The following is a 70,444-nucleotide window of genomic DNA, read 5'->3' as shown; positions in this document are numbered from 1 at the left end:
AAAATTTATATATTTTAACAACAAAAAAAAGAGATCATCTAGAATTGATAGCATGTGTTGATTTTTCTTTTTACATGAGTTTTCATCACATTTATTTTACAGCAGCTATAAAATATATATTTCTTTTTTTTCCTTTTGTACTCTTCTCAGATGATTTAACATTTTACGATAAATTTAAAAGATATAACGCAAAAATGATATCAAACAAATATTATTGTATATTGCATGTATGTGAATGTTTATGAATTTAATTATGAATAACTTAGTTCATATTAATTAAGAAAAAATCATTAAGTTCATCTTAAAATAAAAGAAAAATTCAAAAATATTTTTGCACAAAATTAAAAATTTAGGTGATAAATAATTAAATACATGTAAAATAGTGATGAGGATATAAACAACAACGTGAATAGAAGTGATGAACTCCGTTTATTGAAATCATTAAAGTACCTTTTTTTGCCTATTTTTATAAACAATTATAATTACATAAAACCAAAGTTGTAAATAAAATAAAAATTACTCCTTCAATTTCACTTTATATATCGTTTACGCTTTCACATCATTTTTAAAAATTAATTATCGTCTACTTTTTTTTTCAATACACTAATTTAAATTCTTTCATTAGCATAAATCAAATATGCATACATAATATAGATCATCATTCATTACAAATTACAAACTAACTAGTTGGTGTAATAGGTTGTACAAGCATATGCAAGCTTTGTTGATGGTTAATTGATATTTTTTACACTAATCAACATTCATAAAAAGTTCATTTAATTTTAAACTAATAATAACTTTAAAAATTTAAAAGTTATTTTAGTTTTTTAGTTGTGAATAGAAATGATATAGGCTCCGATATATCCTTATTTATATTAGCACAAGAAGTATATATCATACAAATCATTCATGAGATGGATCAAGGCTCTTATATAAAATATATTTATAGTATATTTAACACTACAAAATATATCTAACACTCTTTCTTGAGTTTGAGCATGTAAATCATATGTATCAAACATGTTACATATATGTAATCAATCATTGAACATGCAATTGTGATCACTACTTGTAAAAATAATGTTGTCAACATACATTATTAGATGGATACACCCTCTAAATGAATAATGATGAAACACATCATGATCAAGTTCAATTTAAGTCATACCAAATCACTCTATTGAAACTACCAAATCATGACCTGTGATATTGTTTAAGATCATACAAAGATTTGTGAAAACTATATACCAAGTTGAAAAAACTCACAATAGGAACAAACCTAGGTAATTGTTTTATATATTTTGTCTGTCAAATCACCATGTTAAAAGGCTTCTAGCCTGTGGCCTCAACCTAATTTATAAAATAATACTTTCATTAAAAAAAAGTATTTTTTTTAAAAAGGCATGTATTTATCATAATTTATATTGATTTATATATAAAACCATTATATCTAAAATTGAAATTAAAATTTCATTACTATGACTTCAATATTTTGAAATACATCTATTTTTTTATTTAATTTGGATTTTTTTTATATAAAATGGGCTTAAATAGTCTTATGGCTAACATAGGATCGAATCAGACCAAAAAAATTGTAGCCTGTTTAGAAAATAGAGTGAATCACACCGATACAGTTTTTTCTAAGTGATCATTATCTTGGGTCAAGTCGAGCGAACACATTTAATAACTCTAGTTGTTACTTTGACACATGCCTTTAACATTTATGTTACTTGGTTTAGGCATCTAGTCGGGCAAATATCATACCTATATGAATATTTTTATTTATGGTATTACATTTGACACACACATACATATTTATATATTCGTTAATATCAAATTATAACTTATATGCATACAAAAACACAAATTATTATTGAAAATTGCAGGTAAGCAAAAGCATAAACCCATGATAGTGTATTGGTTTGGTGATACGCAAATGTACTTTGTATCTTGTTAATTATGTTGTATATTGTACAATGAAAACACAAATAGAAGCATAAGCAAATGTATTATAATGAGAATTTAAATTAAATGTAACATAATTTATACTCACTATGTAAAAAATAAAAATAAATAAATAAATAAAAATTATAACTTATGTGCAACAAAATGTTAGAGACGGATTCAAACCCAAGAGAATAAACTTTTATATATCAAATATCATATGGTTGCATTGTTGGATGTTGTTCTGATCATAGTACAAATCTTATGGAGGTGTCATGGGATGGATTGCTTTTGGTAGGGATAATGAAGTTTTATTGTATACACACATATGTTTGATTTATTAAAAATTACACGAATTAACTAAGAGTTGAACATTGTGTAATTATGGATGATGTAAGTCATTTAAAAGGTTAATTATATTTTAAATTATTATGTGATATTTTTAGATATGTGTACCGATTATGCCTATAAAAAAAATGAGATCTATGGATTCTCGGATCTTCATCTCATTCACTAACTGAATAATAAGAAAGTTAAAAACACAACCTATATCAGTAATTATTTTATGATATGTGACAAATATTTATTCTTCTTTATATATTCATGAATAAGTGCATGATAAACAAGTTATATTTAATTACTTAATTTTTTTAAATAATATTTTTTTAATTCATGCATTGAGAACTATTTATTATGTATTTACGGGATCACATCATTACTTACTTGCTTAGTTCATTGTAAAAAAAATATAATTAGTCCCCCACATACTTAAAATAAATAGTACATTGGTTGGATTTTTTTTTTTTTTTTACGTTTATTACATTAAGCTTATATGATTATATCTTATCCAATTACTTTTATTTTTATAAGTATCTACTCTGTTTATAACATTTTGAAGAGTATACCAAGTATGCAAAATTAAAAAAATTAACATGAAAACATCTCAATATATTTAATTTAATTAAATACACATTATTTTACTATTTCTATATCTCAATTAATTAAGTTAATTATGTTAATATTTAACTATAATATTATAAATAATTTGAGGCTATTGCATAATGGAAGGACGACTAATGAACACACTGGAATTGAAAAAAGTTAGGTAAGTAAATTTTCTCCCACATATGAAAAACAAGGTTACTCATACACAACACACAATCAAAACATATACCTTAAAAAGAGTCCCCTCAAATCCATTTAATTATACAAATAACTATATTTATTATTTCTCAACATACAAACAATGCATATATTCAAAAATATAAATATTCAACATATCAAAATTAATTCAATCAAAATTCCCATAGTTAAACAATTTTAAATAGTAAATGTTCAAAAATATTTTTAATTTATTTCGAAATTTTTTTAAACAAATATAAATTTGCTTTTAAATTTTTTTAAATATTACTTTTATGGATATTTATGCCATAAAAATATCGAGACAAATTAGATTTTTTTTTGCGAGATAATATTTTATTACTGAATTTTTAATAAATCAAAATAAGTAATAAATATTTTTATTCGATCTGTTGTAATTTAACAATAAAAATTTACCAGATACGTCGATTGAGCTTACACTCCAAAAATACTTTTTTATAACCAAGTATCTATGTAGGGTAGAGTTGTTTTGAACGTGTCTGCCACGAGTAATTATTTTAATATACGTGAACGTAATCACTATAATTATAACTTTATATTCATAACTTTACGTAATCACTATTATATTAAAAGAATAATTTTTCAGAAAAATCAATAATTTTGAAAAAATAATTATAAAAAATATATATATATATATAATAGTTATTTTTTAAAATAAAAATTACTTTAATGTTGAAAAATAAATTTATCTAACTAAAAATAAATAAATAAATAAAATTTAAAAAATATATTTTTTTATTTATTTAATTTTTCGCATTAGGAGGCTCACTTCACGTGGGTTATGTGAGCTTGGCATAATTTGTAATTAGTATGAACTGGGAGGGCATGGAGGAAGACCACATGTAACTAACTTAAGCAATTGATCAATTACTTAACGTAAGGATTATTGTAAAAAGAACGATAATCAAACCTCATGAAATGAAAAGACAAAGAGACAACCCAACCAAAATGCGCCACGTGTAAAGAGTATGTTTCATAGATCATCCTAAACTGTTTTGGTGTTTTAATGGGACCCACACTCATTATCTGGGACCCACAGAACACTGGACAGCTCCTTAAACACGGTTTCGCAAGCTGCCTCCAAACGAAACACATAATAGATTTTTTTATTTTATTTTTTTTTTAAATTGTTTTAATTTCAACTTTGCTTAATGCAGGACTTGAAAGTATCTTCTGGTGAGATTCTTGTATTACTTAGTATATAATGTCAGAGAATAAATTGAAATAAACAAAAGTAAATAATATTATTAGAAAAATGTAAAAATTAAAGTCATAAATGAGTGTGTATTATAAAAAAAAATGAAAGTTGCATAGTAGGGCATGGAAAAAATAATGGAAATGCACTTTTGCCCTACAAAGGGAGTGATTATCGGACTGAAGTGTGGCTTTTTGGGAGAGTTTGCCAAAACCACGGCGGAAGGTGCACCGCCTTGATAGACGGAACCCTAATTAGGTCATTTTGTAATTCTAATTTGGGGCCATAACGGTCCTCACCCTACCCTACAAAACGTAAAAGCTGAAAGGTCCCTTCCCACATCAATGTGGGGTGCCTTATGGAAAGAGACATAACACATGTTTCATTTTTGGTATGCAAGAGTTTGCATCACTATGGTACCAGAGAATATGCAGTTTGCAACAAATGTTCTTATATGTTCCCTTTGGATTTCTAATGTCTTTCAATGGATAATTTATTTTTTAAAAGATCCAATTTTTTTTTTAATTCTTACAAAAATATAAAAAATACTTTTTAATATTATAATTAAGATTTGCATGCACACAAGCACATAATCAATCGGCATCGCAATAACATCGTCTCACATCTCATATCTCATAGATTAATATTATCATTAAACATAAATTACACGATAATCTCATTCATGATTGGCAGTAGACTCGTTCAAAATTATACCAATAAATAAAGAATCACTCATAAAAAATAAAATAATAAAATTTTTATTATAAAACCTTTGAAACTTTTATTCTTAAAATTGACTTAAGCATAAAAGTTTCTTGCAAATATTCTTGCCTTAAAAATCGTGAAGACAATGAAATTGAAGATTGAAAACGAAAAGTTAAAGAGTAAAAACAATAGCAAATGAACATTCCGTCTCTAAAATAATTCTTTATAAGAAAAAATATTAAAGCAATTCTTAATTTAATACAAAATTATTTATTAGAGTTAAATTTAGATGATAAAAATGGTCACATAAAACTAAATAGCAAGACAAAATCGTAGGCATGTTTTTCATTTAAAAAAAAAATATTAATAACGCTTTATATATTTAAAAATCAAATTGATTAGTTATCCGTTTTATAATTTTAGTCCAAACAATGTAGGAAATAGGTATGATCAATAAGGTTTTAACTTTACTAACATTATCAAAATTTTATTCCAACAATAAGATGTTTTTCTTAGAATATGTCGGGTATAATATTCTAATGTCTTTAAATAAGTGTGCATTTAATGGTATCAGAGAAAAAGCTAAATTATCTGGTTTTAAAACACTATGATTTCTCAGTGCTATGCTACCTGTGAGAATACTTATGTCCAAATTTAGTTGTAAACTTAGTAATTTTTTTCATCTATACTTTATATATTTTAAACCATTTTTACTGTTATTTTTATTTTATCTTTTAGTAAAAACATATTTTTTTCAATTACTTTAGTTGTGCATAAATATGATTGTCTAATTTGACTACTGAAAATAATATATTAATTTGAAACATTTTTAATATTATATATTTTAAAATTATATTATTTTGATTAAAAAATAAGAAAACATAATTACGGGAACACATGTGTTTCCAATAGTACTATTGATGAAAGTGTAGGTAGAATAGTTAAATGTATTTAATAACTCATTAATGTTAGAAACACAAGTTCCAATAATTTGCTATTAATTGGCTAAGATGTAGGTATGTTTGAAAAGGATCACTGTGGGATATTTATTTTGAATATGTGGAGAAAAAACTTAGTAGTTTAGAATGTTATTTATTACTAAAAGGTTATAATTATGATTGTTATTTAATTTTAATGTGATAATGTGTGATCAAGACTTCTTTTTACTTTGTATATATTTTTAAAACATGTTGTTTCATGATAATATATTATAAATATGACGGGGTCAATTCCCAAAAGAAACAAATAAAATATAAAAATAAAACGAATGATGTTAATTTAAAAATAACTATTTTATTAACCCATCATGAAAAGTTAAATAAATAAATATAAAAATAAGAATTTGTTAAATATAATTTTATATTCCATGATGAGGATAGTGAGTGTTAAATTTATCCTTGAAATTAAAGTAGGTGAAAAGAAGGATAGTAATAAACTCATTCTCATTCCAACTAGTGATTTTGTTAAATCTTACACACAAATTGAAAATTAGTGCAACTAGTTCTTAAGTGAAGTGTGAACTTGAACAAAATACTATTATTTTTAACACCTAACATCATTTGACATGCTCTACCAAATGTGAATATAACAAATCAATCAAAAGGAATTGCTTTTGAAGTGTTCAATAAACACAAAGAAAAAATTTCACACCAATATTAGAGACACATTGGACTCAGTCTTTGGACTTTTACTTCATTTCAGTTCTACTTGCTCATAAAATACACTTAACTTCACTTTTATTGTCCATTTAGATTTGCATCACTTCGATTCTGAGTCAACATTGACGTGCAAGTAATATCAATTTCTTGTCACCAATTTGCAAATTTCATTTTTTTTTTCTTTCATGCATAATCTGCAGAAACAAGATGGGCTTAGGATTAGATTTAGGGTGTTTCTTCCTGCACCCCAACAAATTATTTTCTGCACCCCATAAATTTTTGAAAAAGACTGGATTATCTTTTTCGAAATGTTTCCACAACATAATTTATAGAATTCATATATATTTTTGGAAAATGTTTTTCAGAACAGAATTTCTGAATTAAGTTTTATAGTATGATACGTTCTAAAATGATTTTTCTAAAACATGTTTTTCGTAACACATAAAATGTGTTTTTAGAACAAAATTTTCAAAACGAATTTTTGAGTACATAAATAATAGCTTCTAAAATGAATTTTTTTTAGGAACTTATTTTTAGAATGAGCTCTCTCTGTTCTTCTTCTTTCTCTCATTGGAATGGAGAACGGAAATGAACAGTGACACAACAATAACATGATGCGTTGAAGGAAAATATTTTAATCTTTTTCTATTAGTTTAGGGTGCTGTTAGTAATAATGGACGTGAAGGAAGAAAAAATCCAGAATGAGATGGGTCAAATCACTATGACTCGGGACTATAGACAGCTTCTTCCTGCATCTCCATAATTTCTTCGGCACCTTCATAAACTTTAAAATACCAAAATTGTCATTGGGTAAAAAAGATAAAAATGAAAGTTTTGTTTTACATTTTGTCCACAAGTGAAAAAGAATGTGCTTGTTGTGGTGATCGGGTGCAGTGTCACGGTTGTGGTGCTTGAGGTGGTAGCTGTGTGTTGTAGTGATGGTGGTAACTATCGTACATAATATAAAATATTAAAAACATAAAAATCAAAACTAACACTACGAATTATTCAATCTAGAGCACAATAAATGCAACTTTTGGATTATGCAATGCAAAACTTAATTGGATAAACTTACCGGATTACGTAATTCAGAACCTTAACTAAAATAATGGTAATACCAAATTACGTAACCCAGAACTTATTAAACACTAAACTTTACCGAATTACGTAATTCATAACTGGTTGAAAACCTAATACCTACCGGATTAGGTAATCTGCAACCTAACTAAAAACTTACCAGATTACGTAATCTGGAACCTAACTAAAAACCAACCGGAATATGTAATCCAAAACCTAACTTAAAACCTACCAGATTACGTAATCCAATACCTATTTGTGCAAATGGTTATCAGACTACACTTATCTTCCGCCACATTTCACTTCAAAATTAAAACCAATGAAATTACTTATCTGTAAAAGCTGTAAATGAAGATGACAATGGAAAAAGGAAAGCTTTAGAAGGAATGAAAGCTTTGAGAGAAGGAGAAAGGTTGAAGGAGGTGGGAGATGAATGGGGGTGAGTTACGTTGAGAGTGAAGGAGAAAGGGAGAGAAAGTGAAAGTAGGTTAAATTAAATCAGATTAAAATATATATTTTTTTAATTTTTTTTTACTATAGGATATAATAGTAAATGTGTATTTAGTATGGGTTCTAGAAAAAACCATAATGGAGGTGCATGAAGAAGCTGTTTTATTAAATTCAGCTTTATCACTCGGATTTCATCTTACATTTCTCCATAATAAGGTAAATCACCCGTTTAGTTCTTGTTCTCGAACTAGTTTGGGGATCGGGAGAACTATTCACTCGGTCGGTCGTGTCTCACGTTCCTCCTTCTATCTTCCTCGCCAAACGGCTCCTCAGACTGGTGGGGTACCTGCAGATGACACTCCAACGCTCAAGTCAGTGGGGTATCGTATTCGACTGGTTAGAATACTGTAGATAATGACGTACCTTCTTCCTTGGAATGTGTGATATTTATATTACCTTGATGGGCCCTTGCTGTTGGGCCGGATTAGGGGGTTGTTTAGCGATTAGGGTTGGATTAGGTCGTTTCCTAACCATGGGTTAGCCTTTGCTAATCGGGTCAACCTTTGACTTGAGCACCTTATATCGGTCGGCCACATATGACACGCGGTCGACCTCGTACCTTAAAGTAGGGTCTTGATACGTGGGTTGACCGAGTCCATAGACCGGTCGGTCATCCCAGTACAATTCTTAAAATTTTAGTAATATAATAAAATAGTATTTGAAATCAGTAAAATAGGAAAGTATTTCTTAAATTAAAAATTCTGAATTAATTTACTCTTTCAAATTATGTTGGAGAATCAAACTGATCATTAAAATAAAGGAAATGAAAAAAAAGCCTTTAAAGTTGTAAATTATCAAATTAAATTACAACACAAAGACAAATTCTAATGGTAAAGGTTTATTTACTCTTTTTATCCCTAAATTTATATTTTTATTAAAGAACTAAAATGGATTAAGTGCAGTTAAATCTTTATAATTATAAACCAATTTCTCATATTGCAATTTTAAATTGATAGTTTATAATTTAATTATAATTTTACATTTTATTTACTTCACATATCGATTAGATTATCCACTAATAGAAAAATGACATTTTATGACGGTTAAAACATACTTTTTTATGACGATTTTAGACCTGTTATAGATGCAGGTAACATAGAAAGTCTTTATTTTTTATGTCATATTTAAAAGAGCCATCATATGTCTCATTAAATAATACCCACACTCATAGTTTCCTGATTGATATGAGCACTACAAGTTTAATACAAATAAAATAATATAATAATTTATACATTGCAATTTCATACTAGTAAGATGAATGACTTACATTTGGTGCAATGTATTGTAGCTTCTTTTTAGCAATATGTGGAAGTCCTTGCAACCTTAAATGAGCTTTCATAGCTCTACAAATAGTTACATACATTAAATTTTATATTATTTATAAAATCATATAACATAACAAAATAATTGAAAACTTATAATTGTCAGACTATTAATTTTCTTGTGCAATGAACACAAGAGAACAACAAGAGATTGTCGATGAATAATTACTAACAATTGCCAATGGCCCCTACAAGATGAAATAATATAAGTAACAATTGAATTTTACATAGATGTGCATTAATTTATAAATGTATACTTATTGATGCAAGTAAGGTGCTAAGTACACCTCTTTGTTCCCATTTTGAAATGTCTCTATGAAATACATCTGCACCTCACTAGCTTTATTCCCAACACTTTGAATGGCAACATGGTTGAATATGAAGATGAATATTGAGAGGTCATGCTCAAGGTGGTTGGTTGCCGTGATGGTTCTTTTCTTGGGAAGACACTCATATTAATTGCTCAAAGGATAACAAAAAGGGATAAGATCAAACTATAAAACTATAGCAAATGTGGTATTTAAAGTTATTTCTTGCTTGTCAATTTCCCAACCTACATATCACTATTTCAATGTTTGCTATTACAAAATAAGTGTCTCAATACTCCAAGCTTCCCATGTGTTCTTGTCTTAAACAACCTACACTATACACAAAATTTGTAACCTATATCAAATGCATATCATATTTTATTGTTCTAACTCCTTCGTTTTTGTTTCTTTTTATCACTTTCCTTCGTTTCTTTGATCTCTCATCCACCCTTTGTTTTTCTTAATGCCAAATAACAATGATAATTTTATGATCTCAAACCACTTTATAGGACAAATTCTAATTTCCTTTAAACTTGGTTTGTTCAAAAATTAAAACCAATACAAAATATACCCAAATTAAATATAATATAATATTTAGATATTAGACTTTCAAGTTATTCATATATATATAGTATAATATTTAAAGATTATATTGTAATTGATTAAATAAAAGGTAGTAATATTATTATTAAAAAAATCCTATGTGTGGTCAATGAAATAATTAAATAAAAAATATGCATTTCTTATTTATATAAACTCATTTTAAATTCTAGAAAATTTTCAAATTTTCAAAATCTCATCATTTAGGTTGTTTAAGTTATTACTATTGATACATTAAAAAAAAATTGTGAAAAAATTATTTTGTCTCAAAGTTGTTTGGAATAGACAAAAGAAAAAGTGAAAAAAATGAAAAATTGTAAAAAGTGAATAAGTAGAAAAGTAAATGCGTGAATCCATACATCTTTGAAAAAAAAAATCATCTCTACGAACCATGCCTATTGAACCTCCGCGCTCTCCTATTCTCATCTATGCGCACTCATGCTAATGCACATTGCTCTCATTCACTCCTTCTCCTAAATCTTCCATTCCATTATCCTTTTCCCCAACTTCAAATTTATTACATACTAAAAGTTTCTAATAGAATAATATTTTTCAACTAAAAATACATGTTGAGCACAATGGAAAACACAAAAAGAAGAAATGGAACGAGATTTGCAGTGAAGAAATGAAAAGATACTTGTTGAACGCAATGGAAACACAAGCAGAAAAATTTTGACGACACAAACTCGCAAATTTCAGAGAGATGTGTAGACCTTCAATGTCTCTAACACTTTAGAAATCTATTTGAGACATCCACAAACAAAGCACACATGAGAAATTATGAGAAATTAGGGTGAAATTGAAATTAGGAAAAGAGAGAGATTCTAGAACCTGAACTTACGTAGAGAGGCAAAAAGAGTAGGAAGATGTGAGCAAAAAAGCATAAGCATGAATATTTGCTGAATACGGAGACAATGTTAGTGGAGGAATGTAGAGATGAGCTAGTAAAAAGGTAAAACTCTAAAAAATTTACTATGACAGGTGTCATAGTAAAAGATATAAAATATATTTATTATGATGGTTCCTTATTAAAAGATATAAAATATATTTATTATAATATTTTTTGATAAATGATATAATAAATTCTTTTATAATTACCATTGTGCCACCGCTTCACTTATTATGACATGTAAAATATAACCGTCATAATAAGTCGTCATTAAATGTATCTTTTGTATTAGTGATCCATCAAAAATTTAAAAGGCTAAATTAATTGATAGTATATAATATCGTTATTTTTTAATTTTAAAAGCAAATTTACTATTTTTAAAAATAAATTTCAAAAACAATTTTCTTATTTAAACTTAAGAATAAATTTACTATTTATTAAATGAAAAATAAAAGGGCTTTTAAATAGTGTGGAATTGAAAAATAATTCACTCTATAATTTTCAAATATTATGTTAATAAGTAAGTCTATAAATCATGACTAAATTAAAAAAGTTGTGGTCATACAATATTTTATACAAACATGTAATTTAGTCAATCAAATATCTTGATATATTTCAATTTGTCTAATAATTGGTAAGAATATTTGTCACTTGATATTTGACAATTCTAGAATATTTTTATCAAACTTTTCCTTTATGAAAAAACTATTAACCCAAACTTGCTTCATACGATCATGTTGAACGGGTTGTAAACAATGTCATGTGTAACTTTATTATTACAATACAATTGAATATGATGTATATGTGCATACCCTAAATCCCAGAGAAAAAGTTTGAGTCACAAACATGCAAAAAGTCCAAGAACTATTCCTCTACATTCAACTTCTGCACTGAATCTAGTTACAAGTTTCTGCTTCTTGCTTTTTCATGTGACAAGATTATCTCCTACAAATATGAAGTATCCATAGGTTGATATCACCTGCCTAATCTGCATCAATATAAACCACCACATCCATATGTTTCTTAGGTGGATTATGCATGAACTAAATAATCACACTAAGAACATAAGCTAATTTGGTCTGATGTGTGAGAGAGATACATCAATCTTCATACAAGTCTATGATATTTCTCCTTGTTAGTTGGAGTTTGATGTTCTTAAATAAACAACTTCAATCCCCCTTCAATTGGATAATTTGTTGGTTTGCATGTTGTCATCCCAATTTTTTTTTCTCAATAAATTGAATGCATACTTTTGTTGAAAAAGATAAATACCTGATTTTGATATTGAAACCTCACTTCCAAGAAAGTACTTCAAAGGACCAGGTTCCTTCCTCTAAAATTCATTTGCCAAGTACTATTTTCAATTCCTTACATCTATCTAAATCATCTCTCGTAAGTATCATGTCATCAACATAGATAATAAGAATTATAATATTTTATTTATTTTTCTTTAAAAACAAAGTATGACCTTGGTTGCTGTGTTGATATCCAAAAGCAAGCATTGACTTGGTGAATCTACAAACCATGCTTTTGACAATCGCTTTAGTTTATACAATGATTTTTTTAACTTGCATACATTTTTGTTATGTGTATCCAAGATTCCACATTCTTTCGATAGCTCCATATAAACTTTTTAGACAATTCCACGTGTAAGAAGACATTTTTCATGTAAATTTTTTGTTAGGACCAATCAAGATTTACGACTAGAGATAACAATACTCAAACTATGCTAACTTTGGCTACATGATTAAATGTTCCACTATAATTTATTCCATATGCTTGCATGCATCCATTTTCCACTAATCTAGCTTTGAATCTTTCAATTGTACCATATACATTAAATTCCACAATATACACCCAACAAAATCCTATTGGTTTCTTCATAATTGAACAATCAACCAATTCCCACTTTTAATTCATTCCTTTTCAAAATCTTATCTCCCTATTCATGACATCATTTCACTTAGAGTCATCTAATCTTCCTACACACTGTTAAAAATAGATACAATAGACAATTGACTTATAATGATATATTTGAGTTTGACAAATTTTGGTGAAGTCATAATCATAGGTAGACTTAGGGATATCTCTGGTCACGATCATGTAAATTTTTTTTCTAAATTAGGTTCTTGAGGGGATGATTGTTTTTTGTATTATGTTCTTGAGGAGACAACTGATGTGATACATCATTAGCATTAATGGGCAAATCTTCGATCTTGACGTGATCAAATCTTCCTCATTATGTGGTTGTTGATAATTAGATTATTGCACACCCTCATTGTCTCCTAATATAAATTTATTGCTTTCTTTCTCAAATTTGAACTCAGTATCAACTTCGTGGAACAAGTATTTGAATAAGATCTACAATGAAATTTTTTTTTGGCTACTTTATCATGATGATCCAATTCACTACAAATATCAACCAACACTCCATAACATTCAGTTAAGTTTCTATTCTTTTGTTTTGTGGTGAATGTCCTTTGATTCACGCCGAAACCCATAGTTCATCACTTCCATCGTAAACATATTTTTGACAAAGCATTCCAAATATCAAGCACAGTTATTAAATAGGTATACCTTTTAATAATTTTTGACTTCATGTACATTAGCAACAATTTTTCACTTTTTGGTTTTCAACGTACTATTTTTTATATCCCTTGTCTTCTTTTATTAGAAGCTTCACCTTTCCACCTATGTAGGACATTTTTGTTCCTTTCTATGATATATGATATGTATCTCCATTAGTTGTGATCATACATTATACATTATAGTTAGATTATTTTAGGACAATGTATACCTTAAACACACCTTCACACTAAACTAACATTGAAATTGACAACTAAGTTCTCCAATAATTTAGAGAAAAAGAAAAAGAAAATTCAAACTCTGATACTAAATTAAAAATAATTCACTTTATAATTTTCATACACTATATTTGTATATAAATAGATTTCTGGTAGTATTTTACTCCTACGAATAAAAATTATAAATCAAGATAAGATATGTAACTTTTTAATTCTATTTCTTTAACTTATTTAATTTTAAGATTTTATTGCCAAAATTATTTTTTTAAAATGAGACCTGAACGTTTATTTTGATAACACCCATTATATTGTTAAAAAAATTATCAATAAAAAAGAAAATAGTGAAACAATAGTGAATCATTATTCCTAAAATTACTTAATTCAAGCATGAAATTTCAAGTAAAGTATGATTTTTTTTAAATCACATATTTGTGTACATTTATAATTCATTAAAAATATTTTAATTAACTAACACATACACATAATGTTAAAAGAGTGTGATATCAAAACCTTTGATTTTACTCGACGTTATCTAAGAAGAATAAATATAAAACAAGTGCAATGAGAAGAAAACAAAAATAATATATTCTTTAACTATGTATGTTAATTTCTACCATATTTAATCCACATACAAGATATTTTAAAGAGATTTCTACAATACTATGAATTAATTTTAAAATGAATCTGCATTTCATAATATATTATAAGGAGACCTAGTTATTATAGATCTTAAATTTTTTTTATGGCTAGTTATTTTTAGTTTTTTTATTGTCTCTTAGTGAATTAATATCTTCAAATCACATTTTCTTTTGATTTGTGAGACTATTACATATATTTGATCATGGTTATATATATTGGTGTAAATAGTTGACCATATGATTTATTGATTGTTATGACAAATGAAACAATCATAGAAAATTATCTTCAATTAAGTTTAAATTGTTATAGATATTAAGATGGAGACATAGACATTTTAAGAATATAGATAATGTTTCCAATTATGTTTTTAGACATGATTTTTTACTCATGTTTGTACCAACCTTCCATGGCACAATCTTCTTAATGATTTATATTCCTTAATAGTGTTATTAAATTATCAAAAAACAACTTTGCAAAATATTTTTTTAAAAACTATATTTATATGTTTCTATAAATAAAAAATTAGAATAAACCTTTCAAATATTATAAATATTGAATCATTATTAAATTAAAATTTAAAAACCAACGGTTTGAAGAATGATTTTAATTTCTTGAAAACGAAAAACTTATTTATTTTTAAACTATTGGAAAAACGTATTTATTATCTATTGTTTATGATAAAGGAGTAAAGAATATATGCCGAACCTTTGCAACACAGATAGAAAAAACATGAAAATAATATTTTAAAAAATAAAATCAACCTATTAAAATAATAAAGTAATAACTGCAAATATTTTTTGAATGTTAATTTATAAGAAAAAATTCATGATAATATATTTTTTAAATTCACAATAAATAAATATTTGTATACATGAATTATATTTATTTTTTATAACAAATAATTTACATATTATGATATAAGATTTTTTAAAATTGAAACATTTTATATTAAATGTAGAACTGTTTAGTATTCATATTAAAATTGTAATTTTAAATATATTCAATTTTAATTAAGTAATATATTAAAATATATATTATTTTTACGAATTAAAAGTTAGAATAAAATATCTTGATGTTCATATGATATTTAACCACTTGACAAAATAATATAAATAATACATGATCACTATGGATTTAGAAAATTTAAAAACCAAACACTTTTAAGAGTAATTTAAAAATATTATTTATTTTCTTGATCGCAAAAACATATTCATACATTTAAAAAGATAATGTTAGAGAGTTAATTATTATTGTACCTAGTATATTTGTTAATTTCTACAACACTATTAAAAATCATCACTTTGATGTGATGGACAAAATATTATAAATAGTAATTATTAAATTAAAAAAATTAAAAGCAAGCAATTTTTCTGGACAACAAAAACTTGTTTATTGTTATATAAATATTTAAAAAATATTAATAAAAGCTTATTTATAAATAATTAAAATATTTAAAAATATTGATGTGTCTTTCTTTTATATGTGTAAATGCAATGTAGATTAATGCACAAAGCATACCCTAGCTGCCCCTTGCTTCTTCCCTTCCAAACCCTCATCGCACTCTCCACTCCCCCGACGACCACCTCCTTGCCGCCGCGCTCCGCCTGAAACCTCCAGGCGCAGGTACGGTTTTCTTGTGTTAACCTGTTTGCAGTTTCCGCTCCAATCCTAACAAAATTATGGTTTTCAATTCCTAAATAAGTTTATGTTTGGGGTTTCGTTGTTCGTTCTCTCTCTTTTTAAACTTTAAGGGTGTGTTTGGATTGGGGAGGGGATTTGAGGGAGTGGATGTGCGGGGATTTGAGAGGATGTGTAAGTTGTTTTGATTGAGTGATGTTATAATGGATCTGAGACTATGGTTTATTGAAGTTTGTGAGTGAGGTGATAGTTTGAAAGGAATTTGCATTTATTTAGTTTCTGCTTATCTTTATCTTTTTACTTGGAATAATCTGCAACCTTCTGCAAATCTGTGGTTGACAACTATTTTCCAGAAGTCGTTGAACATTGATTTACATAAGTTTTGTGGTATACTGGATGTGATAAACATTAAATCATTTAATCTGGATTAAGAAGATTGTGGTTCTTCTCTGTCATGATTCGTGAATTGTTTTATTTATATGTATTATGCAGTGTTTTTTATACCACCATTGGGTACTCTAATATCCAATTTATGGTCCAGGCAGGTGCTTGATATGAAGGTGATGAAGAAGAAGAAATCAGACGCGGAAAGCCAGCATGACGACTACAATGAATTTAAGAGCGATGAAGATAAAGATGATACTCAATACAAAAAGGAGAAGAAGGAGAGGAGGAAGAAAAAAATGAGTGAAGAAGGCAAAAGTAAGGAGTATAATGAATTTGAAAGCAATGAAGGTGAAGATGATGCCCAAAGTAAGAAGAGGAAGAAGAAAAAACTGAGTACAGAAAGCAAAAGTAAGGAGTATAAAGTCCTTGAAAGGAATGAAGGTGAAGGTGATGTAGAAGGTAAGAAGGGGAAGTTGAAAAAACTGAGTGAAGAAGGCAAAAGTAAGAAGTATAATGAATTTGAAAGCAATGAAGGTGAAGATGATGCCCTAGGTAAGAAGAGGAAGAAGAAAAATCTGAGTACTGAAAGCAAAAGTAAGGAGTTTAAAGTCCTTGAAAGGAATGAAGGTGAAGGTGAAGGTGAAGGTGATGTAGAAGGTAAGAAGAGGAAGTTGGAAAAACTGAGTGAAGAAGGCAAAAGTAAGGAGTGTAACGAGTTTGAAAACAATGATGGTGAAGATGATGCCCAGGGTAGGAAGAGGAAGAAGAAAAAATTTAAAGAAAGCAAAAGTGAGGAGTATAATGTCTTTGAAAGAAACGAAGGGGAAGGTGATGTCAAAGGTAAGAAGACGAAGAAAAAAAAACTAAGTGAAGAAGGCAAAAGTAAGGAGTATAATGAATTTGAAAACAATGAAGTTGAAGATGATGCCCAAGGTAAGAAGAAAAAATTGAGTAAAGAAAGCACAAGTGAGGAGTATAATGTCTTTGAAAGGAATGGAGGTGAAGATTATATCGAAGGTAAGAAGAGGAAGAAGAAAAAACCGAGTGAAGAAGGCAAAAGTATGGAGTATAATGAGTTTCAAAACAACGAAGGTGAAGATGATGCCAAAGGTAAGAAAACGAAGAAAAAAAAACCAGGTGAAGAAGGCAAAAGCAAGGAGTATAATGAATTTGAAAAGAATGAAGTTGAAGATGATGCCCAAGGTAAGAAGAAAAAATTGAGTAAAGAAAGCACAAGTGAGAAGTATAATGTCTTTGAAAGGAATGAAGGTGAAGATGATGTTGAAGGTAAGAAGAGTAAGAAGAAAAAAAAGAGTGACGACAGCAAAAGCAAGGACAAAAAGATGATGGCAAGGAAGAAAGCCAAGGCAGGTAATGATGGCTCTCTTAATCCTTCACCCAGTGGATTATCCAAACGCAAACGGGTAACTTTTTCTGATGAAGTGGAGGTTTGTTGTGATGGTTTAGTCCGTGGGAAACGGTTTACACTCGAAGAAGATGAGATGATTAAACAGTCTGTTTTTAATTATATAGAGTCTCATGATCTGGGAGATGAAGGCCTAGATATGGTTCTCCATTGTGGCATTCATCCGGAAGTTAGAGGTTGTTGGAAGGAAATTGCAGCAGCCTTACCTCACAGGCCACTTGCTAGTGTGTATACTCGTGCTCATATTTTGTTTGAAAGGGCTGAGCAGCGAAAGTGGAAACCTGAAGAGTTTGAATTTTTATTGAAAGTCCAGGAACAACATGGGGCTAACTGGAGACAAGTAGCTGACGCATTGGGCAAAAACCGAATTCATGTAAAGGATGCATGGCGTAGAGTGAGACAAAGGAAATTAACTAAAGGACACTGGACCCAAGAAGAGTATCAAAGTTTATTCGATTTAGTGAACCTGGACCTACGTGTGAGGGCTTCACAGGGTTATAGAAAATCAAAACATGGTATGTTGCGAGAGAATATTGGTTGGGAGGCAATTTCTAGGAAGTTGACCTCTAGAACCGTCGTTAGCTGCTGCACAAAGTGGTATAAAAATTTAACATCACCTATGGTTGCTAGTGGTGGATGGAGTGATACTGATGACTATCGCCTGGTCGATGCTTTATTTAATTTGGATGCGTGCTGCATGGAGGAGGTGGATTGGGACAATCTTCTTGAGCATAGGTCTGGTGATCTATGTAGAAAACGGTGGAGCGAAATTGTGCGATATGTTGGAGAGCATGGAGGGAAGTCATTTGCTGAGCAGGTTGAACTTCTTACAAAAAGATTTTGCCCCGATTTATTGGAAGTAAGAGAGGCCTTTGATGCAAAACCTTTGATTTGTTGAGATTATTATTTTTAAACTCAATGTATTTCTTTATGATTATGATGCTCTTGTGGGATCATCCAACATATCACAAACTAGGTTTTCTCTATACACTTCGAGGATGGTTTTTAGTTGTGTTTTCTTATATGGAATGTTACCTTGCTAGTTGTTTGAGAATGTTTTTAATTAAATTATTGTAAGAGAAAGTTGATGCTACTTATTGCTGGTTGTTGGATTTTGATCTATTATTAGTCTTTCTAATTCCATTGTGAACTTCGTTTGGTGAGAAACAAAATCTTTAGGGGGCATATTCGGTGGTTCAAATAAAGGTTATCCTTATACATGATTGAGGATGAACATGTTCCTGGCTAATTAATTGTGCGCAATGTGTATATGACTGCATTCTTGGCTGAACAAGCGTGGAACATTTGCTTATTCAAATGGGCATTTTCATGCTCAATATTGATATCATATTAAAAAAATATACTATGTTGTGTATTTTGTTCTGAACCATTTCAAAAGAAGAATGAGCCTTTTTGCGTTGTAATGGGGAAATTTTATGCGAATAATCAAATGTTCCAATTCTTTGATTTTTATGCCCGTTATTTACTATATGCATTATTTAGTTTATTTCATCATAAATTGTATTTATTTTATAGAACACTCTTGTTTTTTTAATGCATTTTCCTGCAACTCCATACCTTTTTCTGCCCCCTTCATAAGTTTTTATATTCCAAAATATCATTTTTTTAATATTTTGGATTTCTGAAAGTTTTTTTCTATATTCGTAATTAGTTTTTGGATTATGTAATCCGGAAGTATTTTGTGATTAGCGCTTTGATCAGATAATCAAGAAGTCTTCTCTATACATAAGATTAACTTTTGAATTAAGAATTATGTAATTTGAAAGTCATTTTTTCAGATACGGGATTAGCTTCCGATTTAAAGTCTTTACTAATATAAGATCTTCCAAATTATGAAATTCATAAGTCTTTTTTAGATATGAGATTAATTTTCGAATTATGAAATTCAGAATATATTCGAATTATATAATTATAGACTTATTTCAAATTTAAAAAAACTTATGAATTTTATAAATCTAAAACGTTTTTTATATTTAGTATGTTGTGGTACAAGCAGTTATGTAGGTGCAGGAAGAAGCAGTCCTTGTTATTTTTGTTGTTTCATGTTTAGAACCAGAAATTATGGTTTGGAAGAAATATGAAGTACAAACATTAGAGTTATAAGAAACCAAAATAACACGGGAGAGAAGAGATTTTTGGTTGTGAATAATTGTACATAATAGAAAGACTGGAAGTTAATTTTATACATCCAATTGTTTAACTAATATTGAATTTTATGTTTTACATTATGCGTAACATTCTCTAGTTAGAGAATTGACGTAGTTTCCTGAATTATAAGTTTTATATCTTTTGTGTGTTAATTTATTATAATTATCCTGATGTTTTATCTCTCTTATACTTGTTTATTTATCTATAAACAATCTCATACTCCGAAATTAGAGACTGTTTACAATTAGAGATAGAACAAATTAAATTATCATAATTAAAAAATTGAATGCAATTAATTAGTTTTCATTTGAGATAATTATTTTTCTTAATAATTTTATCGAATTATATTACTTAATGAATCGAGGATTTAGGTTCAATATACTCCTAAAAAATTACGAATAAATAACTCTACAACTCTTAATTAGCTCAAAATGCTTACAATGTTTCCATCAATCGAAAAGAATAAAAACATATAAGAAATAATACAAAATCAATTACTCGTTGTTATTATAATTTTTGGATATCTCAAATTTAATGTTTATGGCAAACTAATATTTAACCATTTCAATTCCTGCAAACAATATTTTTACTAGTATATTTGTCAACGGTACAACAAGTGTTCCAACGGTTGATTATTATGTTCGCTTAGACTTGAAGTGGAATACATTTTGTTTGGCATTTTAACTCTAATGTATATGATAGAGTGGAATACATTTTCAATTGTTTTTTTTTCAGTAAAATTCTTATTTGAATGAAGTAAACAAAATATCTTCACTTAGAAAATTCCTTAGATAATAAAATTAGGGCTATGCAACGAATATCCCAACGAGGACATCTCATCTGAAATGAAAGATTACAAGCTATTTATACTTGAAACTATTGCATAACTAAGGGAAAACCTAGCTTTGGAAACAGAATAAGGTCTCTATTATAACATGTTAAGATGAACTACCCAATTTCTCCAATATAAAGGATTCCAAGCGTGGATCTGCACGGTAAGGAAGACCACTCCGTGCTCCTAGATCCCTGCACTTGGCACCTGCCTGAAGTGGCAATAAAATGAATAAGCTCTTGTACCTAACCCATTCCCTCAATGCTAAGGATTCAGTTTCGAGTGATTTGTGAGCAAAAAATTATCCAATCGAGTTATAAAAAAAATGCTTTAGTTCAATAGATTCAATCCATTTGCATTTTCCTAATTAAAGTACAAAATAAGCCATGCATATAACACATTGTATTTGTATAAGACCACATACCACATTAGCAGCAAAGGATAGCATTGTCTCTGGTGTAAACTTGGCACAGATAGCTGAAAATAATAAGCACAGAACAGATCTCATGGTGTATTCAGAGAAGTTAAATACGGTTGTGAGGAAGTATAAACATATAAGACGTGGAAGTTTATACGCAAGTCGCACATTCTGATATAATGGCCTTGCCAAAGACTATAAGGAAAAGATTCAGCAAAGCTGTAGAACTTACCATAGATTACAGCCCCAATAAAAGCATCCCCAGCACCAGTGGTATCAACGAGCTCTGATGGTGGAATACTTTCGGCTGTTCCAACATATAACTTCCCACTAACTGTTCCTATCCCCTCTGCCTTCAATTTTGCCACTGACTGGGTGAATTAAAGGGAAAAAAGTATGACTAAAAAGTTGAACAAAATCCCAATAAGCACGTGAGTTTTTAAAGTTACAATCCCTGTTCCTAGAACCTCAACGATCCAAGTCACTTGGTTTTACTTTGAATGACTGTAGTATACTTTTATTTATCTGTAACACTCAAGTTATCAATTTACAATTAACTCTGAAAATAAAGAAATAAGAATGTAGAAGAGGTTAAGTAGAACACCGCAATTCCAAGACTAAAACAAAGAGTGACAGGGCTAAACGCAAGTTGCTCAAACTTGTTTCAGAGTCTTGCATGTCAAAGATTGGCAAATGAATGTAGGGTTATTAAATTTGGTCATCTATGCGAAGGTTTTCTGGCACCCCCCTATGCTTTATTAATATTTCTAGAAATAAAAAAATGAGTTTTAGAGGCTATCATCAGAACGGTTTGCAAAAAATGTCTAGCTCATGTCAGACAACATATTCACCTTAATGAATGTCTAAAGAACATGCACCAATGCTTGGTTTAAGCATTATAAAACTGGTGTTAATTGTGCACACAACAATTCACTTCAGTGATTTGAAATTGGCTCAATGGAAGATAATCCAAATAAGAGCTAGAGAAAGACCTCATATAGTATAAACACACCATTTAGTGCTGTGTCTGCAAGTTGGACTCAGACACATCGACACACAGCTCAGACACAATATTTAAAATCTTTTAACAAAAAAATTGTACTTGTTCATAGCCAGTTAAACTATTGACAAGTTCATTTAGGAAATTCTTAAGAAAATGTCAATAGAAAGGATTCTCCATGTCCTTATGGTACAAATTTTAGAATTTAGTCTGCCCCTAAGTCTGTGTTATTGTCCAAGCTTTGCATCTAAGAGAAATTTGAAGCCCTTACAAAATACATTAGTACATTACTGTAAATAGTTTTACAAAAAAGAGAAGTGCTAGCAACACTCTCAGTAGTATTAGTTAAAATTAATTGAAAAGGAGTGAACCCTACAAATTTGTGATTTTCAATAAACTTCAGCCAATAACAAGTGTGTTGCTAACATTTCTCTTACTAAAAGCTGGGTGTTTGATATAGCCCAACAACATCATTTGTTCCAAGTAGCCTACCCTACGCCATACAGTGGCACAAAGCTTGGGGTTAGATTTCATTAAAACCAAAATAGAGGAAAAAGAATTCTGGGTTTTGTTGACATTACTGATGATATGCAGGTTGGAGTGGATACACTCTTATTCCTTTTTAACTCCAATGATTCCAATAAGCTGTCCACATTCACTTCTTCCGTAGAAGGTCCTGCTGCCAGAAAAGGCCCAGTAAATAAAACTCTGTTTACATGAAAAATGAATAAAACATGCTGACTAATATGCCCATTATCATCTATACGTACCATCAACCCTTCTATCCAGCATTATGCAGCCATCTTTTCCCAAAGTGACAATCACAAATTTTATGTTGGGCAACATTAAAAGCATAGAAACAAGTGCTTGTGGAACAGTAGATGCCTCTGTCCATGCCTGTCAGCAGAAAAGAGTACATGTTTATTTAATAATTCAACCACAGAATAGAGTAAAAATAAGGTTTCAGTAAAATAAAGGAAATATATGTGTATGAAAAAAAAGAGTTAAAGCGACCAGAAAAGGAAAATGATATTTACCATTGGTATCAGGAAAGCAATGTCCCTTTACCATCACAAAAAGAATAGCTTACAGATTAGATAACTGAAATGACATTCGTGCTAATGTCCGATATTACAATATCAGCATGCCACACACACAAAAGAAGGGAATAGTTTTTTCTTTTCTTATGAGATAAGACATCACATATTTTACAAAATAAATAATACATTAATTCAACATTTCTGAACATGAAAACATATTGATGAGAGAAAATCTAGTATTATACATTTGTCAGTAAAAAAACACACTTACTTTTGGAAACTTCGCTGAGCATACAACATAATCAGCTAGTTTTAGGAGATCGTCCAACCCTTCCCTTGGCCTTTCTGCATCAATTAAGATGGGTATATTCTTTCTAACTGCCTGCACTGAAAAAATATGAAATTTTGTTTGCTTCTCTTCAGATGAAGCTCTCTTTGTCCATCCCCAACTTCCTTTACAAGCAGGGGAAAACAAATGAAAAAGAGAGAAATGTGTAAAAGAATACCATGGGAAATTACATAAAAATTACTTGCAGTATTCACAAAACTAGTAAAACTATACACATAAAAAGCTCCCCCTAAGGTTGGTTGGTTCCACCCACCTCCCCCTTAAATTCTCCCTTTTTGGATTCAACAAGTGCATGCTTCTTTGAAATTTTGCATGCTTAAAGCCTTTAACTTCTATTTTCCTCTTTGTTGCTTCAACTATGAAATATGACTAGGCCTTATAGTTTGCATCAGAGTTGCAAATAAATTGTAAAGATGATAACCTCTTGGGCAACAACTAGAGAACTATTCACGAAACTAGTAAAACTATACACATAAAAAGCTCTCCCTAAGGTTGGTTGGTTGGTTCCACCCGCCTCCCCCTTAAATTCTCCCTTTTTGGATTCAACAAGTGCATGCTTCTTTGAAATTTTGCATGCTTAAAGCCTTTAACTTCTATTTTCCTTATTGTTGCTTCAACTATGAAATATGACTAGGCCTTATAGTTTGCATCAGAGTTGCAAATAAATTGTAAAGATGATAACCTCTTGGGCAACAACTAGAGCAGTATTCACAAAACTAGTAAAACTATACACATAAAAAGCTCTCCCTAAGGTTGGTTGGTTCCACCCGCCTCCCCCTTAAATTCTCCCTTTTTGGATTCAACAAGTGTATGCTTCTTTGAAATTTTGCATGCTTCAAGCCTTTAGCTTCTATTTTCCTTATTGTTGCTTCAACTATGAAATGTGACTAGGCCTTATAGTTTGCATCAGAGTTGCAAATAAATTGTACAGATGATAACCTCTTGGGCAACAACTAGAGCAGTGTCCGGCAACCTGCCGTCAAAATAAGCAATTTTAGCTCCATCCAATGCAGATAACAAACTTGATTTTGACAGGTTGTCTGGTATCATTGGAGGATATCCTGGGGTATGTATACAAGTACGGGTCTTTCTGAAAAATCACACTTTAAATGAGTCAAATTACAATTAAAATTATCAAAATCTCACTAGAAGAAATGATTAAAGATCTCAATTTATATTGAATAATGATAGCAAATAGTTTTTTCTGTACTCTTACAACTAATGGACAATTTCTTTCTCATTCAAGTAGTGAAGGTTCGTCAAAACAAGTGTAGGGTATTGTCAAGTGTCCAAATATGGATAAACACAAGATAATGGAGACATGCAAGTTATAGTCGATAGACATGTAGAACTGAAAAGTTTGCAGCTTCTGTTCATTTCCTTCTATTTTTATTCTTCAATGCAAATAGAAGTACAACAGTATGTCCACTATTTTATGTTAAAAACATTCAGATGACAGTGACCCAGATCTTGACTAGATCTACCCAAATCATAGTCTATCCCCCAACCTCTTCGAATTTAGATCATGAATATACTCAGTAAAGTCAAGATATGTAACACATGCATAAGCCAATGACGATTACGTTTGGTTGTCGACAATAATATATGTAAATGGTGATGTTCCCTCCTTAGACACCTGCAAATAACAGGGAATACATCCACTGAAAAAGTATTAAAAAACTATAGTTAGGGCAGATGCCCTCTCAATTGTCTATTCTCACCCTTCACTAACTGCTTTTAATTTCAAAATCCAGAATATACACTGGAGGAAATTACAATAAGTAGTTAGTGAGGAGTGTAAAGAGAACAGTGAGAGTATCAATAGCATTGAAATTAAATAAATGTATGCATACATATACATACACAACCTGGTGAAGAGTTAAAAGAAGATAATAACCATCACCATGGAATCATAATATTGCTCATATCCAATGACATTGACAAGGATTACAAATTACAAACAGAAGTCTTAAAAATTACCACTATAAAGGATGTATCTACACCATCAGCTTGTAGCTCGTCTATTATACCCCTGCCTTGACTGTCATCAGCAACCTAATGATTGTCCAACCGTGTGTGTATCAGTATCAAATTGAAACCACTAAATATTATTGATTCCTTTCTTTACAAAAAAAAAAAAAACTGAGAGGGTCATGAGTAAATAGTGCATTATCCCATTGATCATTTAAAGGCTTTTACACTTTCATCAAATGACAAACTAAAACGTATATTAAATCTGTTGACTAATACAAAAACTACCTTAAAATTCATAGCCACAATGATTCTGATTGATTAAAGGTGTATTTTCTATTTTATTTTAATAGTGCATAAACATTAAAATTTTAGTTTATTTAAATAAATAAACGATAAATAAAAGCAACCTTGGAAATAAGCCTTGGGTTTAGGCCCAAGCGAGCAAGGCAGGTCAAGGCATTTCCAGCATTGCCACCTCCTTGAACCTGAGAAAAACCACCACCAAATGTTAGCACAACACAAAAGTATTCATGATAAGTGAAAGAAGAAGGTACCTTCAAATTGGTGGTTCTGATTTTGTCATCTGGCTTAGGGTAAGCGGCCACGGTGGCCAAGAAATCGATAGACACCCCTCCACATCCCACCTGCACACACAACACAAACACAAACACAAACACATATGTAGAGATTAAAGAAATAAACTCTCTAATTTTGACGGCAATGCTTCAAATGGAATGAGAGAGAGAGAGAGAGAGAGAGAGAGAGAGAGAGAGGGAGCTCACAACGACGGCGTTTTGAGGATGGGAGGACATGGTGACCCTGCAGCGAGACCTTCTCCTTCTCTTTGGCCCAAACAAAGTAATTGAAACAAAAAGCGGAAATTAGGAAGAAACAGTTAGAGAATTAGAGAAGAGAGAGAGAGTGAGTTACATTGAAGAAGTTGAGAAGTGGGTGAGGTTGATCGCTGAATGTGAAGGTTGAAGAAGCATTTGAAACAACAGTGCAGAGGTTCCACATCTTCTGGTTTGCGAGTGAGTGAGCGAGTGAGTGGTGGTGGCGCCAGATTCAACGAACTTCATCAACTTTGCTTCTATTTCAACCTACCATTTTCTTTTTCCTTTGCTTCATATTTTGCCTTAAATAAATATTTCATTTCTTTATTTATGTTTCATATTTCTATTATGCCATTTTATTTATTTCAAAAATTATCTTTTGAAAGTAAAACTCTTTGGAACAAGTTTTTTGTAAAATAAATTAAATCTGTATAATTTCTTCATTTTATAATATGATTTTTTATCACTTAGGTATGTTGTTCATCGATTCTGGTGTATTTTTTTTTTCTAAAACATACACTATATTAAATAAAAATTAATTATAGAGACCAAAATATTAATTATTATTTAATTAAATTAAAGATTAAAAAATTATTAATATCTAAAATAATTTTTATTTACAATAAAAATTTATAAAATATTTTTTTTAAATTAATATCTAAATAAACTAATTTTAGTAAATTCTAAATTAGTATCTAAATAAAAATAATTTTAAATATAAAATATTAGTATCTAAAATTTTCATAATTAATTTCATATAATTTTTTAATTTCTAAAATAATATCTAATTTTCTTAATATAATAATTATTTATATTTTATTTTTAAATTTAGTTACTATTTAATAATTTTGTTATCCGTTTTAGTTTCACTTTTCATTTTATAAGAAGAATCTCTTTAAAGATAAACTTTAATTATATTTTTTAGTTTTTGACAATCAATTATATAAATAATTTTCAATTGTTCAAAAATCAGGAGGTGTTTCACATTATTAAAGTATTCAAAGTGCATCCTTAATTGTGTGTCTCATATTAAAAGTTTTATGGACAAAATTTTGTTAGTAAAATAATCTATATCCTCGATAAAAGGTTCATAAGAAGCCAATCTAGGTTAGAACAACCTAAGTTCTTAAGAGAGGTGTTTCTACAAACATCCATGTTGCGTTCTTAAGGAACCAACCAATTACTTGTTGAGTTTTTGTAGGGTTCATACAAGATTTATAGAGTTCTTGTTGAGTTTTTAGATTTAGACAGAAGAGCACTTATTCCCAGATTCTTTAAGTAATTTTGCACTAGAGAAGTAAGTGGCTGTTAGTTTCTTCTATCTTGCAAAAGGACATATTATATTGCTTATTTCTTTCAAAATTTTCATGTCATTGATATTTACAAAAAATATCATTTGAAATAAATTTATCTCATTCATTTATGCACTATCGAGTTGCCAAATAGGTCACGAGTCTTTAATAAATGTATCGGTACTTCACATATCGACATTTTTCTATAATTATTTTCACTGGTAACACAGTGATTAACAACATCATCATTAGGAATTACCACACAATAAACACACACAAATCATGATTAAGAAACAATTGGACTCTATTGGTCCCAGTTTAACTACCCGTACAACTAAAGATCCAACAATATCGTTGTCTAAGATTAAAGGTAATATGTAACTCTGATCCTAATACTTGCATTCTTAATTCGAACCCCTACTTACTTGAATGTTATAATTGAAGGTACATTTGTCGACACTGAGAAGATATTGGAAGGCAAAGACCTGCAAACTCGAGAAGTTGAAGGTCGAGAAGAAGACGTGTAAGAAACATCCGACCTTGAAAGAACAACTACTTCTAAATTTTGTACGAGTGACTGAATTGATAAAGTCGAACACATTACATTTATGATTTTAGAAATTAAGAATCAATTGAATTTTTATTTGATGATTAAATACAAATTATATTGAATGATATTTTGATTTGATTTGTATATTTGTTTCAATGAAATTTCTTTGACTTAATTAATTAATTTAACTAGTTAATTGTTCGAATATGAATATGAATATTCAGATAACTATGATAAGAAGAATGGTTTGAATCTTGAATCTATGATTTACCTTTTGTTTTCAATTAAATTTTAATTTTTAATGTTTGGAGGATTGAATTAATTAATTGAATTGGTTAATTGTTTAAATATGGATATAAATATTTAGAGATTTATGATAAGAATAATTGTATCAATCTTGAATATGTGAACAAACTTTTGTTTTCAATTTTATTCAATTGTTAACCTTTGTTTGTGTTTCAATTCTAAAAACCTCCACCTTCAAATTAATCTGTTTAGAAAGAATATTAATTATTGAATACAATAAATACGCGTCATCGACAATCAACTTAGGTTATGCTCTATATCAAAAAATTAAACGTTACCTAAACCACTTGATGTCATTTTTCTTAAATCAAAATAAAATTGAGAACTCTAACAAGAAAAAAAACCCTTATACCCTAAACAACAAAAAGAAGTAAGAACTCTCGTGGATTTTCTTCGTTTTTTAATGCAATGGGAACCCTAGAGAAAAAGGGTGATGAGTGTTGAGTCTTGTTTTTAGGTTGGATCAGGTCATTTAGTCAATGGCAGATTCTCCCTGCACCATATCAATTAAGACTGCACCCAATAATATTATTTGAAAAGACTTATTTGCCCTTAATGATATAAAACTCTACTTTTATTGAGGCACCCAACAACACTGCATTTGCACCCAACCCATACGCATTGAAGAACACTGTATGAACCACTGAGCTGGAGGAAAAGTTCCAGTGAGCACCATTGCCACTGTTGCAAAAAAAAAATCACTACACCATTATCACTATTGCAACTCACTACACCACCACCACTTCCATTCAAAACACACACCACAGTAACACAACACTCCTCTGTAGTATTTCAAAAAAGATAAAGGCTTCAAAACGCACACCACAGTAACACAACACTCCTCTGTAGCATTTAAAAAAAGATAAGAGCTTCAAAACGCACACCACAGTAACACAACACTCATTTGTAGCATTTCAAAAAAGATAAGGACAATTTTGGGTTTTAAAATTTATGTTGGATACATGTTTTAAATGATATGGTGCAGGAATAAACAACCTTAGTCAATAATGGGTCATCTAACCCTAGTTGCACAAGATCATAAGGATTGAAGTGACACACAATCCCATGATTCAATGAGTTTCAGAGTGATCTTGTAACAATGGTTGTTTCTTCCTGCACCTCCATAAAAGACCATTTTGTCTTTAAAAAATACATTATGAATTCTACAATGTAAAAATATTTTTTTTTCTATTTACATCTTCTGAATTGTATAATTTGAAATTCGAAAATATCTTCTGATTATATGATCCAAAATATTTTTTCTTAAAAAAAGTGCATTTTTGATTACAAAATCCATAAGGTATTTCCGAATTTGAAAATACTTTTCAGATTTTGTAATCTAAAAACACCTTTTAGATCCTATATATAATTAGGAATGTACTTTTTTTAAAGAAACTCCTTCTGGATTATAGAATCCATAAAATATTTCCAATCTAGAAATATCTCCTGAATTCTATAATTCGAAGTTTTTCTAAATCACCTATTCTGAAATGAAAAACACCAATACAATACAAATTATTTTTAGTATTTTAAAAAGTATGGGATGTTAAAAAAGTTATGGAAGTGTAGAAAGAAACAACCATAACAATTCACACCTCCCTCGATCCAATGTTTACTCACGATTTTAACAAAATTGATTAATATTCATCCAATGATCTATCTGGATTATTATTATTATTTTTTTCATAATAATCTTATGATTAAGAACAATTTAGATTATAATTATAAAAGACTTAATTCTCATTATCATAATCTCTAATAAGATAACAAATATTAAATTATAACAAATGATTTTATCAAAACAATTATTATATCAAACCAGATAAATATGATAAAGAAAAATACTTTATTGTAAAAAACAAAACTGAGTAATTAGAATTTGACACACATTTTTACCAACATCTATACAATTTGTTACAATTAGCTACCAAAGACACGAAAACACACATTTGAGCTAAAAGATTAATTATAAACTGGAATGCAGCAGAAAAATTTCTATCCTGAAGCCTTGTTGTAACATGATTAATCTAGGATTTAGATGGATTTTCTAGCACTCTATACTCAGTAAAGGATGTCAGGTATGGATTGGTGCCGTATGGAAGACCAGCTCGAGCTCCAAGGGCTCTACATTTGGCAGCTGCCTGTAATTAGCATCAAAAGCAACCTTGATTATCTCCAAATTTCCAATTCAGTTGATTATAGAAAAGTATAAAGAAACAATAGAAGTGTGTTTCTTTAATGTTGTGTATTTCTGTAACAACTTTTTGTATGTGCTAACATCGATTGCATTGCAATCCAAAATTAAGCCATCCTGTTTCTTGCTTACCACATAAGAAGCAAATGGCAACATTTTCTCTGGAGGTAAGTTGGCACAGATTGCTGCAGATAAAATAACAACTACGTAAATTCTGAAATTGTAGCATCAAAGGAGCAAAACTGAAAAGCCATTGAATAGTAACATGATCAAAATTTAGAGAAGGTTGAAGTGATGGATACAATATAATTATGGTGAACAATGTAATTCTATCTGTGAAATTGGGTTGAGGATCTGCACAGAGGAAAAATCAGAAAATTCAAGCTAGCATGTGTAAAGATAATATGAAGAGGTTGCAAGTACCATATAAAACAGCTCCTGTAAATGCATCCCCGGCACCTGTTGTATCAATAAGCTCTGATGGTGGAATCTTTTCAGCTGTCCCATAATACAACCTCCCACAAACAGATCCTATCCCTTCGGCTCTTAATTTTGTAACTGACTGGGAGGATTAAGCAAAAAGATCAATCCAGGTGGATTTTTACATGAATATAATGCAACCAAACATTGTTTAGCCAACATTTACCCTAAATCAGAATTATGAAAAATGGTCTTATAAGTATAGAAATTTTTAACCTCAATTAATAGAATGCTAAAATATTTGAAGTTCCATGACATTTGAATCAAAGTGTCTTTGCAAAAAAAGTATCCCATCTCATACTTTTAGGTTGCCCATGATTTGATCAATATGTAAAGAAGTTTTGATCTATACTTGTCTTGATTGGCAAAGGATCAACTCTCTTTCCACAATCAAGATAAGTTGTGCGCAATCACATTAAAAAAATACCATCTATCCATGGCAAAAGTCTCACAGTTTTTTTTGCAGTGTTCTGTTAACCAATGTTATCTTGTCCCAGGAATACTAACTTAAATTAAATTTCTCCCATGTCGGGCATTTACAATGTGACTCTTTTTTGTCTGGACAATGTGACTCTTTACCTAAAAAATGTATATATTACAAGCCATATCTACCAGTTGGACAAGCTCCTGGGCCATTTGATAAAAGGGACTAATCTTGTGTAAGTGATGACTTTGTACTAGTACTAGTAGTGTTTCATATGACAGATTATTAGAAGCAGTTCAGTCCATGTCCCTAAAGGGTCCAATGGTGGGTAATAAATATGGAAGATCATATCTTAGAAGAAATAAGATAAGACATTGCACAATCAGAGCCCACTCTAGAATTATAACAATAAATAGCAGGTTATCACCGAGGCTATGCAGGTTGGCATGGCTATGCTATCATCCTTTCTCTTTGTTAATGATGTCAAACAGCTGTCAGCATCCATTTCTTCTATATGAGAACTCTCTGCCAGAAAGTAATTGCAATTGCAACTTATGTTATGTTAGAAATTAAATGTAAAAAATAAAAAGATGATTTATCCACATGCTACACTTTCTTCCTATTTTTGCATATGAATTCAACTTGATAAGGCCCAAACAAGAAGGAAACAAGTATTTTTACCATCATCTACACATTTCTCAAGCATTATGCAGCCATCTTTTCCCAAAGTTACAATTGCAAATTTAAGTCTTGGCAATCTTAAAATAATTGAAACTAGTGCTCTTGGAATAGATGATGCCTCTGTCCAGGCCTGTCAAATTGTTACTCACAAATCATAAATGGAATTCATGTTGAAAGAAATATCACACAAACAGTTCAACCAAGTAGAAGAGAGAACCATATATGAAATAAAATAATGCTCAAACATTCAACCTTAAAATTGAAAAGAATGAATTAGGAAAAAATTCCTGAAAATAATGAAAGCCGATTTCACGGTTTCTTGTATAAATCTTTGAACTTAGGAAACAAAAGGTGAAAGTTTTGTAATTAAAAGTAAAAACAGAAAAATGGAAATATAAAGCATTCTCTCAAAGCAAACAAGCCCCTAAAATGGTCACATTCACATGTTAGACTTGGAAGGAAATGGTTAGTGACAAGTTGTTCACTCACACAGCTGGTCAACCATTGTCAAGTTACATGCCCTGATTCATTAGTTATTTCTTATTTGAACTGATTTACCAGTTTTCCTTTACCTGCTCCTTTTGAACATCTTAGGTGGACCTGATCTTTAGGAATTTTCACTAAATTTATGCACCTGTTCTGAAAGATGTCAAGGCACATTCCTAATTGTAGATCCACCATGGGACAGTCTGGTGGATGCCTTTAGGAAGAGGGTGGGGGGATGCATACACTATGCATGTTACATAATCCTCTTATTTTATGCTTTATGATGCAATGAATTATGATGTGTCCTAAAGCAAGTCCCCAGTTCCACTCTACAAGGATGTCCATTCACATGTTAGATGGGAACAAATTCATATTTCCATTTTATTTTAAGATGTAAATTCTTTTCCTAGGTCATTCTTCTGACTAAAAGACAGAGCCTCAATTTTGAATTTGCAAAAGAAAATCCATGATCTAATGATGAGATGGTTGGAATCTAAGAATCATACAACATATCTGCAAGCCAAAAAAGGACTCGCAGGTCCCGAGTATTTATGATATTCTAGGATTCTACTTCATGATAGTATACTATGAGTTACTTGCCTTTGGAAAATTTTCCGAACATACAACATAATCAGCCAATGCAAGGAGGTCGTTCAACCCTTCTCTAGGCCTTTCAGCATCAATTAAGATAGATATATTCTGGCGAAATGCCTGAAAGGGAAAAATATAATTAAATTTAGCTTATGTTTCACCACAATGCTTTCTCTTCAAATATCAAATGCAATCACATAAAGGACAACATTTGTGAGTCTAGGAATGATTCATTTACAGACAGATAAATAGGTGTATTTTCACAATACTTTATATAAAAAAGGGATTTGAAGTTTTCTATCCTAATTACGAGGCTTAGGATCTGTTATTTTCAATCACTGCTGGCATTTGAATTAGTAACCTCTCTAAGAGTAAGTATTGATAGCAGTCACAACTTTGACCGAAGCACGAATCTGATGAGAATAATTCTATACGGAAGTTCGCATTACCCAAACTAGGTAGCAACTAAGATGTAATTACCTCTTGAGCAATGACAAGAGCACTGTCAGACATCCTTGCATCAAAATAGACCACTCTTGCACCATCCAGTGCTGACAACAAATTTGCCTGGTGAAGATCATCTGGGACCATTGGAGGATATCCTGGAGTGAATATACATGTCCTTGTTTTCCTGAATGTTCAAATTTCTAGGATTAATCATTTTGCACACCTGAACAATTCAGGTACAAGGAGTCATTTAAATCATTTAAGTTACGCATCCATGACAATATATCAGGCAAGAAACTTTCATATGAAGATAGATCACATGAATAGCATTCATTCTACAGTATTTCCATCATGATCTTGCAAATGTCCTCTGTAAAGTATGAGATTAACTTGCACATATAAACAAACAAGAATGTTGAGTCACTGTTAACCTCTCAACTTCAATCTAGTTTTATCATTATTTCGAAAGATATTTAGTTGAAAGAACAAAACTTTAAGGCAATTTTTTAAAATACTCTTAGTGTTGTTATCCAATCAAAATTAACTCAAAAATTTGAATTTTACCTGATCCATGTATGATGTTTTGGAGGGAAAAAAATATTATGCTGATTAAAGTGAAACTTTAATTCTGATAAAGAACAACATGTACAATAGTTAAAAAATTGCATTGAAGTTTTGTGCTTACATAAATGCCATTGTCAACACTTTCATTTTTCAAAGCCCATCAAGTGAGAAATTGTATAGACTTAGCCAAGATAAGCATAAATCTTGTTTAAAAATTGTTTAAGCATGTCACATACGTTTGGCTGTCAACAATGATGTAGCTAAATGGTGAAGTCCCTTCCTTCGAGACCTGGAAACAAATGGAAAAATCAAAGATCACCCCAAAATAGAGATTGGGTTGAGCACTGCTTTGCTTCCCACAGCCAAGTTCAAATGACAAAAGGATAAAGTGGCATTTAAAACTTTTTTCATGAATTTATTCATACTTCTATTATAGACCAAGTAGCAAGTTATGCAACCAAAAATAAGAGTATTTTATTATAACTCAACAACTACATATATAAAGCATTAGAAGAGTCAATCTTTATTGCACATTCAAAATCGATGGACAAAGACTAGATTTAACTAAAATTACTTCTCACAAGACATGCTTTATATATATATAATATACAAGGTTTAATTGTTTTTACTAAAAAAGCTGTTACTTTTTTTTCCTTTTTCCTTTTGTAGGACGAAGAATATCCAAGTGCTTGTAACTCTATGCTCTTCAGACTAACAAAAAAAACATTGACATATATACATACCACCAAAAAAGAGGTATCCACCCCTTCAGCCTCTAGTTCCTCCAGCATAGCCTTACCCGGAGCATCATCTGAAATCTAGAGATTTCAAATGGCATAACACAAGAAATTAACCACAATCATGATGTTAAGTACTGTACACTGTCATAAACTAACATCAAGCAAACAAGAAACCTTAGAAATTATTCTTGGCTTTAGGCCCAAACGAGCAGCACATGTCATAGTATTTCCAGTGTTTCCACCACCTTGGACCTGCCAAACCAAAAATCACAAACAAACATTACTCATCCTTGTCATCACATTACTACAGTTAGGAAGTGATCATTCTGGAGAAGTAATTTAAAAAAATAAAAAATAACAGTTTCCCATGTTTAAAAAATAAAAGAAAAAAGATATCCACAGGGATTTTTCCTGAGTTATAACAGAAAAATTCTGAAAAATATATAGAAGGGGTGCTACTCAAGTAAACAGCAACAATTAAATTAAAATTAGCCCCACTTTATAATTAAAGGTGAGAACAGGATCACATTACTATGAATAAACAAAGGCAAATTATTTAATCTATTTGAGTTGTAAAAGGAAAAAATAGTGGTCCACTCTACCGAAAGTGAGTGGTTAGAGTTGGTTAATTAGTTTAGTTTAATGTTAAAGTCAACATCAAAAAGTTTCTGGACCCAGAAACTAAAACCACATCATTTCAATTTTAAATCGTGATGCTCGGTCTGATGTGCTCAAAGTTATCACAAATCTGAGATGTTGGAAAGGCAGAATAGTAACAGACTAACAGTGATAGCATCAATAATAGTAATAACCATAATAGTAATAAGAACAATAATAGAAGAAAGAGGAAAGAAAAGAGTGTGAATGAAAGCTAGAGAAGGAAAAACCTTGAATTCAGTGGTTCTGATCTTGGCATCAGGGCTAGGAAAAAATGGCACTACTGCCAGAAAATCCACACCAACGCCACCAAAACCCACCTGCCAAATACACATAACACACTCATAAACTGACTTGAGAGGAATAATTATGAGAATGGCAGTAATCATGCTCACAATGATGGGAGTTTCCAGGAGAGGAATAACAGAATCAGAAGACATTATTTGGGTTCCAAAGTTTAGTTTCTGTTCTTCAGCATGGGAAAAGTTAGCAATCATATCAGATATCATAGTACCCTGTATATTATATTTATAAGAACAAGAAAGTGAGATGAGAAATGAGTGTATGTCAATTTATCAGACTAACCTTTTGATGATGGTAGCACAAAAGTGGCAAGTGGTGAGAAAAGTGGAAGAAGGTGTGTGTGAAGATTAGGAGAGCAATAAGTGAAAACAAGAGGAAAAGGGTTTTAAGTTTTGAGTGGGAAATCTTAGTCACCACTAAGAGGTTTTGGTTTGTAATAGATCCTGCTAAGCTTGACTTCTGAAAAATCAATGTTGCTGTTCTCATGGGTTACTATCTTCTGAATTTCATCCCTTTGATTTTTCTTTTCAAATCCTGCAATTCATGGCTCTACTAATAATATTATTGACTCAGTTTTTCTTACTTAATGCAGCTCAAACTAAATAAATGCTAAACTTAGGAAATAAATAATTAAGTCTTGTATTTTTAATTTGTTATGTGAGACTTTTTTTAGTGGGAAATAAAATTAACTGAAAGTGTGCCAAATATTTGTATCAGTCTTATTGTTTTAATATTAAATTATAAACTTTATAATTAATAGTGCATATATTTTACTATTACTTATATATAGTATATATTACCGTAAATATATACTTGTATAAGAATAAAAAAAGTAAGTATTATACATGATTCACATAAACTTATGCATTCGACTTTATAGGAAGTATTTTCATTAAACTTTCTTTTAAATACGAAACATAAATTTACTTTAAACTATAAAAAAAAAACTTAAGTATCTGTAAAGAAAATTACTTTAAAAAAATATTTAATTATAAAATTATTTGATATTTACGGTTCCCATTGATTATATGTTAGGATATATTAAACTGTTTGATGTTTGTGGTTTTTATTAGTCACATATTATAACATATTTATTAGGGTCATACTTAAATGTTATAAGCTTAAAGTCTGACTTTTATAATTTTTTTATTAAAGCTTGTATCATTAAAATAAATAAAATAACATTATTAAAATATGATTATTATAAGTTAGTATTAACAGAAAAGTTATGAAATTTAAAAATTGACGTAACATAAAATAAAAATAAATGAAGATTTGATGAAATATTTAATAAAACAAGAGTTCATGTAGAGACAGTAATTTTTTGGATGAGGTGGTGATTGATTGCAACGTTCCATCCACCATTTCTACATCTTTCTTCTTTAATATTTCATCTTAATTTCATTAGAGATTCTCAACAAATAAGTAATAATTTTAATTTTAATTTCAAAGAGAATGTGTTTATTTATTCTGACCCAAAAGAATACAGAAAGCACACAACACCTGACTTTGGGGACACTACTTTTCCACCTTATCATAGACTTACTTTCTTTTTTGGGTATTCAATTTTTATTGTTTATTTAAAATTTTGATTTGAATGACACCATTTTCCAAGTCAATTTTTATCTCTTAATTACGTTAAGTCAATTTAATGAGAAAGATCAAATTGAATCACTCTAACAAAATTACATTGAATAATTATAAAAAAAATATTAGGACCAAAAGTGATATTGTTTTTTAATATTTCTTACAAATGTTGGATAGATTTATATTAAAATATACTAGATTGTGGGTAAACTCAAAATCAATTAAATACTTAATGTTTTATTATAATTTCATTTTTAAATAAATAATTAAAATAATAAATAAAATATATTTTTTATTTTTTAAATTTTATAATGATTTTTTTTATATTTTAAAAAAAATTGTTTACATTAAATTATTTTAAAATTTTATTTTACAATTTTTAAAATATATAATATTTAAATCAATTAGTACCTGGGTAGAACTTCTCTTTATATGCAATATTTACCCATTTCATGAGTTGTATTTACATGTAAATGTTTTTCTTCATAGACATCATAAATTCAATGGTTGAAGTTTTTGTGCGTTTTTTCTTAACCTGATTCAAGTATTTGTATTTGTGTTAATATTTCCTTAGAATATATTTGACTTTAAGCCGACATTTTTTGTCATACTAAAAGTATGACAGAAAGGACAATAATTTTTTTGGTTACTTCTTGATATTCTTACAATACCAATTTGAGTATACAAACTCAAATGATAGGTGCACTATTTCTGAAACATTTGCGGGATGTCTTCTTAAGAAAAAAATAGATGTCTCACAATTTGCAATGTGCCTTGTGTTGAACATGTGCATAATACATCTAAGGTTTAGAACATCTTACGTCTTCTGAGTCTTCAACTTGATTGCGTCTTATGTCTTCTTCTAAGACTTCATGTAGACAACGTCCTATTATTGTCTTTGTCTTGCATCTCATATGTTTTCATTTTATAAAGATGAGCATCTAACGGTTTAAGCAAATTGAGTCTTTGTTATGCACTTCGTCTTGCTTGGAGACTTCATCTACTCTTGATATGCTTCTATTATTTTTGTCCAATCTTCAAAGTCATCATATTCATAATATATTCACGCATCTTACACTAGGTAAGACTTTGTCTAATTCCTATTCCACACTCAAGTAAATTGTTAAATACTTTAAAACATGTTATTATTTGTTATCATCAAAACGTGGATATGTTTTGCATGGCATACATGTTAAGACTTAAGTCTTATCATAAAAAATTGTTTATGGCTTAACATAAACGACAAGAACAAGTGAGTGAAGTAGACAAAGTTAACATATGATTTTCACAAGATGTAATTTGAATTGCTACTTCATGAATGTTGACTCACGCATCCCAAAGATGATAGTGACACAATATACCAACCTTGAGTTTGCATGCTCTTTTTTGGTGATGTTAGTACTACAAAGGGACTTACAAGGAGAAGGCTATTTTGTGTCTTAAATGTTGAGTACTATAAATAAAATGTGTCAATGTAAATTAAACTATGCTCTAAAAAGCACTAGCAAAAGGATACAAAAATAAGCATACAAGCTTCACTATTTAATTAGACATTTATAAGTAGAAGTTATTCAATGCATAAAATATTAATACCCCAAGTGTGATTTTGTGAATTAAATTCATTCCATGAAAAAAAAAAAACTTCTAAGCATTAAATTATGAGATCGTTTATTAGATGAATTTAAGAAAGAAAACTTTTTTGGTAAATCCTTCATTGATGTTAGTCTTTTATACATAGGTGGGAGTTTCTTTGTAATCTTTAAGCAACTTTTATTGTATTGTTAGAAGTGACTTTGTGTACTTAGCCAATAGTGATATGATGTACTCATGTTTTATCTCAGGTGGAGATAAAAAGATAATAGCCAAAAGTGACCTTGTATTTTCGAGTGAGTCAGAAGTGACAATGTATAAATACTTGTAATCAATTTGATTAGTAGAATCCTTTATAATTTATAAAGAAAAACTAGATGTAACCTAGATTGTGGTGTACTAGTATAAAAACATAAAGTGTTACATTAATAATTCTATCATGCAAGTTCTTATTAAATTTTCATAAATGTTATGTGAAAACATTTAATTTTGGTAAAAGAAATTTCAAACTATTAGACTACTCATTTTAGCTATACGAGACTAATTATTGCAAAAAGTAATTTAAGAAATCAAAATAGTTTTTATGATAAGTTCTTTAAAGTTATCTTTATATGTAACTTATAAAATATTAAATATGTGTATTAATGTTGTATTTATTAAAAAAGTTTTTCAAAACAATGTTAAACTTGTTTTTACAAAGTCAATACGATCTTTATAGGACTACATATTTCTTATTGATTAATCTTTATATCTAGAAGTTTTTCAGTTTACAATTGCTTCTTAATGATAACAGAGGTGAGGGTTACTTGCAAAGATACTTTGACACTCAAGTTAGTATGTGCGAGTACAATTAATGCAATCATAGGATAAATAATAGTATTTGTGTTTGATACCTTCGGAGGAACGGTCTATTTATATTATTCTTAGTGAGCTTTTATCTAAATGAACCTTGAAGGTGGACCCATGTCATTCTTAATATTTTATTCGTTGTTTAGTCATGATAATTGATTTTAGATGCTTATTATCGTTTGATTGTTTACATAAATATTTTGATTGTGTTGAGGTGTTTTCGGTTTTTCCTAGTAGTTCTCGGTCTTGCTTGGTACTTCTAAGTCTTTTTTTTTTATCAATAAAAAATAAAATAAATTAAGAAAGACATTTCAGGGATGTTCCAACCCTTATAGAAGAGTGATTCAACACATGTTGTAAACCACATGTAGTTTAAGCCAACCAAACCAGATAAAAGGAAGACAGCACAAAGAACCCCTACATGAATGGGTTGCCAAAAACAGTTGCAAAGAGAGCTACAGAAAAAGAAATTAAAAGCAGGGAACTTATCCCAGCAAACTGTACCGCATGAGCTGCATAGCACACCAAATGGATGCTACCCCGTGATTGCAAAATCACTGTTGCTACCCCGGACCACCCACTAAGAGCTGCTCCAACTTCAGGCTCAAACTTCTTCACGGTTTTGCATAATTCTGGGGCGTAGGAGGAGTCAAGCCACATCCCAGTTATAGCAAACAACACTCCCCTATGTATCACCAGCACAGAGTCTGGAGTACAAGAGTCCACATCCAGGAGCAAATGGCCATGCACATGGTTTATTACTAGCATAAAAAAAGATAAACCCCAAAAACCAGCAACTCCTAAGCACCTTCTAAGACTCCAACTAAACTAAAGAGATTAGATGTCCAAACACCCTTCCAAGGGCTGCTTCAGCTTCATACCCGAACTTCTTTGTTCTGCATCCGCTCTACTCCAGCATAACAAGAACCACCCTGGTCTAGGTAAATCAACTTGTTGCTTTTATCACTAAAGAGACTTTACCACTCCGTCTACCATAGTGGTTACTCCATTCCTTGAGCTCCCTCTGTAGTCTCCAGGACTCCCCTTTACAGCACCACAACACCACAGCACCACACCATTTAGCTCCAGAACAAAGAGTTTCGCATCAAAGATGCCTTAGAACAGCCTGCAGGGACCAGAATCCATGTTTGCTGGAAAAACGCCTTTACCAACACAAAACATCATATATGTATTACAGCTGGGAGGGCAAAGGAATTAAATACTACGGGATTAAACATATGCATAACTCAAATAGGAGACTAGTGTAAAGGCAAAGGATCAATGCGGTACATGAAGATACTTCTACGTCTTACTTGGTACTTCTTGACAAGATTGATATTTCTTAGCCCTTAATTGGTGCTTCTCGACAAGACTGATACATACTTGTAAGTCATACTAAGTACTCTCGGCAAAACTTATATTTCTCAGTCTGGCCTGATTCTTCTCAACAAGATTGATATTTCTTGTTCTTGCTTGGTACTTCTCGTTCTTGTCTAGTACTTCTCAACAAGACTAATATATTTTAAATTTATTGGTTCATTTAGTGTTTAGTTTAAATTTTTACAGTTTGAGTAGTGTAGTACACTGTCTCTAGACTCAAATGTATTACAATGAGTTTTTAAAGAAAAAATCATTTTTTACGGGATAAAAACTTATATTTAAGATGGATTATGTCTCGGGATAAAATAAATAATCTTATTTTAACTTTTTAGTAATTTTTTAAATGATTGATTCTGAAAATTTAATGATTTAAAATAAATATGGGAAGAATTTTTAAATGATTAGAGAAGTATCAATTTCTCATACCTCAAACCCGTTTCTCCACTTTAAGGTTCTATAAGGAATTTACTTTACAAACGCAAAAACTGATTACTCAAAAAAAAAAAAATCCAGCATAGTTTCCTTTATCAATAAGAATTTACAAAGAGACAGCTGTAAATTGTTTTAGAGAGTGTGCTGCTTAATACGTGCAATGGTTTGATTGAGTGAAAGGAAATTGTTGAGGGTGAAGGAAAAACAACACGAGATTCAATTCTGACAAAGGAATGGATGAATAAATTCATGCAAGTCCCACCTGAGTTAATGATTTGCCCATTTTGGAACCAAAGAAAAGACGGAAAGGTTTTTTTCCTCAAAAGACTAGATACCCTCCTTATATCACATCCATAACCACTTATGTAGTTTATATGGATTTCTATAACAGTATTTTCACAACATGAAGTACAGTGAAGAATGAAAAAAGAAATATAAAAATAAGTGAGAAAATGAGATTAAAAAAATGAGAAATGTAACAAGTAACATGATAATAAAGGATAATTTAAAAAATATAAATAAAATATATATGCAAAACAATCATAGTTACATGGTTGTAAAACATATACATTCTATGCTTGTTTTATGAGTTGAAATTGAAACTAAAATAAAGTTTAAATAATGTGCCTTTTGTTTTTTTTCCAAGGAAAAAGTTCAACTGTAGAAATTGAAGTTTCCTAATTGAAAGGCCACCTTACAAAATCCGACTTGTATAATAATAAATCAGTACTACTGTAATTGAGGATTATAACAACACAAAATGTAGGAATTTGAGGGCTGAACCTACAGAATTCAGTAACTGTAAATCAGCCCCTTTTGGCGCTTGTTTGAAACTGTACATTTCTGAAACGCAAGAATTGTCAAAGCTGAACCCATTAACCATTGATAAATATTATGAAAACTTAAAGCCAGTAACCATCAATTCATCATCCCAAACATGCTTGAAAGGATACCACATGATCACTCCGACTTCGAGTGAGCTTACTAAAGGATGGCTTACCCCGGGCTGTTCTTAAGGGGCCTGATCTGTTCCCGTGCCTGATGGGCAAAGATGTCTCATCTGCATTCAAGCTTGATGATCCCTTTTCCATTTCAAGTCGACCAGAACTGTACTCCATAGTGATGAGGGAAGATTCTTGTCCATAAGTTAATCTCGGGGTTACCCCTTCACCATCCAACCAACTGCTATCAGAAAACGCAAGGTCACCTCCAAAATCCGATTCATGCCAAAAGGACTCCTTCTCACTCTCATTGGTGTCGTTGTAGATCAACTTAAGAGCCTGCACAACTTCACCCATAAAAGGCCTTTGAGTGACCTCCGGGTGTACGCACATGGAAGCAATAGCAGCCACCTTTGCCATGTCATCAAACTCATACTTTCCAGCCAAAAATGGATCCACCAGCTTTTCTAAACCTTCTTTGAATCTCAACAGTGGTCGAGCCCACGTTACAAGATTCTCCTCTCCATGAGGTTGAGACATGTCCACTGGTTTTCTGCCTGTTATGAGCTCAAGCAGGAAAACACCATAACTATAGACATCACTTTTAACCAGTAAATGGCCTGTCATAGCATATTCTGGAGCGACATACCTGCCAAATTGAATAGATAGAAATGGCAAGTTGAAGGCTAGGAATTTACAATGTCTTAAAAATATAACGTCAATCTAGAGTTAAACATTATACAAGAAAAAATAAATCAGAAATCACATTTTTTATACAATCCCATTACAACTCTCAATACTATTATTTTAATATTTTTTCATATTATTTAATTCCAAATTTATCTATTTATTTCTAAACTCATCACATACAATTCTAAGGTTCGTTAAACTATCATTTTCCATAACTTTATGAAGATGATTGATGATGTTATCTAATGTTAAAGAAATAGAAAAACCATACAGCATGAGTGTACCAGACACACGCAAGACCACCCCCACATGCTATGCCAGTTAGGTTCAAACCCAAGCCCTTAAGTGGAACTCACAAAAAAATGCTATATCCAATCCCACAGACAAAGTCTTAGAACTTACCCAAAAGTACCCATGACCCTTGTAGAAATATGATCATTTCCTTCACCCGCTTCTCTTGCTAACCCAAAATCAGAAACCTTAGGGGTAAAGTCATCTTCTAACAACACGTTGCTAGCTTTAAAGTCTCGGTGAATTACACGAGGATTGGAATCCTCATGTAGATAGGCCAAACCTCTTGCCGATCCAAGGGCAATTTTTTTCCGTGCTTCCCAATCTAGAGGGCTTCTTTTCTTGTCATCACCTGCATGATCATTAACAAGAATTAAATTTTATTGATATAGCAAGGCATTATAAATTGAACAAGTGGCACACCCCCAGAACTAAAGAAAACAAGTAAATAATTACCATGCAAATGAGACTCAACACTGCCATTGTAAATAAGCTCATACACCAAGCAACGCTTTCTCCCTTCTATGCATATACCAAAGAGTTTCACAAGATTACGATGATGCAAACGGCTTAGCATCTCAACTTCAGCAATAAATTCACGGTCTCCATTCTGATCATCCCTTTTTAGCAGCTTAACTGCAACTTCATTTCCATCATCCAATGTCCCAGAATAAACACGTCCAAATCCTCCTTCTCCTAATACTCTCTGAGAACTGAATCTATCTGTTGCTTTCTCAAGCTCGGAAAAGGAAAATGTTTTAACAGAGAGAATAGAAGCAGCAATAGTGGACACAAGGGACATAGATCTTGAGCTCATAATTCTGCCTGACAACATAGATTCCAAGCCTGCATAATCCATCCATTTATCACGTCAACTATGTTACAGTTTACATAACGAATCAAGAGGACTCAAGAGTCCACGACAACATAAAGTGGAATTCATTGCCTTGAATGTGAAAAACTAATTACTTAATGAGCAAGGCAAACCTTCAAAACCCAGTGTAAAACAAAAGTATATTTTACATGTACTTTTCAAAGAAATAGAAATGACTAGACTAATCTTTGGCACATAGTAAGGAAAACTTAGTGAACTGATAAAATAATGTTGCAAAAGGAACTGTACTCAACCTAACAAAGGATAATTTAGGCAACAAATCAGTTTAGTATAATTTACAATAAATCGCTAGGAAATCAAACAGTAAATTCTTCCGATTCTATACAAGCATCTAAAAATCAGTTTATGAAAAAATATAAACATACACAGTAAAGTTAAAAGTTATACCAGATCTCTTGTTTAGATATGATGTGAGAGAAGGGCCGATAGCACTTGATGAGCTCCTAATTTTCCACCATTTCAGCAAAATGAAAAATGCTCCAACCAAAACCAACAAGAGTACAGCAGAACATAGAGCAATAATGAGTATGGTTCTAAGAGTCAATTTCTCATGCTCACTCATGAAGGAGGCAGAGAATGGGAGAAAACCAACGGTATCACCGGGCAGGGGACTACTCCCAATTATATATCCAGGTGGCCGTGATGATGGAATACCTGGATACCAACTGCATTAGTCTCACGCAGTAACTTGATAATGATAAAGTAAAATGTCATTAACAAAAATGAAACTACTACCTGGATAAGCAATGTACAAAGTTGCATAATGACCAAAAAGGCTCCTATTTAGAGGAACTTTGTTGTGCGAAAACCTCTCATACAGCAGAAGTGCAGTGGTATTGTCAAATTTTTCCCCAAGTGGAACCAAGTCAATATCAACTATGGTTCTCCACTGATTTCGATTGTCAGCACTGACACCTATTATCCTCACTTGGCTCTGCTTCAAATATGTTCCAGATGCAACTTCGATCTCTAACTCAGTAATGACTGGAAAAACAAGCAAAGGAGCTATACCCAGTACTAGTCTGACTTTCATGGGAAATATACAACCACAAGGTGAACCAAAAGGAGTTGCAGTGAATGGATCACTACAGATTTGCCTACAAGCTGCCAGAAATTATTTTGTAAAGTGGGTGTATGGCGTTATGGTATAGTCATGTTAGATAACAAAGAGGTGGGTAATGCTATTTCACAAAATTCTGTGCAATTTAATAAGAAAAGGATAGAACTCGTCACTAATGACAACTGAAACTTCGAATTTTCCATTATAGAATATTTAGTTTCACTCCAGTGTATTAAATATTTACAAAACCTTTCAGGCCAACCATACCTTAACACAGCAGACTATGAGAACCCGAAGGCATCTTGAAATAACATTGAGAAACTAATACAGCCCAAATTTTTCTTTTACCACATTACACTTTTACCTTTATAGTCAAATATAGTGAATGTATTAATTTTCAAAGAAAGTACCCAAGCATCAAACAAATTAGATTCCAAACATTCTTCCAAATAATCCAAGTTTTGACATCATGCCTATTTACACTATCTTACCATGTTTGACAGTACCATACATTAAAAGACTCAATTTTTGATTCCCTTCACCAACATACATTACCAAATACAGATGTAGAGAATTGTATCAAAGAAAAAAGGACTATAACTGCAGTATTTCATGAGCAGAAAAGCCATTGAGATTTTATAAAGAGTCCTGACCCTGGTAAAAGTAGCAGCAGCAGAAGAGTGTATAACATTCAGGAAATACCTGGGTCTTTATAAGGAGCCACAGGATAAGGTTTCCAACTGTGGTGATGACGGTCATGATGAGGAAGTTTTGGTCTTGGAGTCACAATAGGACCTACATAAGAAAACATTAATTCTTAGTCTCATAGTAAACATGAAGTATAATGACTTGTAGAAAAATATGACAATATACCTTGAGATGGAGATTGCCCAGAAGGTTGAAGTAACAATGTTTTAGCTCGTTCAGATGAAGCAATTGGCACATTCATAGAAACTGAGATCACTGCAGGAAAATAACCTATCACTGTGTTATAGTTAGCAACATAGTTAAATTTGCAGAGAAAACCTCAAAAGGAATCTCTTAAAATCATTTAAAAATATATGCATTAGTCACACTCCTTTTCATGTAGCCAACTCTGCCTAGTAGGCAAAATATATGAACTGGAGCTCAAGAACATAAAAGTAGTGCATAGGATTCAATTAGAAAAACTATCCAATATTGGAAGGGTTTTATACAACCATCTTATTTAATTTAATCTGGCTTCCAATATTGTTTTATGATCAAGAGCCTATACATTATGGCATATCCTCTAATATCCTTTTCAATGCTTTAATGGAAATATAATCAAGTATAAATCTCCAACTGTCAGTCACACAACCCAACAAGATGGTAACTGATCACAAAACATACCTATGAAAGGAAATTGGATAAATAACTGGAAGATCAAGGTGGTCTTCTCCAAGAAAATTGAATAAAACATGAGAGTATGAGAATAATTGCCACCCAATTTTAAGAAACTTGAGAAAGAATATGAATACAAGAAGAAAATTAGAAAGTTCGTTCATAGGCAAATCTAATAATTTCAAATATATTATGTTGAACAGCCACTGAGAAAAATATCTGTTTGTAGTGGGGCCTTCAATCATTAAATACTCCAAAAGATAAAGCACTAAAACAAACATTGTCAAAAGATTAACAAAAGACTCTACATTTGCAAGGAGTAGTGTTATTGAATACCAAGATATAAAACAATAGATTTCCTACATTAATTCCCATTTAAATTTCAAGGATGCCAATGCTAAGTAAAACAATAGATTTCCTACATTAGTTCCCGAGTGCATTGTTCAACTAATACTTCTTTGACTGACAAAGGTTGGTATAGGTACATACATAACAGGAGAAGGAGGAAACTGAATGTTGACAAAGAGAAATGAGCCGAAATACAATGTGTCCTAGGCTTCACTAAAAGCTAGCAGACACTATCTCATGTTCAACTGTACAGCAAATTCTGACACATCAACACAGACTTACAAGGCAAATGTACACAACAGATCTTACATGTACAAGTCTTCTCCTAAAATTCCCAAACGAAAAAAAGAAAAAGGTGAACGCATGCTCATTATAATAAAATACCATCTCAATATGTTTTAGGCCAAATTTGAATTCAAATGGAATCCCTGCCCCAGAATGTAATGAAAAATACATTCACATCAATTTTCTCTAGAGAGAATGCCAAAGTTGCAAATGCAAGCATTGAATCTGGAAATAAATTTATTTGACTAAATATATAATGCAGCAACATCAAACTGGTTTCAACTAGGTGCAGTCAGCTACATTATCCCCCAAACCATAATGTTCCATTGTTAATCATGCCCGCCTATGGACAAAACATTGTCCTTCCAATCATTCTTAATGGTTTAACCTACAATTTTTTTCGGTCTTCTTCTACCTCTAGCAATAAGTAATTAGGGATACTCTCCATCTAATATACTCTCCTAACTTGGCTTTACTTGTATTATGCACACGCACCCAATGATCCAAACCACCTAAGCTGAGATGCTACCATTTTTCAGCAACAGATGTATAATCCAATCTCATGTCCACTCTTCCAACTTAACATCTCATGGCTACTACATTGTAGGATTTGTACTGCCCAAGAATCAATTCCATGTAACATTGCAAGTCCATAACTGTGCAGTAAAACATGAAAAAATCAATTCCAAGTCTCTGTCCTACTATTACTAAAACAGATACTGAATATATATAACTAATAAACAAATAGAATCAAATGAGTAGGCATAAACAGTGATTTCATTTTAACATAGTCTCTGAGAACCATGCTAGAAATGCTTCGTGACAAATTCTCAGATTAGTAGATGAGAGATGAAAAGTGAGCAGTAGTAGGACCAGATAGATAAATTCAAGTGTAGTGGAAGCAGTCATAGGACTAAAATACTCAATAATGTCTACATGCAAGCTGTTCCACACAGACCAAACTACTCCATTTACAAACATAGGGAAGATTCAATATACCTAGCAAAGCCTCACGAAAGAATTAGTTTTCGTATATGAGGAGCAAGTACAAGTATTATCTAGAACTAAGGAATAATTAAATTGTACACCCGCACATCCAGTCTAACAAAACTATATGTAAGAAACAGTAAAAAGCTGCTCAAGATGCAATAATCAAGCAGAAAAAAATAGACTAAAATTGAAGAAACCAGCTAATTGTTAAACACATCATGAACTCCCAACATAATCGGTAGTCAGAATAACTTTCTACAACAGTTTAGCTACTGTCAACATCAGCACACAAACAAGAGTTCAATGACCATCGCCCTATAGTGAAGATGCACTGGGTAACGTACAGTTACAATTCACCAATTTCATCGTCTGCTACATCTTAGCCTGTGTGCTAAATGTTAGCTTCACAAATTAATTAATTAATATATCTGCCTGGAATAACCATTCAAAGACCCTGCACAATTGAACCTTTCTCCGAGCAATCACACGTGGCATAAAAAGACAAAAGGCCAGTGAAATCGTTGTTCATCATTCATGAGAGGAAAACAGTAGCAGAATTCGAATTGATTAAACAGAACAGGAAGGAAACGACGCGATCGATACCTTGGAAAGAGAGAAGCAGCGAATGAAGGAGAGCAAGGATGAAGAGGCACGAGGTTGACATCATGATCATCGTCAGAAATGGAACTCCTAAAAAGTCGCTAACGTGCAGCAGTTACGGTGTATGCAGCAGCGGCATTGGAGTGCGTAGCGCGAGGATGAAGAGTGGAGCATGAGCATGTGAATTGGAAAACCTAGGGAAGAGAGAGAAGAACGTAGAAGACGACGGTTAATGTGAAGCTTCTAGATCACGGAAATGCAGGAAAAGAGAAGACGAACCACATCGATAACACGCAGCATGCATGAAGAAGAAGATTGTTGAGGAAGATATGTATAGAGAGAAATTACAGAGAAAGAGAAGAGAATTTTGTTGAAATGGTGAATGAGTGAGTGAGTGAGTGAATTTATGCAATTGAAGAGAGTTGATGGAGTAGCATGAGTTTTGTGAGTGAGTGAGTGTTGCAGTGATACACTATGTTGGGGCGCGTGAGGAGAATGAGTTCACCAAAAGACAAATAGAGTCAATTCATGGCGTCATTCAAAACGGAAACAGTTCTACTTCTACTTGTTCTTTTCTTACACAATTCCCTAGAGGGGAGTGATCCAATGAGACGCAGCATCATGGAAGAAGGTGAGCCTTTTTTTTTTCTTACGTTTTTTATTCTCGTTTTAAATATATTTTCAGATAACATTAATTACTCTTTATAGCTGTTGTCTTTATTCTTCCATCTTTTATATTTGTTTTATAATAATTGTTTAAGGTTTTTTCTCACTAAAATCATTTAATTTTTAATGCATTATTAATGGAATTCTCTATTGTCATTTTTTTTTAGTTTTTTTTATTTTAATTATTTTTTCTCTCTGCTATTATGACTATTTTCTCTCTCCTTACATTTAAAAAATTATATCATTTTCACAGTTAAAAAATATAAATAAAAAAAACGGTTTATTAATAAAACCGACTATTATCAAGATACAGATCAAAGAACTAATTTCTATGTGTGCCTTTATTATTATGTTAAAATAATAATAATAATAATAATTAAAAACTAAAAAAATATTAAAAGAAAAAATTATTATATTTATTTAAAACTAAATTTAAATAAAACTTAAAAAAATAATGAATATTATTATTGTTTATTACTTGTATTAAGCTATAATACAAATTATTTATCAGCGGTACTAACTACACTCCTAAATTCTAGAGCTTTAACTACACTTCTAAAATTAGATCAGAGAAAATGGGTAATTACTTAAAAAAAATATCTTTAAGTACTTTAAAAAAAAAGTTAATTTTCTTTGCATTCCCACTTTATTTCCTTTATATTTTTTAATAATTTTTCAAATTGTTTGTATTTAACTATTTTTTCAAGGCAATAAATGGTTACATTAATATAAATTATTTGATTATGGATCACAAATCCATTACGTGGAAAATATTATTCAATTATCATTTGAGTATTGTCACTAAACCAAGTAAAAGAACAACTATTTTATTTTATGTGTTCATAAAAATATGTATAATCAAATGTGTTTGCAGAAAGAATGTAATAACTGGTTATTTAAATGTGCAATAATTAAGAATAAATAAATAAGAGTGTAAAGACTTTTTAGTACAAATTTTTTATTCATTAATCTGTTTGTTGATTTTTAGTATATTTTTTTGTCTTAATAAGTGTAAGAAAATCTTAACAAACAAGTTACAATATATAAAAGTTGTCATTTGACCAAAAAATTCTCACCCTTTTTTCTATTTATTTTTTTCTAAAACCGCCCTAAAAAAAAACATATTTGTCATGAGTTTAATAAAATAAAACTATAAGGGTGTTATTAATTATCGGAAAAGTGATTTTTTTATGTTTTACCTATTATTTCCTTGTGACAATTTTAAGAAGCTAGTTTGTAATTCAATTATTAACATTTGATTTTATTCTTCTTCTTTTATTAATCTTATACCATAATAATTACATAAAATTAAATAATGATAAATAATAATAATAATAATAATAAGTTGACTTATGAACCAAATAAAATTGAAAAAATAATAATACATAAGTTCTTTAGCAGGTTAAAAAAAAGACAAAAGTAACATCTCATTGATAACAAAATTAAATGATAGAAAATTTTGATGAAAAAATAAATATTAAATTAAAATATTAAAATTTATAAAATAATTAAAACTTAATAAGTTTAAAAATACTATAAATTCTTATGGGGCTGATGATACATATTTGTGATTAAGCCAATTTATATTTAGGAGAGAGGGGTTTAAGAATTACCAAAATAATGTGTTTTGTAGATGAAATACTGAATTTACAAGAATGTGTGTTGTGTTTAAGCTGTTGTAATATTATAAGGTGAAATCTTTACGTGAAAAAAGGTAATTATTATAATTAACATTAATTATATTTATATATTGCAATAGCCCAATAATATTTCCCAAAGAAATTGAGAAACAAATTTATGTTTGATATCTAAAACATTAATAAACTTAATTTATAGATAATAAAATTAGATTGAAGGAGAAAATAAGAACTTAAAGATGTCAAATTAAAAAGTTGTGGGTAGATTTGAATAAGTATTAAATGTAGTATGAAAGTTAAGTGTAATAGTTAATTTTAACTTATAAAGAAATCATTGTTTTTTTTTTTTCATTGTCTCTTCTTATTTCTTTAAAGAAACTTTTCATATGTGTTTATAGCCTTCCATAATGTTAAGAATCAATGTGTTTTAGAATTTTATCTAAACGTTTTATGTAAAGGTCTTCATTCAATATTTAATGTATTTTATTAAGAGGTGATTTAGTTCTTGTTTTAGAATACATGGCTTTTACTATAGTAACAATTTTACATATTTTCACTTCTTATTTAGAATATATTTTCATGGATAATAAATATTTTTTTCATTATTGCATGTATGTGATATTCCAATGTTTCTTTCTAAACTTATATTATTCCTTAACTAGTAGAAAAGCACTTAATAATAGAATAATATATATGAATCACACTTAGTCACATGAAGTAATACATGAATTAAAAAACATAACAATAAATGAAACTTTCATCCTAGGTTAGCATAGAATGAAACGATGTCATAACATTACCTTTATTAAATATCAAAACTAATAGTTATGAGATTTCATATTTTTCTTTTTTACATAAAAATAAGTTCATAAATAAATAAATTAAAGATTAATTAAAAAGTAAGGGTATTATTAATTTAAAAAATTGTTAGTCTCTTAATTTTTTAAAATAGATAAATAAAAAAGCTTTAAAAATTGAAAATTAAAATGGAAAGGTGAGAATAAATGAAAAGTAATGATAAGTCCTCTCATTTAATTATTAACGAATGTTAATAAAACAAACTTAAATATTTTTGTGTGCATTATAAATTATAAATGAGGAATTTCGTTTTGCAATTATGTTTTTTTCATCCATCTTTATGAATGTATTAAAGATAAAGTTGCTTCCCTTATTTTCATTCCATATAGTCACTATTTCTTTGATCACTATTTTGTTGTCGTTGTCATCCTTTGTTCATTTATTGTGTTGTAAACTTATCAAAAAAATATTTGGATTTTACTTTAACAACGTGCTTCAAATTATGTAATCTGGAAGTACCTTTCCGATTTCACAATCAAGAAGTTTTTGTATGTGTAAAAGATGATTTATAGATAGTATAATCCACAAGTCACTTCTAAATTTGGAAGTCTATTCTAAATTATGCATTTTGAAAGTCGATTTTTCATTAAAAAAAAAGTTTATAGATTCTATAATTTATAATGCGATATTAACTTTCTAAAAGTTGAAATTGAATTCCAAATTATTATTCTATATTGATTAATTCAGAATACTTTTTTTTTAAATTTTAGACGGTACAACTAAAAAAAACTTAAAAAAAAAGTAAAATTTTTAATATTTATGGAAGTGTAAAAGAAAAAATGTGAAAAAAAAAATCCTATATAAAAGTCTAGGCAGTTTCTTCCTACACCCCCACACTCTTATGCAAAGACAAAATTACCTTTATTAATTTTTAAAATCCCAAAATTACCCTTAACCTAATAAAACCCTAAAAAGTGTAGATGAGTGTCGTTCGTGCGTGTAGGCAGCGTCTTCGTTTGGTTCTTAGCAGCAAGGCGCGTCACTTTCATTCAAAAGCTCATTCTCCTTCTAAATCTCAAACATCTCTATTGTGATTTAGAGTGTTGTTGACAAAGGTAAGTAAAGTTTCATATTTTTGGATTTGTGCATCCGTTTTCTTTATGGATTTTTGTTTCCGTAAATCCTTTTTCACATTCCATATTATAGAATCTGGTAGAATTTTGGCTTTTGAAATCCGGTAAAATTTTGGATGTATGCTTCTGAGAGTGTTCTGGAATTGTGGATCTGGGAGTGTTTTGGATTTATGGTTCTGGAATACTAATTTGCTATTTTATGTTTGTGTTGGCTCAAATTAGTAAAGTAGAATTATATTGAGTTGAACTAGAGGAGTTGTGGGGTTGGGTTAGTATGCTCTCATTCATTAGTTTGTAATTTGGTTTAACTTGAATGGTGTAATTGAACAAAAATGGTGAAGACTAGGGGAGGAGGTTCACAAGGTTATCGTCTACGTCCCACAACCTCTATTAGAAGAAGAAGAAGACATGCTAATGAAGATGAAGAACATGTTGAACTTGAAGAAGTTGAACCCCAAATGGAGGTGGAGGATGAAGGCGCACCTGAAGTAGAAGGTGAAGGTTATCCCGGAGGTCCACTGGATGAGACACTATTGACAGGTTATAAAGACCATGTGGCCATGCAATTATGGAATGGTGTGGTAAGTAAATATGTTGTAATATGATACTTGTTCATTGTTAATTTGATATGATTTTCGTTGATTAAATTATATATTTTATATGATTTTGGTTGGTTAAATTAGGATCGAGGAGAGTTAAAATTGGTGTCTCATGGTCGAAAAATGAATAAGATGGGTGCTCCTCATCTTGGGATACTACCTGCAGTGGAGTTTTCAGGTTTAGTTGGGCTTGTTGGGGCAAGCTATGACACGATAGAAAAATGATTGGGCAATTTCTCCCTGCACCATATCAATTCCAACATGCACCCAATCAGTTCTTTAAAATAACAAAAATACCCCTCTTAAATGACAAAAATAACCTAACACAAAAATGGGTTAAATAAAAATTATTTTTGAAACTTTTTATTTGAAAATGTTTTGGATTTCAATTTCCATAACATATTTTTGAATTCTGGAAATTTTTATCCATAATTTATTTTTAGTTTTGTGTTCCAATTTTTTTTTAGCATGTATTTTTTTATTTCTGAATTATAATTATTATTCTGGATTTTTAAATTTGAAATAAGGGTAATTTTGAAAATTTTAAAAATTGATATGGTGGAGGTTAAAATTGATATGGTGCAGGAAGAATTTGCCAAATGATTATTGTGCCCCTTTGTAGAAAGGTGGCACGCAGAGACAAATTCCTTTCATCTGTCTGTAGGTGAGTTGACCATCATTTTAGTTATTGCTATGTTTTGTAATTTCGTGACGAAACACTTAGTTTACAATTACTTTTGAATTTGATGAAGGAACACTTTGGTTATGAAGTTAGAGAATTCTTCTTCTACATTTATAATAGTCAGAATGTTAACATATTCATTTATCAATGCAATTACAACTATAAATATCGCCTAATGGACATAATTTGTGTAAAAATTTGCATCCAGCTAGTATAATATGAAGACCAAGTTTTGGCAATTGGATAACAATGAGTAGACCATAAAATATTTGTTGGTGGAATCGGACAACCTTCTTGCAACTGAACCTATTAAAAATTGTAAGCAATGTCATTAATTATGTTTTTCAATAATTCGTAAAATTCATTAAGAATGAAGTTCAACAAACCTGAACAAAATGATTTCCATGAATATGTCCAATACAGATGATGCAGTGATGATTAAAATCTGTTGGAGGTTGAGATCTTAATGGGAAAAATAGTTAATGATTGTTTAAGAGATAAACACACAACAATCACATTATGTTGATTCGCAATAACGTATCCCATATCCGGAATTGTCATCCACTTATCTGTACTTATCTGCCAACAGAAGAAAATTTAACAAGTTAATCAAACTCATACACCATTTTACAATTAATAACATCATTCAGAATGAATACAATTACCATATGTGGTCAACTAGAAGTGAATTTTTCAAATATTCATATCGTTCATCCCTGCCAAACAAATCAATATATTCTTGACGCCATTGACAAAATTATTTATGTAAGTTCATGCGTACAATAGCCCATGACTCCTCTCCCATACCCAACAATGCACCAACCGCACGATAGCCACAATGACCGCTAGCCTTAACATCAATATTATCAACAATGTAAGGATTGCTATTGATTTGGTCGGAGGAGTCTCCGAAATAAATCCCTTGCTACATTTCAAAGTAGATGAACTATCATGTTGTGAAAGAATGGCATCAACATGCTCAAAGTAAGAAGGAATTCACTTTGTTGATCTACCAAATTTACTCTGATGCACTTTTTGTGCACCTTTTGTTTTCACTTTCTCCCTTGGTGGACACAAAGATGTCTTATCTGGATAGGCAATCTCACGCAGTTTCGCTTTGATATTAATCTTACCAGCCATGTCAACCTCATTGAACCGATTCATGATGGCAACCCACTCTGGTTTGATAGACAACTCTGTTGAAGTATCACCACTTGAAATATCTAAAAAGCTTAATCGTGTCCAAATGAAATGCACTGACTGCAATGGTATGCTACCCACACTAAAGGAAGTCAATTCACAAGCACAAGGAAGGCCATGAGTAGATATAATGGTGCACCCACAACGAGATTTATCTAAACCAACATATTCAATTCGATCACTCTCTTCTACAATATATTGCAAGGCATATTTCAATACAAAGCCAACCAACTTTTTATATCTTGTTACATTAAAGACATAACTCACCACATGCAAATGAAGATTTAATTGCATTGTGTTGCAAGATGATCATCTTATTCATGGAATCCCAACAAAAGCATAAGTCCCCCATTGACGTCTCAAGGATCCTCTTTAAACTCCAATGTACAGCCTCAACCTTGTTACTTGTCGTGTTGCCTAAGTGCATGACCTTATCTGTCCAAGCCTTAACAAACTTTTCTTTATGTGGATTTAACCAATAACTAATCACATACTTAGTAAATATAAGCCATGGTGAACAAACATTAAATGCCTCCACATGATGTTCATAGGACTCTACATTTTCACACTCAACAATAGCTCCCCAAGATTCCATCACTTGATCTCATGCCTCTTTTGGATGAATAGTCATTTTACATTTTGCTTTAACATTTTTATCAATGTGAAAATGACATAACAAATTAGCAACTTCGGGAAACACAACATTTATTGCATTCATTAAAGCAATATCTCTATCAACAACCACAACCTTTGGGTATGAATCAACTCTAAAAAACAAACCTTTTAGTTTCTCAAGGGCCCATACAATGTTATGATGATGTTCTGATGCGAGTAACATAAATGCAACACTGAAGGTCAATCCCGTTGACGTAACACCAACAACTTCAAACAAGGGCATCTTATACCTATTAGTTTTGTACGTATATTGTCCATCATCAATACAGTGTTAAAGGCATTTAATAACTTCACTGAATTAAGGTGTGTCCAAAATAAATCTTGCACAACATTCACTCAAGTAACATCATCAATTGTTGCATTTCAGTTCTATCACCTCGTACTAATCTTTTGTACAAATATCGTGCATTATAGACTTGCTTTATTGTGGTCCCATTTTTCTCATTATACTTTTTCATTGTTAGCAAAATATTTCTAGGCTTCACCGAACTGTATGTCATGTCCATAAGCATTGACTTCTCATTACATGTGAACCTACCAGCATATGGATGACCAACCAATGTATTTGCTAACTCATGATTATGAGACCCACAAATTAATTTCAGTATCCATCCTTCACCACTCTTTACTGGATACCCTCGTAATCTGAAAGGACAACCACATTTCCTAGTTTTACTCTCAGTAACCTGTAAATCCTTCTTATATCGTCTATATTTACCTCCTCTCTCACAACCTAATAATACAAATGTCTTCCTTCCTTGTTGGCCAGTTGAAGTATCCGATCTCAATATCACAATAACAAAACCAAAGTGAAACGCAACTTTTCTAACCCACTTTAGGAGCTCATCCCGAGTACGAAATACCTACAAAAGTTATCATAACAAATTATTTCATTTACTAATTAACAAACAACTTAAACATACTTTACAAACTTAACTTTACCTCATTTGTAGTAAACACATTTGTACATTCATATCCCTTCGATTTACATAATGACTTCTCAATATCATCATCATCCCACACATCAACCCCATCATATAATTCTTGTTCAAATCCTTCACTACTGTCCATGCTTCTACAAATAAAAAAAAAAGTGAAACTAAATCATTGCATTCCAGATCCATAAATCCATAAGTCAATAAAATCATTCCGGATCCAACAATCCATAATTCAAAAAGACCATTCCGGATTCAGGAATCCATAACAAAAAAAAAAAAAATCCAGATCCAGAAATTCATAATGCAAGTTACGCATTCCGGATTCAGGAATCCATAACACAAAAAAATAATTCCAGATTCACCAATCTGTAATACAATTTAAGCTTCTGGATTCAACAATCCAGAAAACAACAATTTATGTAAAGTTAACTTCCAGAACACCCCCTCGTCTGGAAAACACAATTTAATAAATTCCAGATTCATGAATCTGTAATACATTACTGGATCCCGATATCCGGTCACCCCGAAATCTCCATAACCATCATGCTCCTAAAAAAAACTTAACTCTTACCTCTACAACCCAAACAACACTTCGACAACGTTGCATACTCCTCCACCTTGCTCCAAAAAATTACAAAGACCCTCCACCAGCAGTTGATATTCAATACAAAGGAAGTCTAGCACGGTGCCCCTTTTCAAATTATAGGTCAAAGCTAATTTTGGGATATTTAAAATTATGGGGGGTGCAGGAAGAAAAAAGTGAGGATGCAGGAAGAAGAAGCCAAAACACTTTTCAACTAAGGCCCAATTTTGGGCCTTATGATTATGAAAGAAAAAAAAAGACAAATTCTTTTTGTACCTCCATACTTTTCCATGCACCTCCATATAGTATGTGAAATAACCATTATACCCTTAATGAAAAAATTTAAGTAACCCTACACCCCTTTCATCCTTTATAAAAAATTATTTTCTGGATATTTGTAAGAATAATAGCTTTCAAATAATTATTTCTAAAAAAGAATTTAGAAGATATTTTTTGGATCCAGTAATACCTTCCAAATTCAACAATCCATAATATATTTTTTTAGGGTTAAATGATTTTTTCACATTACCTATGAGATTGACCGAAGAAACTATGGAATGAAGGAAGAAACACCCAAAAATCAATACATTTTTGTACCAACAAAAAATTTCACTGGTTTTTTTTTTACTTTAGAATGTGTATTTTAGATTGTAAAATATAAATTGGAAAATTCTTCCTCCTACGCCTTCATATTAATTATGAAAAAGTCAGTTTTAACCTTTTTAAAAGTTTTAATAACTCTAAATAAAACATAACTTCACATGTTTAAACAACCTTAGTTGTACCTCTATACATTTCTTCCCGTCGCATACCTCCATTCTAATCACAACATTTTCATTCTTCTCCAGACGTAGTATTTAAGAAAGCATTTTCATCATTTGAACGTGTGTGAGAGAGTTGACAAGAAATTTTATTGTACTTTACGTTCCCCAGTGTGAAGATAATTTTATTTTTAATTTTTGTACTACATTTTTCTAGATTTTGTTGCTTCCAAAAAATTACTATAAATTTTAAAAAATAAGGTGTTGCTTTTATTCAAACTAATAATAAAAGTAAACAAATTTTTTAAACATCTTTATATTTTATTTGATTCAATATTTTCATTATTTTAAGAGAAATAATTTAATCACCGCCGTTAACTTATATTTTCATAACAGAAATCAGCTCAAATAACTTAATACTATTCTTTAATTTTTTTTAATATTTAAAAATAAACAACATCAAATAATTTTTTTAAAATAAAAAGAAATCAATTTGAACCTGACATTTGAGACATTTTATATTTTTTTTATTAAAAGAAAGTTAATATAAATTAAACATTTTGTTAGTTTTAATTTGTGCTTTAATTAAATACTTAGAATTAAAAAGCAAGAGCAGGTAGGGATGTGGAGGGATAATTTGCCATATAAATTTTACATTTCAAAATACAAATACTCGTTAAAAAATAAATAAAAAATATGAGGTTTATATAAGATACAAAAATTGGGATGAGAAAAAAATCTCATGGACAGATGGATGAGTCAAAGAAACATTAAAAGCTGTATCCATCAAATATCTAACTCTTTAAAGATATACCTTTGACTGATTGGTTCTTCCTTTGACTAAAACCACAGATTCCCAGCACAACCAAACAACCCCATTTGTCTTCCACAAAATACTAAACAATTAAACTGTAAAAGAATTAGAACAAATAATAGGGCTAATCAAACTAACTAATCACAATATACAATGTTGATTGATGAGTGATCCAAAGCATGCACTAAGAAGAAGATGATGCTGTTGATTCAAATTTGTAGTACTTGTCCACAGCAACTGAGACATCCCAGGTGCAATGGAGTCCCTTTGGGATGGTCACAAGGTCTCCAACACCAAATTCTACAAACTCTGATGACCCTTTTGGGTATACCTTCACCTTCCCTTTCAACAGATAGCATGTCTCTTCTGCATCAAACTTTAATTGGTACTTCCCAGGAGAGCAACCCCATCTTTCATTTTTCATTTTTTTTAACCCCATCAAAAGAAAAGAAAAGAAAGACCATAAATAAGTATACATGGATGTTATGGATCTAAGTGGAGACAGAAGAAATAAAGAAAAGGAAGATCATAACAAAGAGAGATGCAAAAAAGAAAAGAGCATGCATGCATACTTGGGCCAACACTTGATATTCAATTCAGCTAGACGTGACTCGGGAGGATTGCTTTCAATGGTGATTCTAAGATTTGAACTGGAGTCGGAAGCCATGGAAGAATTGGAAGGGGTTGATGAAGAGAATAAATATTATATAAAGAACAAAGTTGACCACAAGAACACTGAGAAAAACATGGTTTGTGTTGGGTGGTGTTTGGTTACATGACTTGGATTTTGAAGAGAAAAATAGAAAATTTGGGATCAGAGAGAGGTTGAATTATTATGATAAGTGGAAGTTGGGTATCCTTATTTAACAACTACCAATCAAATTATGCCAAATTGTTTTTTTCAACGAAATCATTTAATGCACTTTTGCCTCAATCGGAATGGATTATCCAACCAGGGAGGTTTTGATTTGTTCAAACAAGCAAAAATAAAGCACGATAAAATAAAAATACTTGTAGAGTACAAATATTTCAAATTTCTTAGCAAATAAAAAAAAGATTCCGGCATTCTTAAGTCAAACAAAATTACGAATAATCAAAATAAAATTACAGAAAAAAATTGGGTACTAATATTGCAGATTTGATCAAATGTAAGAATTAAAATAATATTTTTAAATAAAGTGTCTAAGGAACTCGTTGATAAAACATAAGTGGAAATTTTTTAACTTTCATAGGATTAAAACTTCATTCTTTTATTATAAATTTTATTCAAGTTTTTAACAAAATTTGGAATTGGATCCTACATTTTATGAATGTTCAATCAACAACGTTGCGTTCCAAATAGTCGAGCTAATAGCATTCAAAAACTATTTTGCAAAGGTACTAGAAGCATCAAAATGTACATGACAACATGAACTCCAAGTACATGCACACTTCCAAGAACTTTAGGCCATTAAACTCTCCTCAGCATGAACAATCAGCTCGTCAACTAATGCCAATGGAATGAGATGTAACTAATCAGTCCGAACCAGTATGAGCAAAAAGTAGGGACGCATTTGTGCCTCCGAAACCAAAAGAGTTTGACATGGCTACTCTAATTGGCATTTCTTCTGAAGCAGACAATGGCATGAAACCATCATCGAACACAGGATCTGGCTTAGTTAAATTAAGAGTTAATGGAGCAATTCCCTGTCATAAGAACATCATAGAAACAGTTAATTGATTAACAGGGTCTGGCTCTAGATTATGCGCAAAAGCAACAGTACGTGCAAAAATCCTTCCCCGCAACTTCTTGATACAAGTGCATAAAACAGATGCTTACATGTCGTATTGCTAAAACTGCAAAAATCGCTTCCACAGCTCCAGCGGCACCTAGGAGATGACCAATAGCCCCCTGAAAAAATTGCCTCAACTAATCATTGATATCCCCATCAAAATAAAATAAAAACTAAATTGCATCTGGCATAGGTGAGAGCTCGCATCTATAAGAAGCAACCAACACTTAGATTATACAGTCAATATAAGTATATAATTTGTTGCTTTACCTTTGTGGAGGAGAAGGCTAAAGCAGATGAGCTTGTTCGGTCAGAGAACATGGTTTTGATTGCATTACCTTCTATTGTATCACCTATATAAAAAGATTCTGGTGAGAAAACTTACGACAAAAGCACAAACACACAAAGATGGAGTATTAAAAAATAATAATATTCAAGCTTAAATTGCTGGAATCAGTATAGGTTCACTTCACTTGCCCAAAGGTGTAGATGTAGCATGTGCATTTATGTAATCCACTTCAGAAGGATGGAAACCTGACTGCATTCATGAAAATCGTTTAAAATGAGTATATCTAGACATGTCTAAGCCTCACAAAGCAAACCAAAATACAATATGTCAAAAGAATAATTCATAATCATTAAGACTCAAGTTCTGCTAAATGGGCATGCAGATCGCACTCAAATAATAAATGCTAAAAGCACCGAAGTATATAACCTACACTTATCATTGTGACATAACAGAATCTTCACTTACATAAATTTGATTGATCTTACAGTTAAGAATGACAATATGAAGGTCAGGATTGGGTTTGGGTAAGTGTACTATGATAATCATCCTCACACTTATGTTTCATGGGTGGCTCCTAGTACTTGAATATCACTCCTACCCATTGTGGGTAATTTTGATGGATACACCTATTTGACTGTCATCCCTACCCAGTGTCAAGAAGTGAAACAGGGAGTATACCTTCCCATTTATATGTCAATATAATGTAAAAAAACAAGGGAAAGAACAGACAAAGAATAGCAGGTCACACACATCAGGACAGGTATACATGACAAGTTGGCAGCTCAGCCAACAGAAAACCTCTAATGATGAATAACAATACAGGAAGATAAAGGATACCTGTCTTAAAGCACGAGTCATGGCCAAAATGGCACCTCTCCCATCACTAGGAGGTTGAGTAATATGGTATGCATCACCTAGTTAAATTCCACATGAAATAAGTCAACCAAATATAAAATTAAGGCTAGAAGAAAATCCTATATCCTGCAACAAACTACCTGACATCCCATAGCCACGAACCTCTGCATAGACTTTGGCTCCTCGATTTTTTGCATGCTCAAATTCCTTAAAGATAGGACAACAAATACTTAAGAAAGGTCAAATATCATAAATAAAATATGATACACAATATATTTCTTAACCAACCTCCAAGACCAAGACTCCAGAACCTTCACCTATCCTGAGTAAAAGTATAACTTCGATATAAGCAGCAAGGCAAACAAACCATACAAACCAATCCTTTGTATAGTCAGACAACAAACATGATTATAATCAGAAACAAATGTTGTCAATAATATACTTACACAAACCCATCTCGTCCACAATCAAATGGTCGTGATGCTTCCAGTGGGCTTGAATTATATTTTGTTGTCAAAGCCCGAGACCTGCAAGTCTCCATAATCAGATTTAAAATATCAGGGAAAAAGGACAAATGATTACTAAAGTTGTCAACAATAACCGAGGACACAGGGCATTGATCATAATTTACCTGCAGAATCCTGCAATTGATAATGCATCAATGCTGGACTCTGTGCCTCCAGCCAACATAACATCTGCATCCCCAAATTGAATCATTCTCATTGCATCACCGATAGAATGTGAACCAGTGGCACATGCAGTTACTGCAGCATGATTTGGTCCCTATATTCAGGAATTCAGGAATAGGAAACAAGTTCTTCCATTGCTCAGGATTATTAATGATAGTAAAGGTCATAGCATAACTAGCTCTGAAACAACAATAGCTTTACTGTCTTCTTTTTCGGATAATTTTGTTGACATATGTCATAAACTAATAATTGTTCTACAGGGGGATATAACATTTTTGTTTGAGTATTTAAACTCTAAAGCTTATGGACATATAATTACTCATCCAAATTAACATGAAGGAATTTTTTTGTCTCAGAAGGCTGTTACTTTTCATTGGATAATGATCTTAGAAATGATTATAAGATGAAGAAACATGGAAGCAAGAATATATATTTCCTACATCGATTCTATGGAAGGGCAAATAATTCTATAATATACAAATAATTTTCATCTAAAAATCCACAACACACGCATATATAAGTTAGCAGATGAAAACGCGGGTGCGTGTACATCCAGCCACTGAAAAAGGCCAGGAGCTCATTCATATTTGCACTTTGTAGTATAGAATATAACTCAGCAGAAAGCAGTCTCTTCACCTGGAACCCATATTTCATGCTCACATGACCCGATGCCATATTGATCAGTATCCGTGGGATAAAAAATGGACTAAGGCGACGAAGACGCTGTATTCAGGGTAGAAGAAGTAAATATCAAATACAGTACAATTTATTTGAATTACTAAATTTTTCTGCCATAACTAAAAGCACTTGTTGAAAAACTTTGAGAGGAAAAGATCATCAAAATTCTTCAAGACCAGTGAGTTCAACTAACTGACCTTCTCACAGATCAGTTGTGCAGAATCTAGGATGTCACTAATGCTTCCGATTCCCCCTCCAATAGACACTCCCTAATAGTTTTTTAAGTTATAACACAAGTAACAAAAGTTTAAAAAAAAATGATTTGTTATTACCCAAATTAAAAAAATGCATACCGTTCTTTCCTTATCTTCCTGCTCAGTGGGAAACCAATTAGAATCCTTGAGAGCTTCATCAGCAGCACACAGTGCATATGCTATAAACCTCGCTATTGATCGATGGTCCTAAGGGAAATGTCACAGTACTACAATGACATCAATAAGCATAAATAATAGAATTTAAAGTGTAGGAGATAATGATAAGGATGATAATAATAAGACAACCTTAGAATTAAGCCAGATTTGATCATTGAATTCACCCGGATTGGTTCCAGTAGGAACAATAGCAGCAACTTTGGATGGCAACTGATCGAACGTACTCAACTGAGTTTCCTTATCAAAAGAATTCATCTTGAGGTCTTCCAAAGACAGTGCCTTCACCCCACACTCCCCATCAATGAGGCGCTTCCACGTTGTGCCCACTCCACAACCAAGAGGTGTCACCATACCTAACCCTAAACGATCGCCGAATGAAATGAAATCTGAGCGCAGGAGTGAAAATCAAACAAGATGAAATAAAGGAACAGATAGGTAGTTAGTTACCGGTAACAACTACTCTTCGGGAAGAAACAACGGGAGGAGGTGGAAAAGTTGAAGTGGAAATGGTTCGGCAAAAGGAGATCAAAAAATTTCTGCCAGTTCTGCGCATAGTTGCCATTGTAATACTACTCAGTGCTCACTCTCTGATGAAGAAACCAACCACTTTCAATGGCGCTGTGATGTGAGGAACCTAAATAAAACCAAGCCAATTAAACCCTGAACCCACTGTTTCAGGTAATCTAACAACAGACATTCACGATATCTGTAACCTATCAGCTCTCATCTTCTCTCACTCACTGCAGCTATTTCTCCTAAATTTTTCAAACCATTTTTGTTCTTCATGATCCTTTCAAATTCTACACTTTTAGTTTTTAATTTTTTTTCTCGAATATTTATTTTTTACTTTTTTTTTAATTCAACAATGCTGATCGCGTTAAATGGGTGAAGATGTTAACATATAATTTTTAACAAGGTATCCATGTGGTGAAGATGTTAACACAAACACATATATTAAATGGGATCATTTTTCTGAATTAGAAAAGAAAATTTTCTTAAAAATTAATTATCTATACCAATATATAAAGTGAGGTAATTATTTTTTTCTTCACACATTTATTTTCTTTTTTGTGAGGATTTTGCTAGTAACTTATTTTGGTATACACATTTATTTTTCATTTTATCCTTATAATAACATTTTATTTTATTATTTTAAAAACATATAATAAAAAAAAAATTGTCATTTTTTTGTATTTAATTTTATTTTTTTAATTCTATAAACTGAAAATCAAAAATAACTTCTTAAGAATTTTCTACTTCTCTCTTTATAAAATTTCTTTTATAAAAAACTTTCGACTTCTCTCTCTTAATTGTCCTGAAATGACTTATCACTCTTGGAGACACACTCATTCTCATTTTTTTTTTATATTTTTTTTTGTATTTTTTTTGGTTTTGTTCCAATTGTTTCATCTTCTTTACATGCATTGCATTTTTGTATATAATTTTTTGTATTGGTTTATATTTGTCCTCATCAAACACATGAAGTTTTGTCATTTGGTTGAATCCACTTCTCTCTCTTTATTGTCCTTAAAGTGACTTATCACTCTTAGACACACTCATCCTCATTCTTTTTTCTATTTTTTTTTTTATTTTGTTCCAATTGTTCTATCTTCTTTACATGCATTGTGTTTTTGTATATAAAATTTTGTATTGGTTTACAGTTATTGTCATCAAACACATGAAGTTTTGTTATTTTGTTGAATTAAGACAAGTGACTTTTCGTCCAACTCACTCTCTTCTCCAATCTTAATTTCTTTTTTCATAAGACACAACAGCTATAAACCTAACCACATTTTGGGTTGTTGCGTTTCAGATATCCACATGGCATATGTTGCTTATTTCTTCACTATTTCCCCCTAAATCCTTTTTTTCTTTTTATTAAAACTCAAATGTTCTTTTTTTTTCTTGTCAAGAACACTAAAATGATTGTTTTATAAACATTAATCATTCACTACTTGTCTTCAAAGATAAAAAAATTTAAGCCTTTAAAACTAAAAAAAAATGTTTTATTAAGCTTATGTTTCTGTTTTATCGTCAAGCTTCTTGCATGCGAAAGTGTAGAAGTATTAATTGAGAGGGTAAAAAAGTTCAAAGGATAAAACACAAAGATGAAGATGGAAAAGTGTTTATTTATATATTTATTTATTTTCATTAACTCTTTTATGTGAAGGAAAGAGTTGATAACTAAAAAATATGCAATCATATATATTTGTATTTGTTAAAATGTAACACTATTAGTTACACTAAAGTTATTAAAGTATTATTTCTCATTTGTATATTAATTGATGGATTTAATTTTAATAAATTTTATTAAATATACAATAGACACATATAACCTATTTTATTCAATTTTTAATATTAAACATAACTATATATAAATAATAAAATATAACTATATATAAATAATAAAATAAAAATGTGAAATGAAATTAATTATAATTTTTACTATTTTGTGAACTTTAGAATGATCGCAAAATAATTTTTTAAAGAATAAAAGTATTAAAAAATAAAAACCATACGTATTACAATTATTAAATTACCGCATGTTTTGATTATAATTAGTTTATTTTTTTAAATCTAAGTCCTATCTAAATCTGTGATGGAAAGGATAACTTACAAATTTTTATCTGTCTTAGTAACTATTCAATATTAGATTTTGTAGAATGTTTCAAATAACTATTCTCGATGCATCTTATCTTATATTATGACTATTTCAGATTATTTTAAACTAAATAGTTTCAAAATATATTTACTGTGAATATAATTATTTTGGATTAAGTAATTTAAAATTAATTTTTTACTATATATTCAAAGTACATTACTATTTTGAATTATGAGGATATGATTAATTTTATTATAAGGTTATTTCAAATTAATTATTCTAAAAATATAATTTTTATTATATAATTCATAAATTTAGTTATATCAAAATAAGATTATTTTGAATTACATAATTATGAAATATAATTATTCTAAAATATCTAATTTGAGAATATAATTATTTTGTATCAAGACTTATTCTTGTGAAACTACTATTTGTTTTTACAACTTTTTCAAGATTGGATGTTCCCTATCAACTAGTTCTTCTCTTCTCTTCAACTTCGATTGTTCTTGTCTACTCAAGTCAGATAAGGTTAACTTAAGTGGTTTAGTTCATAGCTCAAAATAATAGTCTATTTCACCATGAGGGTCCCTTCTTATTTATATTATTATATTGGGTCTTATCCTATTAGAATGATTAATACAAGCCCAATCACGCTTTATAACCCTCTAATCAGGATTAATACTCTAAACTTGTGATGTGACATGGACATTACTTTTTATCGAGAGGCCACTTGGCCGTTTGGGTAAACGACCATTCAGACTTTCGGTTTCTACTAAGTAGAAGTTTTGCTGCTGAGGAACACTTTAAAGAATTTCAGTGAGGTTTTATCACCATGGAAGAGCCCCATGCGCTCTCCATCCGTCTCTGACTTAATTGTTGAACCATGAAGATCATACGTATGATAGAAAAATGATTTTTTGACCCCCAAAAGTGGTTGCTCCAAATTACACCTGGGTGACATGGATTAAGTGATTATGTGGCATGGGCACTTTGGTAATTGTGAAAAGGGCAAAGTAGAGAGAGAGAGAGAGAGACCAACAACAAAGGTTTGACGTAGTTGGACGGTGACGACGGCGAAGTAGTGCGAATGACGACAGCGTTTGTAGTGCGAAGGGGCGATGGTTAAGGGGACCAGTTGCGGGGTGTGTGTGCGAAAGGTGTGCAAAACGCAATTATAAGGAAGGAGGAGGAAGTAAGTGTGTTTATTTTGGTTTTTCTGACATTTTAAGGTTTAGGGTTTGATGTGTGTGGTTTAGGATTTTTTTGTGGCATTCAAGTTTTTCAACCGTCCACACCTGCGAAAAACTTGAATGCCAGAAAAACCCTAAACCCTAAACCACAAACATCAAACCCTAAACCTTAAAATGTCAGAAAAATCAAAATAAACACACTTACTTTCTCCTCCTTCCTTGTAAGTGTGTTTCGCATCGGTCCCCTTAACCACCGCCCATTCGCACTATCGCGGTTCGCACTATCTCGCCGCCGTCAATGTTTCGCAAACCTTTGCCGTTGGTCTCTCTCTACAAATGTTGGTATGCTTGCGGTTTGAGAAATTTCAAATTGAAAACTTTTCTCATTTCACCCAAATCACTTGTCACGTTACCCTTTTCAGAATTACCAAAGTGCTCATACCACATAATCACTTAATCCACGTCACCTAGGTATAATTTGAAGCAATCACTTTTGGAGTGTCAAAATATCGGTACTCCGTATGATATTTAGTGACAATTTTATAACCACTTATGTAAGCAAAATAATCTTAATCTTTTGCTCGTTTCAACAGCCGATCAATATGTTGATTGGGGACCAGGCGTCTCACTCCCCTAATCCTTGGTATTGTTTCTATAATATAATTCTTACTTTCAGAAACTAAAATGTTAAATTACGCTAATGTTCTTTTAAAATTAATTGTAAAGATAACAATATACGTTAAGTTTGAATTGTTTTAACTATGTCAATATTTTTAACGCAATAAATTTTGATTTTTTTTAAAAAAAACAATAGACTAATTCAATGTTTTTATCCTAAAATCATTTATTTCATATTCATAAACTTCAACACAAAATTAATAGACCCAAAACTGACTTACTGTTTCTTTTAATATATTGATTTTAACGTATATATAATAAATTCATTTATTTCATTTTCATAAACTTCTAAAAAAAATTAATAGACTAAAAAATAACTTACCATTTTCTTTAAATGCTGACTTCAACATTTTCAACATAGATTATTAATTTCATATTCGTAATAACGTTGTAAGAAATTATTTGTAATTCTAATAAACTACATAACTTAAGCAAAACAAAGGTACTATCAAATACAAAAGTTCAATAATGTATAAATCAAAATCAATAAAAAAAAAAAGAATCATTTGGTAAACAACACATGGACGACAAAAAATAAAATATATAGCTAAAGATTGCTTCAATCTAGTTGTTGATCACCATTGATTTACCAGCAACTCCTTCTATATTAAAAAACTAACAAAACATCCAAACCCAACAAAAAAGAAAATTAACACAATGCAAAAACCTAAAACAATTGAACATAACAAAAAGAAAAATAACACTAACCCCTTTAATTATAAAAATAGACTTATTTAACCGGGCAAGAAAAACTAAAAGAATTAAGCACATTAATATTTTCACCCAAAGTTTGCTTCACCTTCTTGCTTAGCCTAAAACAAGTAAAAACAGAAAATTAATCTAACAATATTAAGTCACTTTAGATTGGGTAAAAAAAT

At 30.7% G+C, this 70,444-nt stretch overlaps 9 protein-coding genes across 17 annotated transcripts; 2 read left to right on the top strand and 7 right to left on the bottom strand.

Annotated features, from left to right (window-relative positions):
- The first annotated feature begins 16,277 nt into the window (after window positions 1–16,277).
- On the top strand, window positions 16,278–19,356 carry LOC137828963 (uncharacterized). 2 transcript variants are annotated; one of them, XM_068635745.1, is made up of 2 exons: window positions 16,278–16,435; window positions 16,996–19,356. In XM_068635745.1, the coding sequence occupies exon 2, from the start codon at window positions 17,005–17,007 to the stop codon at window positions 19,159–19,161; it is 2,157 nt and encodes a 718-aa protein (XP_068491846.1). In that variant the 5' UTR covers window positions 16,278–16,435; window positions 16,996–17,004; the 3' UTR covers window positions 19,162–19,356. The 2 variants fall into 2 exon arrangements, with proteins under 2 accessions (XP_068491846.1, XP_068491845.1); XM_068635744.1 differs by having other exon boundaries at window positions 16,992–19,356.
- Window positions 19,357–21,202: 1,846 nt separating this feature from the next.
- LOC137828964 (uncharacterized) lies at window positions 21,203–27,191 on the bottom strand. 6 transcript variants are annotated; one of them, XR_011084002.1, is made up of 14 exons: window positions 26,976–27,156; window positions 26,828–26,887; window positions 26,600–26,689; window positions 26,453–26,530; window positions 26,052–26,126; window positions 25,655–25,707; window positions 25,011–25,161; window positions 23,994–24,104; window positions 23,453–23,579; window positions 23,264–23,361; window positions 22,132–22,207; window positions 21,915–22,053; window positions 21,689–21,741; window positions 21,203–21,475 (listed from the first exon to the last, which is right to left on the bottom strand). XR_011084002.1 is itself a non-coding variant. In XM_068635746.1 (13 exons), the coding sequence occupies exons 1-13, from the start codon at window positions 27,060–27,062 to the stop codon at window positions 21,371–21,373; spliced, it is 1,227 nt and encodes a 408-aa protein (XP_068491847.1). In that variant the 5' UTR covers window positions 27,063–27,191; the 3' UTR covers window positions 21,203–21,370. The 6 variants fall into 6 exon arrangements, 3 of the variants coding, with proteins under 3 accessions (XP_068491847.1, XP_068491849.1, XP_068491850.1); XR_011084004.1 differs by lacking the exon at window positions 22,132–22,207 and adding an exon at window positions 23,109–23,175 and having other exon boundaries at window positions 23,264–23,358; XR_011084003.1 differs by having other exon boundaries at window positions 23,264–23,358.
- Window positions 27,192–30,855: 3,664 nt separating this feature from the next.
- Window positions 30,856–37,159, bottom strand: LOC137828966 (uncharacterized). 3 transcript variants are annotated; one of them, XM_068635751.1, is made up of 13 exons: window positions 36,876–37,159; window positions 36,686–36,754; window positions 36,521–36,610; window positions 35,808–35,885; window positions 35,637–35,711; window positions 35,130–35,182; window positions 34,363–34,513; window positions 33,892–34,002; window positions 32,806–32,935; window positions 32,552–32,649; window positions 31,644–31,782; window positions 31,353–31,405; window positions 30,856–31,167 (listed from the first exon to the last, which is right to left on the bottom strand). In XM_068635751.1, the coding sequence occupies exons 1-13, from the start codon at window positions 37,077–37,079 to the stop codon at window positions 31,054–31,056; spliced, it is 1,365 nt and encodes a 454-aa protein (XP_068491852.1). In that variant the 5' UTR covers window positions 37,080–37,159; the 3' UTR covers window positions 30,856–31,053. The 3 variants fall into 3 exon arrangements, with proteins under 3 accessions (XP_068491852.1, XP_068491854.1, XP_068491853.1); XM_068635753.1 differs by having other exon boundaries at window positions 36,686–36,759; window positions 36,876–37,147; XM_068635752.1 differs by lacking the exon at window positions 36,686–36,754 and having other exon boundaries at window positions 36,876–37,142.
- Window positions 37,160–43,139: 5,980 nt separating this feature from the next.
- On the bottom strand, window positions 43,140–50,307 carry LOC137828991 (receptor-like serine/threonine-protein kinase ALE2). The gene is made up of 9 exons (XM_068635791.1): window positions 50,173–50,307; window positions 49,897–50,087; window positions 47,182–47,271; window positions 47,011–47,103; window positions 45,984–46,352; window positions 45,636–45,902; window positions 44,810–45,199; window positions 44,465–44,705; window positions 43,140–44,021 (listed from the first exon to the last, which is right to left on the bottom strand). Exons 2-9 carry the CDS (start codon window positions 49,964–49,966, stop codon window positions 43,358–43,360), a joined length of 2,184 nt encoding a protein of 727 aa, XP_068491892.1. The 5' UTR covers window positions 49,967–50,087; window positions 50,173–50,307; the 3' UTR covers window positions 43,140–43,357.
- A 4,152-nt stretch (window positions 50,308–54,459) lies between these two features.
- Window positions 54,460–54,951, top strand: LOC137829321 (uncharacterized). Its single transcript, XM_068636129.1, has 2 exons — window positions 54,460–54,708; window positions 54,811–54,951. Exons 1-2 carry the CDS (start codon window positions 54,460–54,462, stop codon window positions 54,949–54,951), a joined length of 390 nt encoding a protein of 129 aa, XP_068492230.1.
- Window positions 54,952–55,785: 834 nt separating this feature from the next.
- On the bottom strand, window positions 55,786–57,203 carry LOC137829320 (uncharacterized). The gene is made up of 5 exons (XM_068636128.1): window positions 56,876–57,203; window positions 56,441–56,796; window positions 56,190–56,333; window positions 55,925–55,987; window positions 55,786–55,794 (listed from the first exon to the last, which is right to left on the bottom strand). The coding sequence occupies exons 1-5, from the start codon at window positions 57,201–57,203 to the stop codon at window positions 55,786–55,788; spliced, it is 900 nt and encodes a 299-aa protein (XP_068492229.1).
- Window positions 57,204–57,212: 9 nt separating this feature from the next.
- Window positions 57,213–58,354, bottom strand: LOC137829319 (PKS-NRPS hybrid synthetase cheA-like). Its single transcript, XM_068636125.1, has 3 exons — window positions 58,226–58,354; window positions 57,629–58,146; window positions 57,213–57,513 (listed from the first exon to the last, which is right to left on the bottom strand). Exons 1-3 carry the CDS (start codon window positions 58,352–58,354, stop codon window positions 57,213–57,215), a joined length of 948 nt encoding a protein of 315 aa, XP_068492226.1.
- Window positions 58,355–60,320: 1,966 nt separating this feature from the next.
- LOC137828960 (uncharacterized) lies at window positions 60,321–61,189 on the bottom strand. The gene is made up of 2 exons (XM_068635742.1): window positions 60,952–61,189; window positions 60,321–60,789 (listed from the first exon to the last, which is right to left on the bottom strand). The coding sequence occupies exons 1-2, from the start codon at window positions 61,044–61,046 to the stop codon at window positions 60,564–60,566; spliced, it is 321 nt and encodes a 106-aa protein (XP_068491843.1). The 5' UTR covers window positions 61,047–61,189; the 3' UTR covers window positions 60,321–60,563.
- Window positions 61,190–61,585: 396 nt separating this feature from the next.
- On the bottom strand, window positions 61,586–65,963 carry LOC137828959 (3-oxoacyl-[acyl-carrier-protein] synthase, mitochondrial). Its single transcript, XM_068635741.1, has 14 exons — window positions 65,541–65,963; window positions 65,223–65,452; window positions 65,016–65,123; window positions 64,860–64,931; window positions 64,621–64,707; window positions 63,927–64,078; window positions 63,742–63,822; window positions 63,584–63,617; window positions 63,436–63,502; window positions 63,278–63,354; window positions 62,629–62,689; window positions 62,422–62,504; window positions 62,199–62,270; window positions 61,586–62,065 (listed from the first exon to the last, which is right to left on the bottom strand). The coding sequence occupies exons 1-14, from the start codon at window positions 65,653–65,655 to the stop codon at window positions 61,895–61,897; spliced, it is 1,410 nt and encodes a 469-aa protein (XP_068491842.1). The 5' UTR covers window positions 65,656–65,963; the 3' UTR covers window positions 61,586–61,894.
- Window positions 65,964–70,444: the final 4,481 nt, after the last annotated feature.

Source organism: Phaseolus vulgaris, chromosome 7 (assembly GCF_000499845.2).
Source record: "Phaseolus vulgaris cultivar G19833 chromosome 7, P. vulgaris v2.0, whole genome shotgun sequence".
Lineage (NCBI taxonomy): Eukaryota > Viridiplantae > Streptophyta > Magnoliopsida > Fabales > Fabaceae > Phaseolus > Phaseolus vulgaris.
The sequence above is the reverse complement of the archived record's forward strand: the minus strand, read 5'-3'. Positions and strand labels throughout refer to the sequence as shown.

Bases quoted from the DNA above. Each gene is read 5' to 3' on its own strand.
- LOC137828963 (XM_068635745.1), top strand. From the start codon at position 17,005: ATGAAGGTGATGAAGAAGAAGAAATCAGACGCGGAAAGCCAGCATGAC.
- LOC137828964 (XM_068635746.1), bottom strand. From the start codon at position 27,062: ATGTGGAACCTCTGCACTGTTGTTTCAAATGCTTCTTCAACCTTCACA. The intron at 25,162-25,654 runs GTAATCGTCATT...GTGATTTTTCAG, and splicing joins ATTATTGTCGACAACCAAAC to AAAGACCCGTACTTGTATAC. The intron at 23,580-23,993 runs GTAAGTGTGTTT...TTCTGCTGACAG, and splicing joins GCTCAGCGAAGTTTCCAAAA to GCATGGACAGAGGCATCTAC.
- LOC137828966 (XM_068635751.1), bottom strand. From the start codon at position 37,079: ATGAGAACAGCAACATTGATTTTTCAGAAGTCAAGCTTAGCAGGATCT. The intron at 34,003-34,362 runs GTAATTACATCT...TTTCCCTTTCAG, and splicing joins CTCTTGTCATTGCTCAAGAG to GCATTTCGCCAGAATATATC. The intron at 31,783-32,551 runs GTGATAACCTGC...TAATCCTCCCAG, and splicing joins TGCCAACCTGCATAGCCTCG to TCAGTTACAAAATTAAGAGC.
- LOC137828991 (XM_068635791.1), bottom strand. From the start codon at position 49,966: ATGATCATGATGTCAACCTCGTGCCTCTTCATCCTTGCTCTCCTTCAT. The intron at 47,272-49,896 runs GTATCGATCGCG...ATTTTCCTGCAG, and splicing joins GCTGCTTCTCTCTTTCCAAG to TGATCTCAGTTTCTATGAAT. The intron at 45,200-45,635 runs GTATAACTTTTA...TGGATTATGCAG, and splicing joins ATATCTAAACAAGAGATCTG to GCTTGGAATCTATGTTGTCA.
- LOC137829321 (XM_068636129.1), top strand. From the start codon at position 54,460: ATGGTGAAGACTAGGGGAGGAGGTTCACAAGGTTATCGTCTACGTCCC. The intron at 54,709-54,810 runs GTAAGTAAATAT...TGGTTAAATTAG, and splicing joins TGCAATTATGGAATGGTGTG to GATCGAGGAGAGTTAAAATT.
- LOC137829320 (XM_068636128.1), bottom strand. From the start codon at position 57,203: ATGGAATCTTGGGGAGCTATTGTTGAGTGTGAAAATGTAGAGTCCTAT. The intron at 56,334-56,440 runs GTGCATCAGAGT...TTTGAAATGTAG, and splicing joins AAACAAAAGGTGCACAAAAA to CAAGGGATTTATTTCGGAGA. The intron at 55,988-56,189 runs GTACGCATGAAC...TTCTGTTGGCAG, and splicing joins GAGAGGAGTCATGGGCTATT to ATAAGTACAGATAAGTGGAT.
- LOC137829319 (XM_068636125.1), bottom strand. From the start codon at position 58,354: ATGGACAGTAGTGAAGGATTTGAACAAGAATTATATGATGGGGTTGAT. The intron at 58,147-58,225 runs GTAAAGTTAAGT...TAACTTTTGTAG, and splicing joins ATGTGTTTACTACAAATGAG to GTATTTCGTACTCGGGATGA. The intron at 57,514-57,628 runs GTTACTTGAGTG...CAAAACTAATAG, and splicing joins GAAATGCAACAATTGATGAT to GTATAAGATGCCCTTGTTTG.
- LOC137828960 (XM_068635742.1), bottom strand. From the start codon at position 61,046: ATGGCTTCCGACTCCAGTTCAAATCTTAGAATCACCATTGAAAGCAAT. The intron at 60,790-60,951 runs GTATGCATGCAT...GAAAAATGAAAG, and splicing joins AATATCAAGTGTTGGCCCAA to ATGGGGTTGCTCTCCTGGGA.
- LOC137828959 (XM_068635741.1), bottom strand. From the start codon at position 65,655: ATGGCAACTATGCGCAGAACTGGCAGAAATTTTTTGATCTCCTTTTGC. The intron at 63,618-63,741 runs GTAAGTATATTA...ACTTTTACTCAG, and splicing joins TGTGGACGAGATGGGTTTGT to GATAGGTGAAGGTTCTGGAG. The intron at 63,503-63,583 runs GTTGGTTAAGAA...CCTATCTTTAAG, and splicing joins CTGGAGTCTTGGTCTTGGAG to GAATTTGAGCATGCAAAAAA.